Source organism: Cajanus cajan, chromosome 1 (genome assembly GCF_000230855.2).
Source record: "Cajanus cajan strain Asha chromosome 1, NIPB_CcT2T_4, whole genome shotgun sequence".
Taxonomy (NCBI): Eukaryota; Viridiplantae; Streptophyta; class Magnoliopsida; order Fabales; family Fabaceae; genus Cajanus; species Cajanus cajan.
Window position 1 is genome coordinate 60907508 of NC_138517.1, and position 60948 is coordinate 60968455.

The 60948-nt window shown below is 38.8% G+C and overlaps 2 protein-coding genes across 2 annotated transcripts; both read right to left on the bottom strand.

Annotated features, from left to right (window-relative positions):
* Positions 1–34791: 34791 nt before the first annotated feature.
* Positions 34792–35568, bottom strand: LOC145955089 (uncharacterized). The gene has a single exon (XM_083069789.1). It carries the CDS (start codon positions 35566–35568, stop codon positions 34792–34794), a length of 777 nt encoding a protein of 258 aa, XP_082925915.1.
* Positions 35569–42050: 6482 nt separating this feature from the next.
* Positions 42051–45466, bottom strand: LOC109790780 (C2 calcium/lipid-binding plant phosphoribosyltransferase family protein). The gene has a single exon (XM_083061301.1). The coding sequence runs from the start codon at positions 45318–45320 to the stop codon at positions 42303–42305; it is 3018 nt and encodes a 1005-aa protein (XP_082917427.1). The 5' UTR covers positions 45321–45466; the 3' UTR covers positions 42051–42302.
* Positions 45467–60948: the final 15482 nt, after the last annotated feature.

Genomic DNA, 60948 nt, shown 5'->3' on the forward strand with positions numbered 1-60948 from the left:
TCGCTCTACAAGCCCGCTCCTCGCTCTCCTAGAACAAAATTTTAACTAAGGGAATCAAAAAGATTTCCCCTCGACTAGGTTCGATCCTCAAGCAAAATGGCTTGGGGCTCAAGAACTTCGTCGGATCAACTCTCCGAGTGATTTCTAGGGCAGAACACTGCTCAAAAACCCCAGAATACTCAAGGAGAGGGTTGAAACTATCTAAAAAAGTGTGGAATGACGTCCAATTGACGTCATATTTATAGGGAATAGGCGCAATACGGCCTACAGGGGCAATACGGCCGTATTGAAATTTTTGAACTTCAATACGGTCGTATTGAAGTTCAATACGGTCGTATTGAAATTCAGAAATTTCAATACGCCCGTATTGAGTTCGCTGCGGTTGTATTGAAGTGTCAATACGGTCGTATTGACTTCAGTACGACCGTATTGAAGTGTCAATACGGTCGTATTGACTTCAGTACGGCCGTATTGAAGTTTCAGAAACTTCAATACGCCGTATTGAGTTTCGCTGCGGCCGTATTGAAGCTTCAATACGGCCGTATTAAGTTCAGTACGGCCGTATTGGGCTTTTTCCCTCCACTTCTTTATTTTGAGCTATTCTAAGACCTCTAGACCTACAGAGAACCCTCCTAGGGCCTTCGAGGAGTCCTTCTGGCTGATTATCCTTCAGTCTTCGAGAGTCTTCAAGCTTTATTTCCGACCCGGACAATTTTAGGGGTCTACATGGCCAAGAGCTTTTGGTTTTTGTGCCTTGCTCATGTGGTTTTCAATTTTACATGATTGAGTTCATATTCATCATTAGATCATTGGTGAATTCTTAGAGTTAGGTTTCCATTATGTCTTGATGTTTGTATTTTATTTTGATTCCAAGAAAATTTGTCTAAAGAAAATTGTGATCACATTTCTTAAATTTTTTGCTAGTATAGTAGTTCAATTTTGGTGCATGTATTTGGTGATTTGAATCTGGACTATTGCTGGAAAAACAGAGGAAAAATAGAACAATACTGATAAGAAAGATTGAATTAGAAATTTGAAACAAACAAGTGAATGATCAAGGAAATGCACCAAAATTCTTACACCTTTGAAACTACTTTTGGTTGAAATTTTTTGTGGAATCAATCTGGATTTGATGTGTGATATATAGTGGCTAGAAAACAATTCTGGAAAAAGGCAAGTGATATCTCCATTGAATCAAAAGAAATTTGAGCAAGAAAGATTTAAAAAAAATATATAGAAAAAGAAAAAAAGTAGAAAAAGCCAAGGAGAATCAATGAACATTGAATTTTGTCACTAATTTGAATCCGGTTTGCAACTTCATTGGTTCCTTGCTTAATCTCCTTTTTTTTTAATTTTTTATGTCTTAATCTACTCTAGAGCCTTTCTAAGACTTTCCTAATTGTGTGCTAGCCATTTCTTTGAGAGTCTTAATTTTTAGCTTTGGTCTCTTTAATGGCTATCTTTGAGTTTTGTCACACTTTATCTACTCCTTTTGGTATAAGCTTGCTAATTTCATTTTTTTTTTGTCAAGTTTTCATTTCAAAATATCCAGTGCTGGAAGTGGTGCTAAACTCTTGTAAAGAATTCCAACATGGTTCACAAAAGCTAGAAGGAAAAAGGATTGCTAATACTAAGCCAAAGAACTTGAAATTTGACCAAAATTTGTCCTAGCCTTCTCAAATTTTCCTTCACAAGAGTGACCATTCCTACCATCATTGTGAGAAGCCTATTTTTTATATGGAATTATTGTGTTCATTGTGCAGGTTATAAAGGGGAATAAAGGTCTCAAAGATTGGTAACGAATTAGAGAAATAAAATTGTTGCTAGAAAATTGGTTTCCAAATCCGTCACTAAAGCTGTCTCCATTTCCGTCACTAAAGTTTTAGGCTAGTTTAATTTTGGTTGCATTTTCTTTAATTTCAATCAAAATTGTAATAGCTTGGAGGGAGTATTAAGAAGCTGGTCAGGTATATCTAAATCCTTATAGCTTGCTCACGTGTAGATCTAGTGGAAGTGACTTGAAAATTTCATATGATTTCATGCTTCCACTTAGGGAAAATCCGACTAGTTTGCTTAATATTTCCTCCTTGATTTGTTTTCATTCTTTGATTGCTTTAATTTGTAAATGCGACTAGTTTGTGTAGAATTAATTGTTCATGTTTTAGATAGAATTCAAGAAAGATTTTGAATATCATAAGGCATTAAAACAATTTGTGAAAAGTTTTGTGGAATTGAGATTACCATAAGGAGGTTTAGTGATTTCCACTTGAAAAGGCTTGGTTATTAAGTGGCTCTTAGTAGCTCACCTCCCTTGATAGTGAAATTTGTACACTTAGACCTCCAAGTGCTAATTTTGTTCCTAGAAAATTACAAAAACATTTTCTATTGCATTGCATTTTAAAAACTTCTTGAAACTTAACCATGAGTAATCATTCTCAAAGTGATAGTGATTTGGAATCTCCAAAAAGTTTTTCTCATATTGTTAAAGAGATGAAATCACTAAAACTTTGGAGGAAGCAAGAAGTAAAATAAAGGATTGAAAGAGAAATACAACTTGCTTTGCTCGAAGAAGAGATATAAAAGGTTAAGCAAAGAGAAGCAAAACTTTTGGAAAAACTAAAACACAAAAAAATTCATAAAAGTTCCCAAGGCTCCACAAGCCAAGAGGAAGTAGGGAGTTTGAATTTGGATGAATATTATCAACCTATTCCTAGAAGATTTATAAGAGAGCCTAAGGTGAGGAAGTCAAGAGTTGATCTCCCTTCCTTTCATGGAAAAGAGGATGTAGATGCTTACTTGGATTGGGAGATGAAAGTGGAGCAAATCTTCGCTTGTCACCAAGTAAGGGAAGAAATAAAATTCTCCCTATCCACCTTATCCTTCCAAGGACAGACTATGTATTGGTGGACAACCCTAGTTAGGGAAAGAAGACTGCATAATGATCCACCTATTGAGTACTGAAATGATTTAAGGAGTGCTATGAGAAGAAGGCACATACCTTCTTATTATAGTAGAGAGCTTATGGATAAGCTCCAAAGACTCCAACAAAAAAATATGAGTGTGGAGGAATATAGACAAAAAATGGAGTTATATTTGATGTGGGTTGGGATTAGGGAAGAAGAAAGATTGACCATTGCTAGATTCTTGAGTGGTCTAAACTTTGAAATAAGAGATAGAGTTGAGTTACTCCCTTATAGGGACCTTGATGACTTGGTCCAACTTTGTATAAGGGTATAACAACAACTTCTTAGAAAATCTTCTAAAAATACCAACTCTAAATCTTATTTCAAGGAGGATTCCAAGAGGGAAGGAAGTTCATTTAAAAATTACTTTAAAGAAAACCCCTCTAAAACTCAAGAAGTTGAAAAAGATGTGGAAAATAAAAAGATCATCTCACACACTAGTTCAAAGATGAGTGAAATCAAATGTTTCAAATGTCTAGGTAGAGGCCACATTGCCTCTCAATGCCCCACCAAAAAGACTATGATCCTTAGGGGTAAAGACATTTATAGTGAATAGTCTTTTTCTTCTTCATTTTCTTCTAGTGAGAATGAGGAGAAAGCTAGTGACCAAGAGGAGAAAATAGAAAAAGTCTATCCTGTTGATGGTGATCTTCTTATGGTCAAAAGGCTTTTTGGAAGCTAACCTTGTCCCACTTCATTATCACAAAGAGAAAACATCTTTCATATAAGATGTTTAGTGTCCAAAAGAGCTTGTTCTCTCATTGTTGATAGTGGATCATGTTCTAATTGTTGTAGTACAAGGTTGGTTAACAAGTTAGCTCTTACCACCATTCCTCACCCTCAACCTTATAAACTTCATTGGCTCAACGAAGGTGAGGAATTGGAGGTAAATCAACAAGTGAAGGTCAAGTTTTCTATAGGGGATTATAAAGATAAAGTTTTATGTGATGTAATCCCTATGGAAGCTTGTCATATTTTGCTAGGTAGGCCATGACAATTTGACAAACAAACTATACATGATGGCCTTAATAACAAAATATCCTTCACTCATAAAAATAGAAAATTTGTTTTTAATCCTTTAACACCATCCCAAGTGTTTGATGATCAAAAACAAATGAAAAGAAAAAGAAAGAAAGAAAGAAAAGAAGAAGAATTATTAGGAAAGAGTGAGGATGAATGGACTTCCTCTAAAGAGTTTGTGACTAAATAGAGTTACTTTATCACCAAACAAGCATTGAAAAATACTCTCTTTATTCATAAAAATCTTAACTCTTATCTTAATGCTGCCACTAATCATGAAGCTGAGAATGAGAAACAACACAATTTTCAAGAAAAGATTTCTCAACTTCAAGATATAGTGAAGAAGGAGTGGACTATTCCTAGTTCTACTTCTTCTGCTACTTCCTTGGAGGTGCCCAAGGAAGCTAGTGTTTCCGTTTCTAGGAATCTTTCTACTTTATTTGTTTTAATAAAGCACCCAATTTTTGGTTTATATTATTTAGTAGATACAAATTGTAGTGTCCTATATTCTATGTTTGATCCTATGGGAAGTTCTTTTTCATTCGAACTTAATTTGATTCCTTCCCTACAAGACAAATATAGTTTATATGATTTTGCAAAACTCCGTTAGGCACTATCTTCTCATGAATATCTAAAAAGCAATAAAATCCAAAATTGTTTAGGAAGTTTTCTAGTGGTCTTTCCTTTATATTCTAGGAAATGCCTAGGTAACCATTTAGGGTACTTTAGGCAAGATGTTTTAGTTTTTAGGAATAACTCTTTCCATTGTATTAGCCTTAGTGTTGTCACATTTTTAGGATTTCATTCTAGTTTATGCTTAGGAGAGGATCCTATCCTTACCTTTAGGGAGTTTAATTTCATTAGTTTAAATTTCTCTGCGAGGCTAGATAGAAGGATTCCTCTTAGGATACACAATCCATTCTCTTCAATTGAACATATCACCTCTTATACATGGTATTTTGTGCATGTAGGTGATGATTTCTATCATATGAATCCTCGTGATCTGAGGACAAATCCTTTTCGAAAGGGAGGGGATGATGGAATCATGCCTAGAAAGGCAAGGGGTGACACCTTGAAGGATCCAAGAGGAATGGGCTACACATGAAGGTTTGGGCTAGTCAAGGCCCAATGAGCTCGATGAGCTTGCAAGGCCCAAGTTGAACTTCACATGGGCCATACCTTGAGATACTCATTTTCTTCTATTTTGTATATATTATATTAGCATAGGTTTCATACATTTTGGTCTTGTATTTTGGACCATATAGGGTAGCATTTTTGAGTCATAGGCTTATTGGGCTTAGTTTTGGGCTTCATGGGCCTTTGGGCTTTTGGTACCCAATATGAGGCTCATTTTAATTCTTGTAATTTTTCCTTTTTATTGTATTTGTTTTGCCATTGTATTTAGGCTATTAGAATAGGATTATGGAAGGATTACTTAAATAGGCTAATTAAGCAAAACTAGGTTTAATTTGAAAGTCATTTAAGTTGCATTTGAGTCACATGTTTTTCACCATGAGTGGCTGAACATGTGCACACTCAAATTAACCCTAAATGCTTGCCAAATTAAACTTAGATGCATGGAAGCACCAAGATTCACGGCCAAGCACATGTGGGCTGAAAATTTGAATTCAAATTCAAATCTAGGTGCCAATTTTTGAAGCTTGAACTTGGCGCCAACTAGCTTCAAATCCATGCCTATATAAGCTTCCTTCCTTCATTCATGTATGGAGATTAGAGAATTCTAAATAAAAGCTTCAGCCAAATTCTTTTCAAGAGTCACCTAAGTTCTAGCCTTAGCTTTAGGAATCCGAAATCTCCTAAAGCCTTTTGTGCACGTTCCTTGGCATTCTTTGCTAGAGTGTTTCCATCTTAGGTTTGGATCTCCAAACCTAGTCATCTTTTTCATTACTTCCACTCAAATTCAAGGTCTAAAGGAGAAGATCATTTGCGGAACCAAGCAAGGAGGATTCATCCCTTCATCTCACCTACTTGGCTCCATCAAAGATTCATTTTGCTATAAATTCTGCATTTGACCATGTTTGAAGTATACAAATGTGAATTCTCTACTCTTATGTTAATGGATTCATTGTTTTAATTATAAAAATTTTATTTAAACCAAGAATATGTTTTTATATGTATGTTGGGGTAGAGGGTGTCACAATGAAAGTTGTCGCCTTGAATGTTAGCTTTCAAATGTCGTTTGTTCCTGCTTAGAAACACTTCTTTTGTTGCTCCTTCTTCGTGATCTTCTAAGTCTTCAGTGCCGACCGAATACTATCTTCAAAGGGTGGGGAGGGTACCTGCAAAGGCACTCCGACATTCAAGTTAGTGTTCGGTATAGAGCGATAAAGGCTTTTATACTAGATAAATCATACCTCTTTTTTTTTCCCATCACTTGTGTATTTATAGTGACGTATATGGGCCTGGTGGGCCTTCTATCTTGGAAGATGGGTAATACTTTGGTTAACCTTGATCTCCTTAATTAAGTGCGATAAACGTTGTGTAATGGATATCCTAACCTGCTATATTTTCCATGTGGGTTGACACACTTTGGGTCTTCGACCAAGCTTTTAGCCGAAGAGGTGTTCGGTTTTTTTATGACCGAGGGTGGATTCGGTCATTCTCAAGGCTGAAGGGGGGCTTGGCCAAACTTAAGGCCGAAGGGGTATTCGGCCATGTTCAAAGCCAAAGGGGTGATTCGAATGTTTCCCCTTGATGCTCTTTTGCCCAGTTTTGGAACACTCCCTTCACCTTTTATTGTGGGAGGAGTATTCAGCAATCCATGAGGCCAAAAAGGGGGGTAGCTACTCTCTGGCTGTTGACCTAGCCGAAGGGGTGATTTGGATGAAGACTTCGTCGGTTTAGGTGCTTGTCTCGGCCTCTTCCCAAGCCGAAGGCTGTAGTCGGCATAGGGTTTGGCCGAACGGTGTATTTCCCAGTACACTGCCCCCGCAAGCTGATGGAAGCTAGATGAAGACCGGTAATTGAATCTCCATAGCTCCACCTTAATTCGACCTTTGCACCTTGAAGTTGATGGATTAGAAGCTTGAAACACCTTTGAAGTACCTTCAATGGTGGAGAAGCAACTTGGATGGTTCGACCACTTCAAGAAGCTTGAAGAAGCTTGAGGAACCTAGTTCAAAGGTTGAAAACCTTTGAAGAAAAACCTAGAGGAAAAGCTCCACGATTTTAGGGACTTAAGAGAAGAGAGAATTATTAGAGAATTTCTGAATTCATTCATCAAAAGTGAAGGTTTAGGTCAGATTTACAAATATATAGGGAGAGGTAGCTTGTAGTGTGAGCTAACCTTAACCATGGTTCACTAGGAACCATGGTAAGGTTTAGCCTAACCATCCATGGTTTCTAAAACTTGTAGGAGAAGCTAACCTTGACCATGGTTCACTTAAGAACCATGGTAAGGTCAGCCTAACCTCCCAAGGTTTAGAAGCTTGGGAGGCAAGCTTCAAAAGCTTGAAGGAGAAGCTTAGAAATTCGGCCAAAGGTGGACAATGGAGTTAGGCGTCCAAGACTCCTTTTGCTCACTTGATTTATTTCAAAAATATTTGATTTGGTTTAGTTAGGTTCATCATATGATGATGAGACCTAGCTAAATCAAATCTATGAAAAATTAGGAGCAAAATGAGTCTAATATGCAAAATTTTGCCTAGCCCCATTTCTGGCCCAATTTCTAAACACACTCCCAGGCTTTGTTAAATGCCACCCCTTTTTCCCTACTGAAAAAATGGAAAATGAATGTATCAACAAGGGAGGTTAAATGGAGTCAAACTCTCCAAGTAACCCATCCTAAAATCAATATACAATCACTAGTTAAAAGCAAGTAAAGTGCCTCACAAATACATAGGCAAAAATAAGCCTATACAAAGAGACTACTATATGTACAAACATATGAAAAGGTCTTTAAGATCATCCTATTCCTCTTGGTTCTTTTAAGATATCACCTCTTGGATTCCTTGGCCTTGGCCATAGTCTATCATCCCCTCCCTCTTGAAAAGGATTTGACCTCAAATCTCGAGGGTCTTCATGATTATTGGCCACACTTACAAATATATAATACAATTCATTAGAGGTGATATTCTCAACAAATAAATGTGAAAGGTATATCCTAGAAGGAATCCTTTCATGGAACCTAAAGAAATCAATGATACTAGACCTTCTAATATACTGAATAGGATCCTCTCCTAAACATAGAGTAGATAAATTACTAAATCCTAAAAATGTGCTAAAACTAAAACTATAGCACACTAGAGACTCAATCCTAAAAACTATAACATCTTGCCTAAAGTACCCTATGTGGTAACCTAGGCATTTCCTAGAAAATAAGGAAAATACTACTAAGAAATTTCCTAAACAATTTTGGCTTATATTATTTGTTGGATAGTTATGAAAAGAATTTGTCACAAGGAACCTTGAAGGTTCATATGTTATATCCAACAAATAATATATTCCATAAATTGGGTGAATTATTGACACAACTAAGGTAGGAAAAGTCCTACACAAAGGAAGGCTATCTACCTTGGGCACCACCAAGGAAGTAGCATGAGAAGTAGAACTAAATGAAGTCCACTTCTCCTTCACCAAATCTTGAAGTTGAGATTCATTTTCTTTAAAAATAATGGATTTGTGAATCTCTTCTTCAAGACTAGTGGCGGTGTGAGGGTAAGAGTTAAGGTCTTTATGAATAAAGAGAATATTTTTCATAGGTTTTCTAGTAATAAAGCAATTATCTTTAGTCATAACTCCCTTAGAGGATATTTCTTCCCCTTTACTCTTCCCTACTTTCTCACTTTTTCTTTTGATTTTCATTTGTGCTTGATCCTCAGCCACTTGTTGAGGTGAGAGAGGATAAAGCACAAATTTATTTTCCTTATGAGTGAAGGTGATTTCATTAGTAAGACCATTATGTATAGTTTTCTTTTCAAATTGTCATGGTCTTCCTAACAAAATATGACAAGCTTCCATTGGTACTATATCACATAAAGCTAGGTCCTCATACTTCCCAATGGAAAACTTAACCTTCACTTGTTGGTCAACTACTATGTCGCCATCCTTATTAAGCCATTGCAAATGATAAGGTTGAGGATGTGGCATAGTAATTAAACTCAACTTGTTAACCAACCTAGTGCTACTAAAATTGCACTATGAACCACTATCAACAATGAGAAAACAAGCATTATTTAAAATATTACATCTTGTATGAAAGATGTTCTCTCTTTGTGATAGGGTACCACTAGGTTGATTATGAAGGATTCTCCTAAGCATTAGGAGCTCTCCTTCATAAGGATAAACTAGCTCCACTTTGGACCTTTGATGCTTTGTTTCAACCTCACTCTCACTAAAAGAGGAGGTAGTAGTCTCTTCTTGACTACTATATGTGTCATACCCCCTTAAGATCATGACTTTCTTTGTAGGGCATTAAGAAGCAATGTGGCCTCTCCCTAGACACTTGAAACATTTAATATCACTAGTCTTTGTGCTAGTGTGTGGAGTGATGAGATCTTTATCCTTATCTTTATTTTTCTCTTTCTTTTTAGCCAATTCCTTGGAGGGTTTTGAAATAATTTTCTTTTCAAAAGGTTTTTCCTCCTCCATGTAGTCTTTCTTAAGAGATCTAGAGTGGGAGCTTTCTCTTTTAGAAGATTTTCTCAATATTTGTTGTTCTACCCTTACACAAAGTGGGACCAAGTCATTTAGGTCCCTGTAGGGTAGTAGCTCCACTTGGTCTCTAATCTCTAAGTTAAGACCACTCATGAATCTGGCTACTGTAGTGGCTTCCTCTTCCCTTATACAAGCACTCATCATGTAAAGCTCCATTTGTTGCCTGTACTGTTCTACAGACATATCCCTTTGTTGGAGCCTTTAGAGCTTATTCATAAGCTCCCTTCCATAATAGGTGGGAATGTGCCTCCTCCTCATAGCCCTTTTAAGATAATTCCAATATTGAATTGGAGGATCATTATGGAGGTGTCTCTCTTTTTCTAAGGCTATCCACCAATACATGGCATGCCCTTGGAAGCTAAGGGTAGCCAGAGGGACTTTTCTCTCTTCACTTACCTTGTGGCAAGCAAAGAGTTGCTCAACCTTCATTTCTCAATCTAGATATAACTCCACATCATCCTTTCCAAAGAATTGTGGGAGGTCAACTTTGACTTCCTTAGGTCTTACTGTCCTTCTAGGTGGAGGTTGGTAGTGATCCCCTTGATTCAAGCTTTCATTAGAGGATGTATATTCGGAATGTGAGATCCTACTCCTTGTTTTATTTTTTCTCATATCTTCTTTCAATTTTTCTTCTTCTTGCCTTAGAATTCTCAATTCTTCCTCAAGATAAGTAAGTTGTCCTTCCCTTTCAATTTTATCTCTTTCTCTTTGAAGAGACTCTTGCTTTTTCCATAGTTTAAGTGATTTGAGCTCTTTTGTAATGTATGAAAGACTTTTTGGAGAGCCATCACTTTCATTATGGAAGGAATATTGAGACATTTTAAGACAAAAGGTTTTTTCACACAAAAATAGTTTTTAAGAAAATAGTATTTTTTTTAAGTGCTTAGACTTGGCACTTAGAGGTCTAAGAGTACAAATTGAACTTTGGAGGGAGGTGAGCTACTAAAGAGCCACTTAATAACCAAGCCTCTTCAAGTAAAAATCTCTAAACCCCCTTGTACGTTTGCCTTGCACAAAGCAATTTTCACAAAGATATTTTTCAAAGAAAAATATCAAGCAAGTGCCTAAAGTGTACAATTAATCAATGCTTGAAAACATAAATGGCAAGAAAACATAAATTGCTTGAAAACTTAAATTGCTGAAAACATAAATTGCTTAAAACATAAATTGCATGAAAACTTAAAGACAAGAAAACATAAACTAGGCGTTGAAAGCAATTAAACCTAGGTGAGAGCTTGGAAAGCACCAAAGACTTCCAAGGACCACTATCACTAGTACTAAACGTATTACCCTATTTTGAAAACACTAAGGAGAGATGGAAATGCACCAAAGGCACTCCAAGACACTCCTAAAAAGGCCTTGTACAAGAAATGAAAATTAAAAAGTTACAAGAAAAAATGAAATGCAAATTTACACCAAATGAAATGCAAATTCACACTCACATGAAATGTAAATTCACACCAAATGAAATGTAAATTCACAATCAAATGAAATTAGTGGCTACACTTAATTTCAAAGAAAACAAAATTAGCCACTAATTAGAGACAAATTTAGAGACGAATTTTGTACGAAAAATTGGTTTGGAGACAAAAATTTCCGTCACTAAAATTAGTCTCTAAATTTCACAAAAATTTTCTAAAAATTTGTTTCTCCTTCTCTTCCAATTCCAGCCACCAAGGTTGCTGTCCTCACAAGTGTATCACTCCACTTTTTTTCTAGAAGTAGCCTTGATATTGGATACTTCTAGGTGATTAGAACTCCAAGCCAAAATTCCAATAGAGACTAATCTCTAGATCACCTCCAAAAGCCTTCAAACTTTGACTTCCTTTGAACTTGGCCTTCCACACCTTCAAGAAGCACTCAACACACCTTAAGTTGCTGGAAATTTAAAGCAAAAACTGAAAAGGAACATTTAGAAATGGCTACACCAATTGGTGGAAGTAGATGAGACAAGACTAGAAAGAGATACAAGATAGACAAGCAACAATTAAAACACAATTTTGAAAAGTTAGCACACAAAAGGAAACCTAACAATGGCACTAGAATAGATCATAAAATAAAAGCTAAGATTATAAAGTAAAATAAGACTCAAACAATGTATATGTGGCTGGACAGAAAAATGAAGACAAGGCACACAAAATTTTACCAAAACTGAGAGCAATATTTCACTAAAAATTTCACTAAAAATTTCACTCCTTGGCTTTTTCTTGTGTTCTTTTCTTTTGATTTCTTTTGTAATTCTTTTGTTCTTTCTTTTTCTTTGTTAACACAGGAGTCTAATGCCTTTTAATCAAGTTTATGTCTCGGATTTAACTAATAAAACTGCTGCCAAAATATTTTCACAAAACAAGAGGTGTTCGCATGCATATTCTAACTAGTGCTTCACAATTTTGTAGTATTTTTAGGTCAAATTTTTAGGCACTATTTTCTTTTGTTTTTCTCATGCAATAAGAACACATACACCTCTGTTTTGTCTCTGTTTTGATGCTTTAAAAATTGATATAAGTTTCAGCCACACACAAGACTCAAAGAAACCTAATAGGAATTAGTGTTTAACAATTTTTTTTGACAAAACTTTTAACAAGACATATAGGAAACCTAACTCTAGGAAATTTGCTAGAACTAATAGCAAATCATGAACTCAAATATGTAAATCAAAAGCACATGTAGGTAATTTTCAGATTTAATAAGAAAATGATGCAACACACAAAGATTGAAGAACAACACAAAAATTAGGTCAAACAAGCTAGTCTAGGAATTTTCAACATGTAAACGGACTACACATGACTTCTAAGACAAAACAATTGATTCAAAAACAAATATAATATAGTATGAATGTTGTCCAATCACGGAAACATGTGAATGAATGGAGAGACTCAAACAAATATCAAAATCGCACAAGCAAAGAACCTAGGCGCACCAAAACAAATTGATTCAAGAATTAGGAACAAGCAAAAATATGAATCAATTATTTTTCATGAGACAAATAGGATCCATCAAGATATCAAAAAAATTAGATCCATACAGCAAACACACATTAAGACATAGAAAAGGAAGAGGAGACAACACGGATTCAAGTAGAACAAGTTAGAGACACAAAACCTCAAGAGCACCAAAGCTCCAGATACCAAAAATGATGGAAGCTAGATGAAGACCGGTTGTTGAATCTCCATAGCTCCACCTTAATTCGACTTTTGCACCTTGAGGTTGATGGATTAGAAGCTTGAAACACCTTTTAAGAATCTTCAATGGTGCAGAAGCAACTTGGATGGTTCGGCCACTTCAAGAAGCTTGAAGAAGCTTGAGGAACCTAGTTCAAAGGTTGAAAACCTTTGAAGAAAAACCTAGAGCAGAAGCTCCACGGTTTTAGGGACTTAAGAGAAGAGAGAATTCTTAGATAATTTCTGAATTCATTCATCAAAAGTGAAGGTTTAGGTCAGATTTACAAATATATAGGGAGAGGTAGCTTGTAATGTCAGCTAACCATAACCATGGTTCACTAGGAACCATGGTAAGGTTTAGCCTAACCATCCATGGTTTCTAAAACTTGTAGGAGAAGCTAACCTTGACCATGGTTCACTTAAGAACCATGGTAAGGTCAGCCTAACCTCCCAAGGTTTAGAAGCTTGGAAGGCAAGCTTCAAAAGCTTGAAGGAGAAGCTTAGAAATTCGGCCAAAGGTGGACAATGGAGCTAGGCGGCCAAGACTCCTTTTGCTCACTTGATTTATTTCAAAAATATTTGATTTGGTTTAGTTAGGTTCATCATATGATGATGAGACCTAGCTAAATCAAATCTATGAAAAATTAGGAGCAAAATGAGTCTAATATGCAAAATTTTGCCTAGGCCCATTTCTGGCCCAATTTCTAAACACACTCCCAGGCTTTGCTAAATGCCACCCCTTTTTTCCTACTGAAAAAATGGAAAATGAATGTATCAACAAGGGAGGTTAAATGGAGTCAAACTCTCCAAGTATCCCATCCTAAAATCAATATACAATCACTAGTTAAAAGCAAGTAAAGTGCCTCACAAATACAAAGGCAAAAATAAGCCTATACAAAGAGACTACTATATGTATAAACATATGAAAAGGTCTTTAAGATCATCCCATTCCTCTTGGTTCCTTTAAGATATCACCTCTTGGATTCCTTGGCCTTGGCCATAGTCTATCACAAGCCCTAGGATGAAAGACGAAGGGGTTTGATGGAGTCCCTCCTTCCATGGATGATGATAGTGTGTTGAAGGGAGACACCTTGCCCATGATCTAGGTTCAACAAAGGTTAGACAAAAGGGAGGTTTATGGTGGAAAAGGAAGTTAGGCGTGAGATAGTGTTGAATGGCGGAAGTGTTTGGTGAAAGGTGTATGGTTGCTCAAGGTTGGCTCACTCCAAGTGTAGGTGGAGGCCACTCTAGGGTTTCACTCTCCAAGGGTGGAGAATGAAGGGGGTTAGCCGAAGTTAACCTAGTGACTAAGGAAGAGATGTTGAGGCATAAAATGCTCACTCAAAATCTATATAATCCAAAGTGTTTACAAGGTGTGGTGCATTGGGTATTTATAGGAGGGGAGGCATCTAGGGTTGCATTTGGAGTAGGCAAATGCAAATGCAAATGAACCCTAGATGCAACTTGGTGGCCAAGGATGGAATCTTTGGGTTTAGATTGGCTATATCTAGGTGCATGATAAGACCATGCAACCTTTGCCCTCCACTTGGGCCTAAGCCTTTCTAACACCAAAAATAGACCCAATAACACCAAAAACATGCGTCACCCTCTAATTAACACCCTAGTCCAAAATTAAAAACCTAATTATCTAGAGCACCCCATAATACAAGGGTAAAATGGGAAATACAAGGGAAAATAAATTCTAAGTCCTAAACACCCCAAAATACAAGGGTAAAATTGGAATAAAGCAATAAAATTCTATACTACTTCAAATTGGGCCTAGGAGATGGATTCATACATGGTATCTCTAAAATCTCCTAGCCATGATCCATGTGATGGGTCTCACATGAAGTACCATGGATGGTCCTCCATCATCCCCTCCTTCTTGAGAAGGATTTGACTTCAAATCTTCAAGCTCTTCCATTCCATTGATCCTTCAATAAGATGTGAAACCACAATTAGGGAAGTAAAATACTAAAACTTATCTATGCAAACCTTAAGTATACAATTTGTTGAATGAAAATGTTAGGGTCAGTGGGGAAAATTTTCAAAAGTTGTGGTGACCCCATGTAATTCATTCACTAAATTATCTATCTTAGGGATTGGGTGCCTTTTATGCAATGATGGCTTTCTAAAATGGTGCACATCCGCTATTGCCATCTTTCTTTGGCACCAAAAGAAAGAGGATGGCACAAGGGTTAAGGTTCTCTTGAACCTAGCCCTTTTTCTTCAAAGGAAAAATTCTTTTTTTCTTTTCTTTTCTTTTTGTTTTTGTTTTTACTTTTCTCTTCTTCATCTTTCTTAGCCTTTAGTTTGAGTTGGTCCTCATTCACTTGAGAGGGTGATAGAGGACACCACACAAACTTCTTACCTAAGTGTTGGAAACTTATTTTATTTGTGAGGCCATCATGGATTGTTTGCTTGTCAAATTGCCATGGCCTCCCAAGCAAGACATGACTAACCTCTAATGGCACTATGTCACACAAAACTTCTTCTTTATACTTGCCAATAGAGATTGGTATGCTTGCTTGTTGGTTAACTACAACACCTCTTTCCTCATTGATCCATTGCATTTTGTAAGGTTTAGGATGAGGTTTTGTAGTTAAGGCTAGCTTATCAACCAATCTAGCACTACAACAATTAGAAGTAGACCCACTATCGACAATGAGAGAACAAGTGCTTTCTAAGACCTTGCATTTTATTTGGAACAAGTTCTCTCTTTGTGATTGGTCAATTTCACTAGGTTGGTTGTTAAGGAGCCTTCTAACCAACAATAGGTCTCCTTCATAAGGTAAGATTTCTTCCTCGGATTCTAAAACTCCTTCTTCATCACTTGAAGATGAGGAAGTAGCTTCATCAAGGCTATTATAGTGATCTTGGCCCTTTAAAAGCATGGTTTTCTTGGTGGGACATTGTGAAGCAATGTGCCCTCGGCCAAGACACCTGAAACACTTGATGTCACTTGTTTTAGTGTCTTTGGAAGATTCCTTAAAAGATGATGTTTCTTTTTCTTTTTCTTTTTCTTCCTTGGGAGAAGGTTGGGAAGAGTGGCCCTCCTTCTTGAAACTCTTGGAATAAGATGGAGTGGAGTCTTTTCGAAAAGTTTTCCTTTTAAGTTGATGCTCCACCCTTGAACAAAGTTGAACAAGTTCATTTAAATCTCTATAAGGTAAAAGTTCAACTTTGTCTCTTATTTCAAGGTTTAAACCACTTTGAAATCTTGAGATTGTGGTCCTCTCTTCCTCCCTAATCCCAGCCCTCATCATTAGCAACTCCATAGATTGCCTATATTCTTCCACACTAGAGGACCCTTGTTTCAATCTTTGAAGCTTATCCATAAGCTCTCGGTCACAGTATGGAGGAATATGCCTCCTTCTCAAGGCACTACGGAGCTCATTCCAATATTGGATTGGGGGCTCATGATTTATTCTTCTTTCTTTTTCTAAGGAGGTCCACCAATACATAGCATGCCCTTGGAAGCTAAGGGTTGCTAAAGAAACCTTTCTATCTTCACTCACTCCATGGCAAGAGAAAATTTGTTCCACTTTCATTTCCCAATCTAAATAATTTTCAACATTATCTTTGCCATGAAATGGGGGAAGAGTGATGTTGGGTTCCCTATTGGAAGACTCCCTATGTCTATGTTGCCTTGGGGGTCTTTGATAGTAATCATCATTGTGATGACTACTATAGAAGATATCACTTGGAGGTTGGGTATGATACCTTTCCTCCTCATGAATAGTTGAAGGAAACATATGCCCCTTACCCTTTGAGGATTTAGGAGAAGTGACTTTTGGTTTTGAACCACTAGTCTCTCCTCCCATAACTAGCCTAGCAAGCAACCTTTTTATTTCCTCATTATTTTTTTCAAACTCTTTTTCTTTTCTTCTCAACTCTTCCTCTCTTTTTATATTTTCCTCTTCTTTTTTTCTTAGGTACTCTTTTAGTTGCCTAAGTTCATCCCTAACACTAGACCTAGAACTACATGAATTATGACCATGGACACTAGAATGATCACTCATATTTGATCCAAAAGGTTTTCACAAAGTTGTTTTCAAAAATAAGTTTGAAAAAGGTTTTCGCAAAGAGTGAGTGATAAAAAGTTTTTCACAAATGTTTTTCAAGGTGCAAGATAGGTAGGAAAAGGCCTAAGTGTACAAAGTGAATTATCAAAGGGAGGTGGACTACTATGAATCACTTAATAACCAAGCCTTATCAAGTAAAAATCACTAAGCCTTTTCCACTTTTCTTACAAAACAATTTGGCACAACAATAAAGGTGTGTGTGTGCACGTTACTGTGACACCCTCTACCCCAACATACATATAGTAATTGTATAAAATAAATAAAATAAAATACAATTCTTCAACATAAGACGATCAAATCTCCAACGACATAAGGATAAAGAGTTCACATTCATAAACTTAATCCAAATAACATGTAGAGAAATTACAAGGAAATGAAACTGAGTTTTTTTTTCAAAATGATTTAATAAAAATAACATTCCAATCTAATCCTATATGCCAAATAGCCAAACACAAACAAAAACAAGTATAACATAGATAAATTAATAATAAAATCACACTCATCCAAGACATAAACCATCACTTTATCATATAACATTAAGAATGCATATGCATGGACACGGACTACATATTATCATGCATGAGGCGCCAGTAAAACATCACATGGCATATTGCCGCTAGCAATACACGAAGAGTAGTCTAGGAGTACATGCCGGGTCACACCCTCTGCGCACTCTCACTAGAAGGATATACTACCAGAGTCTCGTCGGGATAGCTAAGCCGCGCAAGATACATCCCATGCACACAATGGGCGAGACTGGGACTTCCAAACCGAGCTATCCCCAAGGACTAATCCCCAAAGCTTTTACACTAGGGGGCCTTCTCTGGTGGTGTATTCCATATCGTACCCTTAAAACACTTATGCAAATGATGCATGTCAATCAAGACTCTATGCATTCTCATATCACATTATCATTTCTCATTCCCATATCACATTATCATGTCTCATTATCACTTTTCACATCATCTCATCATATTCACATAGTCATCACTTTTCACATCATCTCATCATATTCACATAATCATCATTTTTCACATCATCTCATCATATTCACATAGTGTCTACAGAGCACTCAAAATCATATCAAAACTGATATATTTTCAAAAATAAACACATATTTATACATCTCATTCAACAAGGAATACATCAGAACAATCAGAAAGCAAAACAGAAAACATTCATATTTTGCCTGTTTCTCATAGGGTTCCCACAGGAACCCACAGAGCACTCTAATTCATATCAAAACTTGTTTATTTTCAAGATTATATACATATTTACACTCAGCAAATATCAAGAAACACAACAGAAAACTTAGAAGGTAAAACAGAAAACATTTAAAATTTGCCTCTTACAATTATTAATGCATTCCCTTAGGGTTTCCCATAGGAACCCATAGAAATCTCAATTCATACGATTAATTACATATAAGAAAACAATAGGCAAAACAGATACAATTGGGAAAAACCCCTCATACATAAGCATACAAAAAATGCAACAAACACAGGATTGGGGCCAATCCCACTACCCAGCATACAATCCCACACCCAGAGCGAGGTTTCTCACTCCCCCCTTACCTCGATAAGCAGGAGCCGAATCTTGTTGGTCGCCCCCTCTAGATTCCCCTTCGTCTTCAGAGAGAAAGGAGGAAGAAGATTAGAAAATGAAAAAATGAGTTTTAGAGAGTGCAAAACGCTTTATTTATAGGCATCAGGTCGCGGCCAGAACGGCCCGTTCCGAATCCGGAACGGCCCGTTCTGGGCACACGAAATAGGTACAAAAGCCTCTCCCAGAACGGCCCGTTCTGGGGTTTCCGGAACGGCCCGTTTCAATGTGGAACGGCCCGTTCTGAGTCAAACTTTGTTCTTTTAAAATCACATCCGGAACGGCCCGTTCCCAAAGTGGAACGGCCCGTTCTGGGTTAAAATTTTACCCATGCATGTTTGATTTGGAACGGCCCGTTCCAGAGCTGCAAAAATCCAGGACTGTTAATTAATAAATAATTAATTAACATATATATATATATATATATATATATCAAATTAAAATAAAATATCAAAACAATTTAAAACATGATTTTCTTCAAATAATAATTATAACAAAATATCATAATTAATAATATTATACAAAATAATTTTCATAAATGAGTATTATTAATAACCTTTAAAACTTCAATCAAACCCATTTAATTAATCAAAATAATTATAAAAAAATAATCTTCATAAATACAAAAATAAATAATAATTATTCATTGTATTAGTAGAAAAATTCGGGGTGTTACAGTTACCCCTAGTAGGCAAAAGCAAGCCTTCTAAATGTAATTGGAAACAAAGATAAAACCCTAACAATTATACTACCAAAAGCTTTAAAACATGCAAAAAGGAAAGCACTTAAAGCATACTCTAGTCGAAGTCCTATGTGAAGGTTTTCAAATCACCTTCAACTACACAAACTAAAAGCAAAGTGAAGAGGTTTAGAAATGGCCAATTACAAACCAAAATGAAAGAAACCAAGGCCAAAAAACACAAGAGGCAGAAAAGAAAATCAAGCAAAAATATGAAAGACAAAAGTTTGGGTCTTCAACTCCTCCACTTGGGTTCCTTCACAAAGAGAAAACTTGTTAGTCCTCTCCAAGTGTTTGAACACTCCTTTTGGTGTGGTGTAAATCCCTCCAAAGGCTAGGTTTGGATTCGGTTCACTCCTCCACTCAAATCCACCAAAGTTGTGCTAGTTTGCTAGAGAGGTTCTTCACCTACAAACAAAATGAAACCAACCCAAGAGCAAGAGTCCAAGAAAATAAAAACTGAAAATGCACAATTAGGGGAAGGCTAAACTCAGAGAGAATTGATGGAGACAAAACAAAAGAGGCCAAAGAAAAGACAAACTAAAATTAAGACTCAGTAAAAAATAGGAAGCACACAAAAGAGTAATCCTAGAATGGCACTAGAATGGATTAGTGTTTAGTCCACTTGCTTAAGTCTTTTAAGTGATTCGGTCCAGCCACTATTAAGGTCTCAAAATAGGGTCAAAATGGTCTTAAGTCCAACTCCAAAAAGCATAGGTATTGGTCCAAGTCCACAAGTCTAGCAACAAGTCCTTTTTGGTCAAATTTTTTTTTTTTTGTTCTTTCTTTTCCTTTCTTTTCACATCACTTTTCTTTATACTTTGGGTCCAATTTTTTTTTTTAAATGTTCAGCCCATTTGTTGCTTAGGTTTTTCACTTGTGAGTGGAAAAAAATTAGGTCAAATTTAGGAGAAAGAGATGAGGACAAGTGGCGGTTTCTTAGAGGTGCTTTAGGGAATCTTTTTAGTGGAATTGGTTTTGTACTATTTAGGACAATTTGTTTTGTACTAAATTTTCAGCACACCTCTTAGATTCTTTTAGGGTTATCAATCATCAATTATAGACCATCACAAGTGGGAATGCAAGGGAAAAGTGGGCAGCAATTTATATGCATGTGCAAGGAAGCAATTTTACACATGGAAACTCAAAAAAAATTCAAGGAACATGCTAGAACTAAGTAGCATGCATGAATGACTCCTAGATGGTAGCTAGATGTCACACCCACTATATATCATGCAATATGGTATTTTTGGTTCATGTATTCATGCAAAGGTGTTTGACACATACATGGAATTTTTTTGTAGACAAAATATAGGAAACATAAAATATGACAAAACTTAGGTGGATTCAAAAATCAAAAGCATGTTCGTATGAGACTCAACCTAAAAAAATATAAAAGCATGGCAACACCTAACAATGGAAACCTATAATATTCAAGGAAGGCTCACAAGGAACAAAGAATGAGCCCTAAACTATTCGGCCACACAAGAAATGAGAAGGAGTAGAGAAATGACCGAATAGGAAAAACAAGCAAGAAGACAAGGAAGACAAAGTTTTACCCTTGATGAACCTTGGCTCTAGATACCACTTGATGGAGTCCCTCCTTCCATGGATGATGATAGTGTGTTGAAGGGAGACACCTTGCCCATGATCTAGGTTCAACAAAGGTTAGACAAAAGGGAGGTTTATGGTGGAAAAGGAAGTTAGGCGTGAGATAGTGTTGAATGGCGGAAGTGTTTGGTGAAAGGTGTATGGTTGCTCAAGGTTGGCTCACTCCAAGTGTAGGTGGAGGTCACTCTAGGGTTTCACTCTCCAAGGGTGGAGAATGAAGGGGGTTAGCCGAAGTTAACCTAGTAACTAAGGAAGAGATGTTGAGGCATAAAATGCTCACTCAAAATCTATATAATCCAAAGTGTTTACAAGGTGTGGTGCATTGGGTATTTATAGGAGGGGAGGCATCTAGGGTTGCATTTGGAGTAGGCAAATGCAAATGCAAATGAACCCTAGATGCAACTTGGTGGCCAAGGATGGAATCTTTGGGTTTAGATTGGCTATATCTAGGTGCATGATAAGACCATGCAACCTTTGCCCTCCACTTGGGCCTAAGCCTTTCTAACACCAAAAATAGACCCAATAACACCAAAAACATGCGTCACCCTCTAATTAACACCCTAGTCCAAAATTAAAAACCTAATTATCTAGAGCACCCCATAATACAAGGGTAAAATGGGAAATACAAGGGAAAATAAATTCTAAGTCCTAAACACCCCAAAATACAAGGGTAAAATTGGAATAAAGCAATAAAATTCTATACTACTTCAAATTGGGCCTAGGAGATGGATTCATACATGGTATCTCTCCAATCTCCTAGCCATGATCCATGTGATGGGTCTCACATGAAGTACCATGGATGGTCCTCCATCAGGGTTGAAGTAGGATGTGACTTTTGAAGGGATGTTTGATTACATGTGCCTCGGGAGTCATGCCCCCTGTTGCATGATTGTGACCGTTGCATGCTTGGCCGCCCTAGGGTTTCGTGTCCTGGCGTGGCGTCTTTTCGTTTCCAAAAGCATTTATGAGGGGCTTTTGGGATGCCGGGGTTTGCCTATATATAGGGTGGTAAGGACACAACCTACCTCGCGCTTCCTTTATAATAAACAGTCTGCCCCGACGCCCACTGCTTTAAGCCAAATACTCGCAAAGGTAGGTCGCTCTAGATTTCGGTCGAGTTACTTGGGTTAGTGGCAGCCGAAAGGATAACATTATCGTCTGGGTCTTTGTCTGGCGCAAGGGTCTCGGTGCATGATGCCGAGGTTGAGGTTTTTGGGGGTTCGTCTAGAGGGTTGGGGCTAAGTAATGGTAGAGAATCTAGGAGTTCTTCATCTGACTCGGACCTTCCTGATGCCGAGATGAGTCCCTGAGATTATAGGCAGAAATTCCCTCCATGCGAGATCCCGGGGTACGAATGGGTCGATGGGGAGGTGGCGGCATACTTCTCGCGTTTTTATGAGAGGGCTTCCGTAGAGCGCCTTCTCAATGTATGTACGTTAGCCCGGTGGGAGGATTCAGACCCATACCCGGTCATGTTACGTTGGTGTCGGGCCAAAGGCCCTGGGGGGGGCTGACCTGGTTTTTCTTGCGAAGCAGGAGGGTCAGGGGGACTTCTTTTATATGTATGAATGTTTCTTTCGAGAGCTCGGGATGTCCCTCCCTTTGGACGATTTCCAAATGGGGGTACTTCGCGTGTTGAATGTTGCACCGACTTAATTGCACCCGAATGGGTGGGTGGCCATGCAAGCGTTCTAAGTACTCTGTAAATACCATTATATAAAGCCTAGTGTAGGTTTGTTTTTGCATTTTTTCTGCACTCGTCCGTCAAATAAAATGGTTAAGTGGCTTTCCTTAGTTAGGCATGCCGACCGGCCGCTATTGAAACCTTTTACCTCGTCTTTCAAGGGCTTTAAACCGGGGTTTGTGAAGGTCATAATAGACCCCGTTGCCGGTCGAAATTATTTCTACGATGCCGAGCAAAAAACTTATTTCTTTTCTACTAGACCCAGACACCTCGGATGTACGATGAATTTCCGGTGGAGATAATGACCGAGGCCGAGGTTTTGGCCTTAAATTACTTGAAAGGCATGCCCCGGTGGATCCCAGCTCGGCTACTGGTGCTATTGCCCAAATCTTCTCGGCCCCGTTTTGAATTAGATGGTATGTTATTGATTATCCCGACCGGCGTTCTTGTTAAGTTGATGTGTGACTGTTTGATTTTTGTAGGTTGGATGGCTCAACAAGGACTTGTTTTATCATATCGGCAAGCATTGCGAAACCGAGCCTCGGCAGGGACTTCGGACAATGACCACCATAGCGTGGCTATTGATTCAGTGTCGGGCGCCACAACTACTCCTCGTCCTGCACCTTGAGACATAGTCCTCCCTGACCCTAATGCTAATAAGAAAAGGGACAAGGGGAAAAGGAAGGCCGATGCAGTTGGCGTGGACACCAATCGGTCCAAGCACTGCCAGGCGGAGAGCCCATCAACAGACTTAGCCATCCCTTCGTCCATTGTTGCAAAAGATTTCTTGTCCGAAGAGGTTCAGCCAGCTCGAATGATGTCTTCGGATTTACTTTCTGAGCAGGGTCACCGGATGCTTGACTCCGCTACCCTTTCGGCTTAGTGGGCCATGGCTTGCGAATTGCAAATCAAGGCTACGGCGATACTTAGGAAACTAGCCTTGGAGCCTATGGCCGACTTCCACAACCTTCGAAGAAGTCTGGAGGAGACAAAGACGACCTTCCAACAATCGGTGGAGGCGCACGAAGCAACGTCCACCGAAAAGTTAGCATTGGAGGCGGAGGTGGCTCGGCTAAAGGAGGCCTTGGGTGAAATGGAGGGTCGAGCACTAGCAGCTGAGGATGCCAAGCGCATGAGGGTCTGGGAAGTGCAAGAATTCACAGCTCGGGAGCAGCAGGCCAAGGCCGATGCCAAAGCTGCCCTGGTCAGTTTCAGGGCCGATTGTGAAAATAAAATAATCAAGGAGCATGAGGCCGATTTTATGCATGTTGTTTGGCAGGCGGCCCATTTTTGTACAATTCTTGCCAACTTTTCCTTTAAGTTAAGCAAGGATTTCTTTCAAGGGGTTTTTATGGATTTTCCCGACGCGCCCGAGGATGCCGAGCTGGATGAAATGGCGCCACTTCGTTCGGCTGCCCCTGAAGACCCCAGGGCCACCGTGAACGACGACGAGGAGATGCAAGGCGGGGATGATCGGACTACAAGTGCCGAATGAGGAGTTTGACATTTTATTTTTTGATTGTACATCTATTTTGAGGATGATGTATAGATATAGGGTGTTTTTTTCTTTTGCTTGTGGTTCGTCTATCGGCCACTTTTGATTTTTTGGGCCATTGGAGCCATCTCATTATTGTACCCTCGGCCATTAGTGTTGTTTTAATGAAGTATTTCTTTTGATATATTCGGATTCTATCTTGTTCCCTATTTTGCTCCTTTACACTTGGTCTTGCTTGAATCTTCTATTAATTAATTTCTTAAATAACCAAGCCGCCCCGGATTTGTATTGACACATAGGAAGAAAGGATTTTTAACTATTTCTCTTGGCCGAACGAGGGGTGTCCACTGTTATTATCTGCGACTAATCGGGGATACGTGGCAGGTTATCGGTTGACCTCCCCTTCGGTCAAGTGAAGGTATTCGAGATAATTCAAGTTGTTCGTCATTGTCCGAGTGGGAGTACTCGGCGGGTTTGTGATTATACACCCTTGGCCGAGTAGAAGTACTCGGGAGGGTTTTCAAGTATTCGTCCTTGGCCTAGTGTAGATACTCAAGAGGGCTTTAAGTGGTCATCCTTGGCCGAGTGTAAGTACTCGGGAGGGTTTAAGTATTCACCCTTGGCTGAGTGTAGGTACTCGAGAGGGCTTTAAGTGGTCATCCTTGGCCAAGTGTAAGTACTCATCCTTGGCCGAGCTTAGGTGCTCGGGAGGGTTTAAGTATTCATCCTTGGCCGAGCTTAGGTGCTCGGGAGGGTTTAAGTATTCATCCTTGGTCGAGCTTAGGTGCTTGGGAGGGTTTAAGTATTCATCCTTGGCCGAGCTTAGGTGCTCGGGAGGGTTTACGTATTCATCCTTGGCCGAGATTAGGTGCTCGGGAGGGTTTACGTATTCATAATATCGGCGATCTGGGGTGCAAGAATTAATGTAATTGTAGAAAAATTTGTTTCATTGATGAGGTGCCTCGTTAAAAACCTTTCCGAGTAAAACCTCTTTCACAATTTTCTTACAAGAGGACAAAACCTGAGAAAGGAAAAGAGTGCACCGAAACAATTACATATGGTTTGCTAACTAAAATAATGCTTTAAGTGTGTAACGTTCCAAGTTCGCGGAATGATTTTTCCGTTGAGTTCTTCTAGTTTATAAGCCCCATTATTGAGATTGTGGCGTGCTCGGAAAGGGCCGTCCCAATTGGCAGCCAACTTGCCTTGGCCTCTATTTTTCCTTGCTTCTCTGGTGACTCTCCACACAAGGTCGCCTTGGTGGAATTCTCTCGGTCTGATCTTAGTTTGGTGTTTCCGAGATACCCTTAATCGGCATGCTTCCATGTTGATGAGCGCTCGATCACTTGTTTCCTCGATCAAGTCAAGTTCCATGTTGAGTGCTTCAGTATTGGTTTCCTCCTCGAATTGTTCCCGCCTTAAAGATGGTTCCCCTATTTCGACCGGTATCATGGTGTCCATTCTATATGTAAGTCGGAAAGGCGTTTCCTTGGTAGAGCTTTGTGGAGTGCACCTGTAAGCCCATAATGTAACGACCCACCCTAGGCCGTCACATCAATAACCAACCAAAATAAAATAATATAAAATAAAGAAAATAGAGCAAAAGCCAGCTACGCTAGAGTGTAATTATACAATAACATATAAATTGTTTCCAAAATATATAATATAATCTTCTATAGCAGAGTCATCATCCTTAGTAAAGTTATACAGTAATCCAAAAAGATAATATAATTACAATGTCATGAAAACATCAAAATAAGACACCCTAGGTGCTGGTCAAGCTCTAAACCTAGCCACTTCTCAAAGCAGCTATCCAAAAGACTCCTTGTTATCCCAAAGCCTCATACCTGATCTGCTCCCCCACATAGTGAGATCATCACAGTCCACATCATGGACATATAAGGGTTAGCACATATAAAACCAATCATAGTACATCATAATAAAATATCATTAAACAAATATTTATCCACAGTATTTATCCAGACCAACAAGTCATTTTCAAGCTAAATATAGACCAACCCAAAATATAATGTATACACGTCCATGCCAATGTATACATATTTTATGATAATAAAATAATCCATAACCAATGTATACAATCCATACCATATGTATACATATTCGATATCCAAAACAAAGTCACACCACTGTATAATCCATGATGTAACCAACACATCCAAACCAAATGTTGGCCTCAACACCATCCAAACCAAGTGTTGATACGGTGAAACATGTCAGCAACCCATGTCCCACGCCTAACCTCTCATGGAAAATATACAGTTGGATTACGTCGTCACGTAACCCTGGTGGGGCCACCTCATCCATCGGTATGACTCGGCCTAGACCCATACCGGTAGCAAATAGAATACTTAGAGGAGTACTTCAGAATCCACCTAACATCTGAAGTAGTTTATTATATAACCTTTGGAAAAGTTCCACATTGGAATCCTCACCATGGGATTCCCAAATTCCATATTTTTCCAAAGATTATATCCTGATCTCACCAAGAGATCTAATCCATACCATAACCTTACTCCTTTAAGTCCTATTTACTTTTCCAAACCACATACACATAGCATATTCCATAATTAAACATAACCATAACCATGCCAATTTGTCAATATAATAATATAAATAATTAAATATCCAAAACAACCATCAATTGATCCAAATTATACTATATGAAATGAAAATCTCCATATAAAATAGCATATTAAAATTATACTATTCCTATCATGCTCATATATACTAGATTAATTTTATAAGCACTACCCTTACTTGGATAAACCTGAACTGAAACTCGGGCAGAACCTCCTCCTCTCTCTTGTTTAAACAAGAACCGAAACTCGGGTAGAACCTCCACCTCTCTCCTTAAGCAAGGACCGAAACTAGGGCAGAATCTCCTCTTCTCCCTCCTCTTTTCTCTCCCCTGGCAGAACCTCCTCTACTGGATTCCTCTTTCTCTCTCCTCTTTTCTTTTCTCCTCCCCTCTTTTTCTTTCTCTCTCTCTCCTCTTTCTCTCTCTAGGATTCTCTTCTCTCAGTATATTTTTTTTCACCCCCCCTGGCCCCTATTTATAGGCAACCAGAGTCACCCGGAACGGCCCGTATTGAATTCGGAACGGCCCGTTCCGAATCTTTCAAATGTACGCAAATTTTTAAACTGGAACGGCCCGTTCCAAAATCGGAACGGCCCGTTCCCAAAAAGCAGAACGGCCCGTTCTAAAATCAGAACGTCCCGTTCCGAGACTCATCCAGAACGGCCCGTTCTCCTTCCGGAACGGCCCGTTCTCCCTCCAGAATGGCCCGTACTCCCAGTTGGAACGGCCCGTTCTGGACCCGTTCTCACTAAAAAAATTTAGTATAATTTTTAAGCTTGGAACGGCCCGTTTTGCTTTTGGAACGGCCCGTTCCAAGTTACCAAAACACCCCTTAAATTTTTTTAAAATTGCGAAAATGCCATCAGTAATAAAATTACAAGAATACCCTTATACCTTTATAAAATTTACGAAAATGCCATTAATAATTAATAATAAAAAAAATGGGTATTACAATTCTCTCCAACAACAAAAATTTTCGTCCTCGAAAATTCACTTACTCTAAAAGAGATATGGGTATTGATCCTTCATCCTTTCCTCCAACTCCCAAGTAGCTTCATTAGTAATCTCATCCCAAATAACTTTCACCAAATTGATAGATTTACCTCGCAACTGTTTAATTTTCTTATCTGCCACTGAAACTGACTGTTTCTGAAAAGTTAAATTTTCCTTAACTTGTACTGCCTCTGATTCCAAGACATGACTTGGATCGTGAATATATTTCCTCAGTTGTGAAACATGGAACACATCATGCAGATTAGAAAGGAATGGAGGTAATGCAATCTGATATGCCACTGGTCCAATCCTCTTGAGAATTTGATACGGCCCAATAAACTTAGGATTCAACTTCTTAGCTTTGATAGCTCTTCCCACACCTGTGGTAGGAGTTACTTTCAAAAACACATGTTCTCCTTCTGAAAACTCCAAAGGTTTCCTCCTTTTGTCTGCATAAGACTTTTGCCGACTCTGAGCAGCTCTCATTCTTTCCTGAATTTGTTTCACCTTTTCAGTAGTCTGTAAGATGATCTCTGGCCCCACCATCACTGATTCTCCCTCTTTAAACCAACACAAAGGTGTTTGACATTTCCTCCCATACAGAGCCTCAAATGGTGCCATTCCTATACTTGCATGAAAACTGTTATTATAAGTGAACTCAACCAAAGGCAACATCTCTTCCCAATTCCCTAGATGATCCAAAATACAAGCCCTCAACAAGTCCTCCAAAGATTGGATAGTCCTCTCAGATTGCCCATCAGTTTGTGGGTGATAAGCAGAACTGAGCCTCAACTTAGTCCCTAACGCTTGATGCAAACTTTGCCAAAATCGGGAAGTAAAACGAGGATCCCTATCAGAGATGATACTGGAGGGCACACCATGTAATCTAACAATCTCCTTAATATACAATTGAGTTAACTTTTCCAAGGACCACTTTATATTCATTGGAAGGAAATGAGCACACTTAGTTAATCTATCCACGATCACCCAAATAGAATTACAATTCTTAGCAGATCTTGGTAATCCAACAACAAAATCCATGGTTATACTATCCCATTTCCATTCTGGCACTTCCATCATTTGTAACAAACCTCCTGGTTTTTGATGTTCTACTTTAGCTTTTTGACACACAATGCAAGATGCAACATACTCAGCTATCTCCCTCTTCATACCATTCCACCAAAACATTTTCTTCAAATATTGATACATTTTTGTCATACCCGGATGTACACTCAACTTACTTTTATGACCTTCCTCAAGTATCAACTTCTTCAACTCCTCATCTTGTGGAATACAAATTCTACCCTTGTACCTCAAGATTCCATCCATATCTTGTTCAAATCCTTCAGCTTTCTCAGAACCCAACAACTCTCTAACCTTATTCAATCTCGTATCCTGAACTTGTTTTTGTTTCACCATCTCCAAGAAATCACTAGTTATGGTAGTCATACCACAACTAATAAAATCTGGGGCAATCACAACATTAAGATTCATATCCCTGAATTTCTCTACTAACTCCATCTCTTTAACCATCATGTAAGACATATGAAGAGATTTTCTACTCAAAGCATCTGCCACCACATTTGCTTTACCTGGATGGTACATTAACTGAAAGTCATAATCTTTCAAAAACTCAATCCACCTCCTTTGCCTCATATTTAACTCTTTCTGATCAAACAAATATTTCAAACTCTTATGATCACTAAACACATCAAACTTTGCTCCATAGAGATAATGTCTCCAAATCTTCAAAGCAAAAACCACCGCAGCCAACTCTAGATCATGCGTAGGATAATTTCGTTCATGAGTCTTTAACTGCCTAGATGCATAAGCCACAACCTGTCTATCTTGCATAAGAACACATCCTAAACCTTGATGAGATGCATCACAATAAACCTCAAAAGATTTATTAGGATCTGGCAGAATCAACACTGGAGACGAAGTCGACTTTTCCTTTAACTCTTGAAAAATCCTTTCACACTCCTCCGTCCATATAAAAGGACGATCCTTCCTGGTCAGCTGTGTCAAAGGCATAACTATTTTAGAAAATCCTTCTATAATAGCCAGCCAATCCCACAAAACCTCTAATTTCAGTAACTGATTTTGGACGCTCCCACCTCAAAATCGCTTCCACCTTAGTAGGATCAACTGCAATTCCTTGTGCAGAAATCACATGACCCAAGAACTTAACTTCAGATAACCAAAACTCACATTTTGACAACTTTGCAAATAACTGTTTCTCCTTCAATACCTGCAAAACTATCCTCAGATGTTCTCTATGTTCCTCCATAGATCTAGAATAAACCAGAATATCATCAATAAACACCACCACAAACTTATCCAGAAAGGGTCTGAAAATCCTGTTCATATAATTCATGAAAATAGCTGGAGCATTCGTCACTCCAAAAGGCATGACAACATACTCATAATGGCCATACCGAGTCCTGAAAGCAGTCTTTGGTATGTCCTCCTCCTTTACCCGAATCTGGTGATACCCAGATCTCAAATCAATCTTGGAGAAAATAGTAGCTCCCCTTAACTGATCCATCAAATCATCTATTCTTGGCAATGGATATTTATTCTTGATTGTCAATTTATTTAACTGCCTGTAATCCACACATAACCTCACACCACCATCCTTCTTCTTTACCAATAATACTGGTGCTCCCCATGGAGATACACTAGGTCTGATCATCTGCTTCTCCAAAAGTTCTTCAACCTGCTTCTTCAATTCAGATAACTCCGCTGGTGCCATTCTATAAGGAGAAATGGACACTGGTCCCGCCCCTGGTATAAGATCAATACTAAACTCTAACTCTCGCTTTGGTGGTAATCCCGGAACATCATCCGGAAAAACCTCTGGAAATTCTCTAACAACATCAATACTATTCAACAACTTTTCATTCTCTACACTAATAAAAGATAAGATCATAAACCCAAGAGCTCCATCCTTCAACAACCCATCCATCTGTCTATTAGAAATAAATCTCTCCTGTTCATCAGTAGGAAAGATTAATTTCTTCTCTGAACAATCTATCAAAATCCTATTGGCAGAAAGTCAATCCATCCCTAAAATCACATCCAAATCGGATAGAGGTAAACAAAACAAATTCACTTTATAACAACGCCCTTCCACCTCCACTGGACATCTCAAACAAACCTCAGAAGTCAAAATAGACCCTGAAGCTGGGGTAGAAACAACTAGATCCACACACAAGGAACTCACAACTAAATTTAACCTTGCCACACATTCATAAGAAATAAAAGAATGTGAAGCACCAGAATCAAATAAAATAGAAATATCATTACCATCAGCTTTGCCCTTTCCTTTTACCAGCTCAGATGTCGTTTCAGCTTCAGCACCTGTTAAAGCAAAGACACGACCTGCTGCAGTAGGCCGATCCACTTTCTGGTTCTCTCTAGCTGGAATATTTTTGACATTGCAATCTTTAGCCATGTGACCCACCTTGCCACATTTAAAACACGTATAGTTCTTTGTAGGACAGTCCTTCATCATATGTGGGCCTCCACAGATATAACATCTAATACTCTGAACGTCTCTTGTGGTAGTAGTCCCCATCAGTTTCTTATTAGCATTTCCAATTTGAAACTGAGATGGTCTCTTTTGAGGATGTTTCCCCCTCCCAAATCCAGATGATCCCTCTAGACCCTTTGCCACTCTATTTCCTCCTTCAAATCTCTCAACTGTTTTTGCCTTTTCAACTAGAACTGGGAACTCCATAATTTCCATGGGGACAATAGTCTTTTTCAGCTCAAATCTTAGACCCTCACTAAAATTCCTGCATCTCCAGGCTTCAGTGATAGCTTGAGAATAATACCTAGCCAAGTGTTCAAACTTGACCACATACTCTTGTACTGACATATTTCCTTGTTGCAATCTCAAAAATTCAGCTTCTTTAGCATATCTGGCGCTATCTGGAAAATATTTCTCTAGGAATACCTTTTTGAAATTTTCCCAATTTATCACCTCCCCTCTAGCTTCCATCATAGCTTGAGCACCTTTCCACCAGAAACTAGCCTCACCCACCAACATATAAACAGCATAAACTAGCTTCCTTTCCTCAGGACAATGCATCACCATAAAGATTTTCTCCATCTCCTCAATCCATTGATCAGCAACTTCAGGTCCATTAACACCTGTAAATTGAGGAGGATTTCCTTTTCTGAACTCTGACAAGCCTCTATACTCATCAGGTATCTCAGTCCTAGCTGCTTCAGCTGCAGCCCGATTGGTCTCCATCTGAGCCAACAAAGTATTCTGTTGTCCAATAGCAGCAGCAATTAGCTCCATAGCCTGAGCAATCTGCTGCTCATCTACACCTGAAGAAGGATGAGAATGGTTTTCCCTACCAACCATCCTAATAAAGATAAAAGATCAAGGAACCCATGAGTTTACACTAAAACACATAAGAAATTCCTTTCAAAAAAATCTATTTCCACTCAACAGAAACATAATAAGACCATTTCCCACAAACCCTAAAGAGACTCGACCAGCTCTGATACCAAAATTGTAACGACCCACCCTAGGCCGTCACATCAATAACCAACCAAAATAAAATAATATAAAATAAAGAAAATAGAGCAAAAGCCAGCTACGCTAGAGTGTAATTATACAATAACATATAAATTGTTTCCAAAATATATAATATAATCTTCTATAGCAGAGTCATCATCCTTAGTAAAGTTATACAGTAATCCAAAAAGATAATATAATTACAATGTAATGAAAACATCAAAATAAGACACCCTAGGTGCTGGTCAAGCTCTAAACCTAGCCACTTCTCAAAGCAGCTATCCAAAAGACTCCTTGTTATCCCAAAGCCTCATACCTGATCTGCTCCCCCACATAGTGAGATCATCACAGTCCACATCATGGAAATATAAGGGTTAGCACATATAAAACCAATCATAGTACATCATAATAAAATATCATTAAACAAATATTTATCCACAGTATTTATCCAGACCAACAAGTCATTTTCAAGCTAAATATAGACCAACCCAAAATATAATGTATACACGTCCATGCCAATGTATACATATTTTATGATAATAAAACAATCCATAACCAATGTATACAATCCATACCATATGTATACATATTCCATATCCAAAACAAAGTCACACCACTGTATAATCCATGATGTAACCAACACATCCAAACCAAATGTTGGCCTCAACACCATCCAAACCAAGTGTTGATACGGTGAAACATGTCAGCAACCCATGTCCCACGCCTAACCTCTCATGGAAAATATACAGTTGGATTACGTCGTCACGTAACCCTAGTGGGGCCACCTCATCCATCGGTATGACTCGGCCTAGACCCATACCGGTAGCAAATAGAATACTTAGAGGAGTACTTCAGAATCCACCTAACATCTGAAGTGGTTTATTATATAACCTTTGGAAAAGTTCCACATTGGAATCCTCACCATGGGATTCCCAAATTCCATATTTTTCCAAAGATTATATCCTGATCTCACCAAGAGATCTAATCCATACCATAACCTTACTCCTTTAAGTCCTATTTACTTTTCCAAACCACATACACATAGCATATTCCATAATTAAACATAATCATAACCATGCCAATTTGTCAATAGAATAATAATATAAATAATTAAATATCCAAAACAACCATCAATTGATCCAAATTATACTATATGAAATGAAAATCTCCATATAAAATAGCATATTAAAATTATACTATTCCTATCATGCTCATATATACTAGATTAATTTTATAAGCACTACCCTTACTTGGATAAACCTGAACTGAAACTCGGGCAGAACCTCCTCCTCTCTCTTGCTTAAACAAGAACCGAAACTCGGGCAGAACCTTCACCTCTCTCCTTAAGCAAGGACCGAAACTAGGGCAGAATCTCCTCTTCTCCCTCCTCTTTTCTCTCCCCTGGCAGAACCTCCTCTACTGGATTCCTCTTTCTCTCTCCTCTTTTCTTTTCTGCTCCCCTCTTTTTCTTTCTCTCTCCTCTTTCTCTCTCTAGGATTCTCTTCTCTCAGTATATTTTTTTTCACCCCCCCTGGCCCCTATTTATAGGCAACCAGAGTCACCCGGAACGGCCTGTATTGAATTCGGAACGGCCCGTTCCGAATCTTTCAAATGTACGCAAATTTTTAAACTGGAACGGCCCGTTCCAAAATCGGAACGGCCCGTTCCCAAAAAGCAGAACGGCCCGTTCTAAAATCAGAACGTCCCGTTCCGAGACTCATCCAGAACGGCCCGTTCTCCTTCTGGAACGGCCCGTTCTCCCTCCAGAATGGCCCGTACTCCCAGTTGGAACGGCCCGTTCTGGACCCGTTCTCACTAAAAAAATTTAGTATAATTTTTAAGCTTGGAACGACTCGTTTTGCTTTTGGAACGGCCCGTTCCAAGTTACCAAAACACCCCTTAAATTTTTTTAAAATTGCGAAAATGCCATCAGTAATAAAATTACAAGAATACCCTTATACCTTTATAAAATTTACGAAAATGCCATTGATAATTAATAATAAAAAAAAATGGGTATTACACATAAGATTTCTAGCAAGTGATCGGGCCATTGCCCTATGGCTTTCCCCAATCGTCTCTTTAGTTCTTTTAGGATGACCTTGTTCGCCGCTTTGGCTTGACCATTAGACTGAGGGTGCTCCACCGATGTCATCCTGTGTTTGATTTGAAGTCCGTCAAGAAACTCGTTGAAACGACGATCCGTGAATTGGAGGTCGTTGTCGGTGATGAGAGCGTGGGGCACCCCGAATTGGGTGATGACATTCCTCCAGAAGAACTTATGTACATTGTTTGCTGAGATGACGGCAACCGCTTCTGCCTCGATCCATTTTGTGAAATGATCTACGACCACTATCAAGAATTTTACCTGTCCTTTTGCCGGCAGGAAGGGTCCCAAAATATCCATTCCCCACACCGAGAAGGGCCACGGGGTCGTGATAAAGTGTAGATCCTCGGCCGGCTGGTTCGTCAAGGGTCCATGCTGTTGACACGGTTTGCATTGCTGCACGAACTTGGCATAATTAGTTGTAAGGGTTGGCCAATAATAACCAGCCCGGATAACCTTAGCTGCGAGGGTTCGTCCCCCCGAGTGAGTTCCATATATGCCTTCGTAGATTTCTCGAAGGACATACTACGCTTGTTCAGGTGCTAGACACTTTAAAAGGGGTGACGAGATGCCCCACTTATATATCTCTCCAGCTATCAAGGTATACCGTGCAGCTATGGTTCTCATCTTTTTTGCCTCCAGTGGATCGGTGGGTATTTCTCTAGTTGAGAGGTGATTAACTATGCCAGTCATCCAATTAGGGATTCTTTGTTGGACTTGTAAGCATTTTCCTTCCACGATGCTTGGACTTGGTAATTCTTGTTGTATCATGCTGCACAAGTGGCTAGTCTTCTTGCTGCTTGCTAGCTTGGCCAACTGGTCGGCTTTTGCGTTGAGTTCCCAGGGTGTGTACTCAATGCAAACATCGTCGAAATTGTTCTTCAGCTTTTGGAAAGTATGGAAGTACAAAAGTAGTGTTGGCTCTTTTATTTGGAAGGTGTCGTTAACTTGTCCTGTTACCACTTGTGAATCGCTCCAACACTTGACTCTAGTGATGCCTAGGTCATTTTCCAGTTGTAAACCGGCTAATAGAGCCTCATACTCGGCCTGGTTGTTGGAAGCTTTGAAATCGAATCGTGGTGATTGCTCAACCACTATGCTACTAGGACCCTCTAGTATGATATCGGCTCTGTTGCCTTGTTGGTTTGTCGACCCATCCACGTGCAAAGCCCATACATGCGACTCAGGTGGCATTTCTGGGGTGAACTCGTTTATGAAGTCGGCCATGCTTTGTGCCTTGATGGGTCCCCTTGGTTCAAAACGAATATCGAATTGAGATAGCTCTATAGACCAAGCGACCATTCATCCAGCTAGTTCTGGCTTTCGCAAGACTTTGACAATCGAGCTGTCTGTCTTGACCACGATTCTGTGGCTCTAGAAATAATGTCGGAGGCATTGGGCTGTGTGTACGAGAGCTAGGATCATTTTCTCGAGGTGTTGGTATCGGGTCTCGGCTTCCTGTAAGACTCGGCTAATGAAATATACAGGCATTTGTTTCGTTTTCTCTTGCACTAGAGCCGTGCTGATGGCTTTGTCAGATATCGAGATGTAAATGATCATATCTAATTGGGGATTTGGCTTAGCTAGTAACAGCGGGGCTGTGAGCATTGTCTTAAAGTCTTGAAATGAGGATTCGCATTCTTTGTTCCATTGGAACTTGCTGGCCTTTTTTAACAGGGACATTATGGGCCTAGATTTGTCCGCCATGCAAGGCAGGAATCTAGCCAATGAAGCTATGCGCCCGGCTAGTCGTTGGACTTCCTTTACATTACGCGGGCTTCTCATATTGACGATGGCTTGGCACTTGTCGGGATTAGCTTCTATGCCTCTTTTTGATAGCATGAAACCCAGGAACTTTCCTCCAGCGACTCCGAAGGTGCACTTCGCCGAATTCAGCCGCATGTGATGCCGCCTTACCTCGTCGAATATTGTTCCGAGGTCTCTTATGTGGCCGTTGGCGGAGGTAGACTTAATCACCATGTCATCAACATACACTTCCATACATTTTCCTATCTGCCGACGGAATATCTTATCCATGAGTCGTTGGTAAGTTGCCCCCGCGTTTCTCAGGCCGAATGGCATCACCTTATAGCAGAAATTGGCTGAATCGGTGATGAATGCGGTTTTTTCCTCATCCGGTGGGTACATGGGTATTTGATTACACCCTGAGTACGCGTCAAGGAAACTTAACCTCTGATGACCTGCTGCTCCATCGACCATAACGCGTCTATGTGTGGTAGGGGATAAGCATCTTTCAGGCATGCCTTGTTTAGATCTGTGTACATTTTCCATTTTCCTTCTTGACCATTACCACATTGGCCAACCAAGTAGAGTACTTAACTTCCCTGATAAACCCCGCTTGAAGAAGCTTGGTTGTCTCCTCTTTTACCACCTGGGCCCTTTCTCCTCCCATTTTTCTTTTCTTCTATGCGATGGGCTTGGTGTCTCGTCACACTGAGAGTCGGTGACAGTGGAAGCTCGGATTGATGCCTGGCATGTCGGTCGCCGTCCAGGAAAATTGGTCCGAGTACTCCACGAGGATTTGCTTTATGTCTCTTGCCTCGGCCTCTGACAATTAGGAACTCAAGTATGTGACATGTTCTTCATTTCTCCCCAACTGAAATGGGATTGTTGTCTCTATTGGTTCAACCCGGTGTTCATCTTCAATTCTCAGATCAAGCTCTAGGTATGCGACCGGCCTTTCTTGACAGACATCGCAAATGACATTGACATCTCGCCTAGGCTTTGGAGTTGGCTGTACCTTTAGGCTGGCGAAGTAACATTCACGAGCCGTCTTCTGGTCGGCGTGTAAAGTGATTATCGTTCCTTCTTTGGAGGGGAACTTAATAGCTAAGTGAGGGGTGGACACAATAGCTCGGAGCTTGTTCAAAAAGGGTCGGCCCAATAGGATGTTGTATGAGGTATTAGCATGCACCACGACGTATCATACTTTAACCCTTCGTCTTTGTTGGTCATCCCTGAAGTAGGCGTATAGGTCTATCGTTCCCCGGGTGTCCACTCGTTCGCCCGAAAATTCGACTAAGGGCTCATTGTAAGGTGCTAATTCGCGTTCGGGGATACCCAACTGTTCGAAAGTTTTCCAATACAAGATATCGGCTGAACTTCCCTGATCTACCAGTGTCTTCTTCACAATGCAGTTGTTAATCTCTATACTGATGACCATAGGCTCGTCTTGCACCGGGTTGACCCCTTAAAAGTCCTTGTCGGTGAAGGTGATGGGGGGCATACAGACCGACCCTGCTCGTGTTACTGCGTTGACTGATCTGATCGCTCTCAAGTGTCTCCTTCGTGCCGAGGATGTGCCTCCGCCTTCTGCGAACCCTCCAGTGATTATGTTTATTACCCTTCTTGGTTGGTTCCGGTCTCGCTGCTGATCGTTTCTCTCTTGAGACTAGCTGCATTCCCAGGATCTATACCTCGGAGGTGGCCTTTTGCGGTGCCCCCTTTCGAACTCCCTCTTCTCATGGTAGCTTTCGTATCTCTTGCTGCCCGAGGGTTGGGTGAAGTCTTTAAGGTGGCCTGACTTAACGAGATCTTCAATACGATCTCGGAGGGCTGTGCATTTCTCAGTGGTGTGTCCCCTGTTTTTGTGAAATTGGCATGTTTTGGTTTTGGCTGCGTGGGGTCGAGTCATAGCATCGCGGGGCACCGTGAGGATTTCTATGGACAAAGCCTGCTCCAACACCTTGGTCCTGCTGGTGTTGAGCGGAGTGTACTGTGCATATCTGGGTCCCCTATTGCTCCTCTCTCGATCGGGTACGTCTCAAGGGCGAGACCTTGGAGGGTGATCCTTTTCAGCTTTTTTCTTTCCGAGGATGAGGTCGAACCGGTTCTGATTCCTGAACTCGGCTAACTCTTCCATCTGCATGTACTTGGTGGCTCTTTGCCTTAGATCATCCAGGTCTCGGGGTGGCTTTTTACATAGGCTATTTACAAAGGGACCTGGCCTCAATGCCGTGGTGAGGTGGTGCATTGCCACCCCTCCGATAGACAAAGTCATCTTCTCGAATCGCTCCATGAAGGTTCTCAGAGGTTCTTTCTTTTGTTGGAAAATGTTAACCAGAGTTATGGACGTGAGCTGATGGGGTCGACTCGTGGCAAATTGTATTACAAAACGAGAGGACAAGGTTGTGAAGGAATCTACCTATCCCGAGGGGAGTCTTGTGAACCAGTTTAGTGTCGGTCCTTTTAGTGATTTGGGGAATACCTTACACATGACAGCATCCTCCTCGGTGTATAAATTGACTTGTGAGACGAAGGCATCGAGGTGTTTTTCTGGATCGGTGGTTCCATCGTACCTTTCCAAGGCCAAATTCTTCCAGTTATCTAGTAACCAGGTTCCGGCGATGTCAAGAGTGAATGGTGTTCTTCCTTGTCACCGTTGCTGATCTAGAGTTATTGTCATCACTCCGCCAGGCGGTCGAGGAGTCCTTGTCTCTTTGTACCACCCCAACGATTTCCCTTGATCGCGCATTGATAGAGTGTTGGGGGTGTCGTGGGATGGATGCCAGGATCGGCTATCGCTCCTAAGCTCCGCATTCTCCTTTCTTAAGACCGACAACTCGTGGGCGTCCTTCTCCCGAAGTCTCTTCAATTCCATCATTTCGGCCTTCAGTTGTTCTATGGCCGATGACGGGTTGGGAGGTTGGGACCGATCCACGTATGACTCCTCCATTCCTTCCTCGCTCTAATTCATCTGTTGTCTCGGTTCCCGGGGCATCCCGAGATTGTGAACTGTTGCGTTTTCCTGTTGACTCCTAGTTGCTACCATCTTACTTCAAGGTCAAGAACCGTTTTGGTTTCGGCCCCACGATGGGCGCCAAAATGTTCTTGCTTAGAAACACTCCTTCTGTTGCTCCTTCTTCATGATCTTCTAAGTCTTCGGTGCCGACCGAATACTATCTTCAAAGGGTGGGGAGGGAACCTGCAAAGGCACTCTGTCGTTCAAGTTAGTGTTCGGTATAGAGCGATAAATGCTTTTATACTAGATAAATCATATCTCTTTTTTGTCCCATCACCTGTGTATTTATAGTGACGTATATGGGCCTGGTGGGCCTTCTGTCTTGGGAGATGGGTAATACTTTGGTTAACCTTGATCTCCCTTAATTAAGCGCGATAAACGTTGTGTAATGGATATCCTAACGTGCCATATTTTCCATGTGGGTTGACACACTTTGGGTCTTTGGCCAAGCTTTTAGCCGAAGAGGTGTTTGGTTATTTTTATGACCGAGGGGGGATTCGGTCATTCTCAAGGCCGAAGGGGGGCTGGGCCAAGCTTAAGGCCGAATGGGTATTCGGCCATGTTCAAAGCCGAAGGGGTGATTTGAATGTTTCCCCTTGATGCTCTTTTGCCCAGTTTTGGAACACTTCCTTCACCTTTTATTGTGGGAGGAGTATTCAGTAATCCATAAGGCCGAAAAGGGGGGTAGCTACTCTTTGGCTGTTGACCTAGTCGAAGGGGTGATTTGAATGAAGACTTCGTCGGTTTAGGTGCTTGTCTCGGCCTCTTCCCAGGCCGAAGGGTGTAGTCGGCCTAGGTTTTGGCCGAAGGGTGTATTTCCCAGTACACCGTTAGAATTACTTAAAAAGAAGGTTTAAAACTCGAGTTATGATTAAATTAGTGAGCACAGATTAGGCTGTCAAACTTAGACCGAAACATTGTGATTTTGTATTTTTTTAAAATAGTAAATGACAAAATTAACTCTTGAGGTCAGGATAGAAGTTGTAACTAATTTTCTTGTCTTTCTATAAAACTTGTGATCAACTTGATATCATATATATATATATATATATATATATATATATATATATATATATATATATATATATATATATATATATATATATAAAGAGGATGGTTCAAACGACACCGGTGTAACTTTTACCAAGTGTTACACCGCTTAATAACTTTATATTAATGTGAATTTTGAAAATCTAACCGTTAGATTGAAAGTTCATATCTCTTAGATCATATATGTCAAATTTTATTAAAATTGAACAACAACTTGAAGGTAATCAAAACGTTCATATTTTAGTATATTTTGAAATGTATATATTACGTCAATTTTATTTTATGAGAATGAAGTATCAAATCATCTTAGATTAATATAAAATTTGACATATATGATCTAAGAGATATGAACTTTCAATCTAACAGTTGGATTTTCAAAATTCACATTTAATATAAAGTTATTGAGCGGTGTAACACTTTGTAAAAGTTACACCGGTGTCGTTTGAACCCTCCTCATATATATATATATATAAGGTGTTTGGACAACACAATGTCTTAGAAAATTATGTTATAATATGTAGTTTGTGAATGATGATAATGAATAATTTTACCCTCTAAGTGTTTGATCTTATGAATGATTTGAGATACCAATATCAATATTTAGGAAAGAGAAATCATGAGAGAGAACAATTGTGAATAAGTTATCATGTGATTTGATTGTTGATTTGAGGTGTATCGAGTTAAATCGTATAAATGTGTGTTTGAACTATGAACATATGACTATTGTGTGATACAAGGTGTTTTATGTGTGTTAGTTACTTGTCCAAGGAATGATTCTTGTGCTAATTATTGTATATGATTGAATATGAAATTGTGAATTTATAAGAATTGAAATTTATATGACAAATCGTATGTGTCGCAAAGTGTATGTATAACAAATTGTGTGGTAAATTGTATGTATGACAAATTGTGTGTATGAAAAATCGTATGTGTAGCAAATCATTGAGTATATGTAATGATTCATGATATGATAGAATTTATGTGACATGTATCATACACACACTAATTGGAAAATTGACAAATCGTTATATATGCACCATACATATCTTGTGATTGGTATCACATGCATGTCGATTGAGAGTCCATGTTTATTACATCTTATATTCGCATGTTACTATATTATATCTTGAGATTAATGATTGATGTACTGTGAATGAGTTATTGTTTTTGATTGTATTAATTATATGCTAATGTTGATATTATTGTTATAATGTATTAAGTATGTTTGGTTATTCATCTTTTGTTTCATACCACAAGTTAGAGTGAGATATTTCTCATTTTCCTTGTTTCTATGTTGTTCTTTATGTATGATGTTGATGATACTCGTGATGAGACTTAGTCCTTGTGTGTGAGTGTTTTGATAAGATATTTGATATCAGAGCAAAGATTTATAATTATTCATTTTATTGTCATCTACTTCTAGTATAAAATGTTGGATTATTTAGTTGTGTTATTTTTGAAAGTTTTACTAGAGAATTTGATTTTGTTATGTGACATTCTCTACCAACCTTATTTTATTTGAATTGGTTATTTATACATAAAGTTAGTTATTTGACTTAAATTATTTATGTGTTTAATTAGTATACATGTGAAATAGAAAGGTGTCATACGTATTACTATGATCCATAACAACACCTACAAAAAATATAAATAATTTTAAAACAACTTTGATTTATGTAATTTGCTTTAAAAAAGAATCCACAATAATAAAAAGCCAACATGTATTTAGCACTTAAAATGCTCCAAGGATATTTGCATTACATTGATCATCTAACATGTTCAATTGTTGTCCATGTGTTGGATAGAAAATACTCTTTAAGAAGAGTTCCAATAGCTTAGAAAATAACAATCTCTTCACATATTTTTTCAGTCTTTGGTTAGTTGAATGGTCTTTCGGTATAAATATAAATAATAAACTATAAAATTTACAAACTTTAATAATAAAAAATAATAATCTATAAAACTTAAAAACTCTAAATAATAATCATGTTTAACTATTAAAAATTAAAATGACGATCATTTTAATTTTAAAATTTTATTTAACATTTTACTAATTCAAAAACGGAGCTCCACAGACTAAAAACCACACAATTCCATAAAATAAAATGTGAATACTCGTTCAATAATTAAAAAAGAAAATCGAAAATCCATATTTCATATCTACGTATGCCTTTCTACTTGTGTGTAACGAACTTTTACGACACCATACTTTATTTTGACAAGTCTACATAATCCGATCCGACATTGACGGCAACCGTCTGAAGAAGTTCAACGCCGGCGAGGGCAAGCGGTCGCGGAAGATCGGGTGGCGGAGATAGTAAAAACCTGAAGCCATAGCCACCATCTTGGACGGCACCAGATATAGCAACAACGCCACGAGCAAGCAGAGGAAGACAAATATCCCCGTCGCACGTGGGTCCCGCCACGTGACCAGCGCCTGCACGCGCTCCCCCTGCGTGGCGAAGTCCCCCAGCACCGTCTGCACGCGCGCCCCGAGCGTGCGCAACTTATCGTACCTCGCACGCACCACCTCGTTCGGCCTCCCACTCGGTACCGCGTCAAACTCCTCGTCCAGCTCCTCCCTGTCCACCACCTCCGCCAGCGAGATCTTTGGGTCCAAATGCGGTAGCGGGTCACGCGCCCTGAACCTGTAGTTCCACGCGCCCACAGCGAAAATGTAGAAAGCGAAAGTTGGAATTATTAGATCGGGGAACCACACCAGCATAACCAAAAGCGCGTGAACCAAAACTGTGGCCGTTGGATTCCTCCATCCACGTGTATCCTCTATCCACCGTAGGATGTCGATGACGCCCGCGACCACGTTTATGATCCTGTACCAATTGGCGCGCACTTTCCTTATGCTGAAGTTGTGGGAATCAGCGTCCAGCATGTAAAGCACCACCTCCTTCCTCAGCGGCGGCTCCGCCCTCGACAGGTGTCCCGCCACCATTCTCACCGCCGTGCTCCTCAGCGCTTCCTGATGGACAACCCCTAATGGCTTAATGTGGTGCATCAACGGCAGCATCGGCTGCGAGTACACGTGGAGGAAATCTAGCCGTTGAGTCGTGCGGATGAATCTTATGGCTATCTCAATTTCACCCATTTTTTTTAGTCCCGCATGAGTTAGAACCAGCAGCGGGTACGTATTTCTATACACTTTGTCTGTTTGAAGCGTAGAAATACGAACTCGCACTTTTCCTATACGGAAATCAGGTCTTGAAGGCTCGCTGAGATCGTTATCTTTATCAACGTCGAGCACTTGCCACGTGTCGAATACTCCAATGGTTAAAACAGTGGAAGGATCGTACACCTTCCACGTGTACTGCTCATTCCACTTGGGCTCTAAATTTTCTGAAACGGTTCTCGTACGTACCCATTTGTTACCGTACTTGGCTACGCAGTACGCGTCCGTGGAGCTTTTACCGTTTACAGTCTTCATTGGTACCAAATTCTTGCAACCAATGATGCCGAGTTCCACCGTGCCAACCGGAGGCTTCCAGAGTTGCCTTGCCGTGGGGCGGTAATCGCTGCACACGTGAGCTGCCTCGTCCATCACATGATACCCGCCGTCGAAGCACAAGCGCAGGTGCACCCTGCCTTTGTAGCTGCCACTCTTCTTGTTGTTCTCCTCGTTGGGGCTGTCGAAGGTGAACCACCGCGACGCGACGCTCCGGTCATCGACCCTTCGCTCAATGGAGATTAAAGGTATCCTCAGAACGCCCATTGTCACCGGCGCTTTGTGTTGCCGGTTTTCCAAAGTGAGCACGAGGTGGTCGCTTACAGGCTCCGCCACCACAAAAATAAAGTCCTCGTTCCATGAAACGCTGCCGTTTCGAGTAACGGCCGTTTTGGATTTCAGCACCTGAAATCCAAGCTGCGCCTTCACTTGAAGGCCCGCTTCCTTGGATGTTAACGGAAGAACGTCTTGAGCTTCGAGAACCGTTGCTCGGAGGTACCATAACTTTGGCGACTGATAAACTTTGGCTTTGGAGTTAACATGACCAAAGGTATCGCTTTTCCACGCGTCGGGAAACGATTCGTCAGCCTGCGTTCCCATCCACGTGGCAATCATGAGGTCCCCGTGGAGGGCCCCACCTCCTTCCAATCTATACCACTGCGGGGCAAGAGGACTGTCCGGTGGGTCCCTCACGGGAATCTCGTTCACGTCAAAACACACTCCACCCAGCAAGCTACGTCCGTTACCATCAGCATCAGACAAAAGTGGGTCCCACACGGAGACCTCGAGGATGGAGGAGGAATCCGGTGCGTCGCGGCCGAAAGCAAAGGTCTGGTTCCACTCGAATAGCGTGGTCTTGCGAGCTGGCCTGGACGTCACGTTTTGCCCCGATACCGCGATCTTCACCACCGGGCTTCCATTGGTGGGTAAGTACCGCGCTTTCACCACGTGGATGAATAGGTAGTGCATTTTCTCCACCAAATCAAACGTGGAACGTTCCATCAACATGCTTTCCGTGGAAGCTTCTGAAGCAAAACTTGCCGCTGATGCAGACCTTCTGATCGGCTGTGGACCGTTCATTCCGCTGAACCTTACTTCCGAATTTGACCTCGAAATAGACGCCGCCTTCACATCTAAATTCACGTCAGGCTCCACAGATGCTTCCGGTGGTGACGCATCCACGTGATCCTCACTTTCTAAGGGTTTATCACCTTCAGGTTCGGCTTCGGCTGGCTTTTCATCTCCTTCTGTTGGTTCCTTAGTTTGTTCAGCGTTTTCCTTCTCCGGCGCCTCTTCTTTTGGTTTGTCACCTTCCGGTGGCGGTTGAGACGGCGGCGCCGGTGGTTCTTCGGGTTTTTCCTGCGGCGGAGGGGGAATCGGCTCGTCGACGTAGTAGATTTTCAATCCGATCTGGCCTTGGATCATGCTGAACAAGTGCTTCTTCTCCAACTCGTAGTAAATGAGAGCCTCTTCGCCTTTCTTGACGAACTGCGTGGAGCTGAGGCGGATGCGGCCGAGGGAGTTGTTCCTGCGCGTGGAGCCGTGGTTCTTGTCGTGGTAAACGTCGAGCTCGAGCATGTCGCCGAAGATGTTGGAGGGCGCGCCCACGTTGAACGACAGCGTTTCGTTCCAGACCGGGTTCAGGTCGCGAACCAAGGTCCGAGTCTTCTTCCGCTGACCATAGAAGTCAATGACCACGTAGGGACTCGAGCTTCCGTGCCCGTCCTTGGGGACCAGGTTGTGAGCGTCCACGACCTCCACCATCAGCTTTCGAACAGTGCCCATTCTTTCAACAAGCGTGCGAAGCGATGTGTCAGTTCCCAAACGCTGCGTTTTGGCTGCTATGTGTATCTCATGTCCTAACCTATTGCTTTGGCTATGGCAGGTTCAGGGTTCGGAAACGAAGGAGAAAGAAGGATGCATCAAGTTTAGGGAAGCCACTTATATATAATCTGAGCAAAAGGTACAAACGGAGGTTCTTGTTTATTTATTGCCAAACCATGCATATTTATATTATTTATATAATTTTTTTCCTTTACTTCTCTTCATTATGTCACATTTTTATTTATTTATTTCATGTACAAATTTATTTTATTTTTATTAAAATTTCCTTTTAGTTATTATAGATATCTTTTTGTTAATCATATTGTATAAAGTATTTAATTGTTATGATTATTTTATGAAATTTAAAATTTTGAAAATATTTTAGTTTCATCCTTTGCCTTTATGTTGGAGGCATTTCACTGCTCCATGTTAGTAAAATTATTCTGATTTATTATGTAATGCGTAATAATTAAATGCATGACATTGTTAAGTAATGATAAAAAAGAAATCACTTTTAAAATTGCTATAACCCATTAAATATAATATTGATGGAAAAGTTTCCTAAAAAAATATCTATAAAAAGGTTTAAAAATTAAAATTTAGATAAAAATATATTTAAAAGGTTGAAATTAAAATATATAGTGGGATTCTTAGTTGTATGGTTAGAATAGGAAGGCGTGGAGTGGAAGCCAGAGGATAGCAAGAGGTAAGAAAATGGTATTAAAAGAGGGTGCTTATCTTGGTTTGCAAGCACCTTTAGACGTTTGAATCTTTTTGGGTCGTTTTGTCTGTCACTCCAATTTTATTACTATTTTCTTTTGCTTTGCATGTTATGGATTCAGGGAAAGTATATTTGTATACTTTTTAATACAATAAAAAGAGATAATACGAAAAAATATATATAATAACATAATTAACGTGGTGAGAGGAGATAAATAATAATATCCTAAAAATAAATTTTTTATAATTAAACTACCGTATAAAATTTTATATTCCAACTAAATTCAAAAATATTATAAAATCTGTAATATAAATATATATAATGATAAAAACAGCCTCCTTTCACTTTTGTGTTTTTCTTAGTAGGGAAGATTCTTTGTCAAACTTAGCCTTTGCTTTTTGGCCGTCCCTTGAACAAAAGAGTTCTTAAAAAATGACTCTGGAATGTGACTAGCAAATAGAGGTGGGGAAGAAGGCCCTTTTTTTCTTCCAAGGGAACTGGCTTTTGTTCCACCGACTCGTCACTGGATACAGCTTTAGTATAATTATTGGTAATTTTGACGAAGACATGACACTACCTGCACCTTTTCACACAACCCTAGGGAGTAGGGATCCTTAATTCTTGATCTGATCGATAGCAGCAACTGTGGAAGTGTTTTCCATACATGTTAGTGGGTTGTAAAGGACACGCTTTCTATAGTAAGTTCAATAAAATTTTGATATACCAACTATAGTTTATTAAGACATCCTATTCTTCTCGATCCTGTATTTCTTTTCTTCCATAAAATCATGCCTAAAGTATGATGAAAAGTGAAAACCTAAAAGATACATATTGTCGACAGAAAATAAATAAATAATTTATTTGATGGAAATGTTGCAATATGGAAATCATAGAGAAAAGAAAGCAAGAATTCAAGGCGTTGATGAATAATTGGACATCTAATTCAAACACTAGAGGATTTTAACCATGCAAATTATTGCAAGCACCAAAAATTAGCACCTTCAATGTTCAATTACTTATTAACAACTAAATTACCAGCTCGTCTGACTCATTCATAGACTTGTCCAACTCAGAGCGTTGCTTAATGCATATTGTTGTTAGTTTGTCTCTGTTATATAACATGTTTTCTTTTATTAATGTTCATGTTTTCATGTAAATCAAATATATATGAGGAGGAATCCTATTACTCTAGGAGTAAGTCTAGATCAATTTAATAATAACTTATGTTCTATATCAAATTTTAACAATTTAACTGTTCAATTTAAAATTCTTAATGCATAGGTCAAATCTGTAAATTTTTAAAAACTTTGAAAATCATTTAATACTTCATTTCATTAATTCAAATTGATGGATAATCATAAAGTTATTGATGGAGGAAGCCCATGGGCCAAGGCCTCAACTACTAGGGCTATGGCTAAAAGGATACATGAAGAATGGGCACATGTTCAAGAGAAGCCCATAGTACTCTTCAGTTGGGCTTTGACTCAAGCCCAAGTAGATTAGGTTGTAGAATAGGTTTGGGCCCTTGGGCTTGTATTGCATTTTGGGCCTTGTATTTCGGTCACCTAGGTTAGGAATTTCATTTCATGGCAATGTGAATTTAGGGTTAATCTAGGTTAGCATGTGCATGTTCATTTGCATGTAATTAGTATGTCATTTAGTATGCATTTCGGCCATGTGCACACATGCACATGGTGTGACCGAAATGATACTCAAATGAATACCAAATTACATCCAAATGAGAGGTGCACATGGTGGTGACCGGTTGGCTCCAAAATTTGAATTTAAACATTCAAATTTTGGCGCCTAAGGTTAAGTTAAACCATACCATGGTTTAACTTAACCTTGGGTCAAGCCAAACTTGTTCATCACACTACTTACCCTATATATTCACTTTGGCCGGCCATTGTACACACTTTTGGATCATATATGAGAATTTCTCCTTTGTGCAAATTCTCCACCGAAAGTCCCTCCTAGATCCTTTCTTCTACCCTATTTGAGCTCCTCTCTTTGTAGAGTTAGGATCACCTACCTTCTAACCGGAATTGGAAGGTTAACCTTGGTCACCATTGCTCCTTCTTCTAGCTTCAAGTCCTTGCATCAATCCAAGGATCCGAGAAGGAGTTGATTGTGAAGCATCCATGGAGTTTTCACCATTGAAGACTTCATCAAGTGGTATCTAGAGCCTGGTTCTTCAAGAGATAAGTTTCTTATCTTTTTGATTGTGTTTGATCTGTTTGATTTTGTGTCATTGTCTTGATTGAGTTTCTTCCTTAACTAGATCAAATTTTGTGCCTTAAAATTGATAGATCTAGTTTTCGGTTGTTTGAATGATTCATAAAATGCGTTTTGAATTTGTTGCTATCCTATGAATCATGCTCTAAAAATGTGCCGTAGGAAATTCAGCTTTGGTGCTTTTATTTTCTTTAAGTCTTGATTACAAATTTTCGGTCATATGCTTGTTGAGTCTTTTAATTTTTGAATCTTATGTCTAGAGTAATGTTTAGTCCTTTGTATGTTTAAACTTCTTAGCTATGCTTGTTTTACTATTTTGTGTCATTTGTTTTGAATTTCTAGACTTGGCCGAATCTTTTTGATTCTAGTTGTGCTTCATATTGTTTTTTATTTTCATTTGAGTTCATTAACTACTACTAGATCATTGGTAGTTTTCTTAGCTTTAGGTTTCCTTTGAGTCAATTTGTTTTCTAAAATTTTCTTGTGTCAATCCGTGAGTAACTCTTTGGAAAACACTACTTGGTTGCTGGAAAATTGGCTGGACATTTTGAATTCAAATTTTGGAGGTAAAACCGTGACAAGTGAAATGAGAAAAAGCATGTGCAAGTGCATCACATTTTAACCTAATTTGAATTTCATTTGTATTCAAATTGTAAACCGATTTTTAGTGCAAATTGTGTGAGTGACCGAGAGTTACCTTATTTCAAAATTCAAAAGATAAAAGGCATCTCCTATTAAAAAAAAAAGAGAAAGAAATCAAATCAAAAATCAAAAGAAAAATTCAAAAAGAAATTTGATAAAAAAAAATGCAAACCTAATTTCAAGTAAAAGCCAAAAAAGGAGATTGTATTATTTGCTTGTGCTTCTCGGTTTTCTATGTGTAACATGAAGTGTTTGACATGATTTTCAGCTTTAATTCTTTAGTCATTTTTTTTTAATTTGTCATTCTAAATCTAGAACCTATCTAGGAACATTCTTTCTTGTGCTAGCTTGATTGTCTCCATTGTTCTTCTACTCTTCTACTCTATTCTTTGTCTTGGAGTTCACTAAAGTGTCTTGGCTGTTTGTGCTTGACATTGAATTCAAAGTGTGGCCTAGTGTTGACCTAACATATTTCATTAGAAACTAGTTCTACAAGGGTCATCAAAAGAGGACTAAGAGAGAGTTGAGGAAAGGTGACAAGTGGAGGAAGCTTTCGGTTGGCTACTAAACAAATCATCAAACACTTTCAAACACTTGGAAATTTGTGGCTACTGCACCTTAATCAAAGCCGAGGAGATCAACTTGGAAAAGCTTCAAATTGTGTTGTTTTAAAAAAAAAACAGAGTATTACAGACGGAATTTTTGTCACTAACTTGATTTTCCTTGCAAAATTGGTCTCTAATTCCATCACTAATCTCGGTGGCTGTTTTGTTTAATTGAACGCCACTTTGATTACTTTTCTGTTTCAGCACTTGTTCTTAATTGTAATTGGCCATTTGGAGTGTCTTGGAAGTGTCTTTGGTACAAAACCATCTCTCCATAAGAACCCTAATTGCGTTAGACTTGGTGGAAGTGGTCCTTGATTGGTCTTTGGTACCTCTCAAGCTTTCACCTTAGGAATCCGTTAGATAGCTTTTAAATTTTGCAATTTACTTTGTCTTTAAATACTTGCTTCGTCTAGCTTAATCATCACATCAAAATCACAAAAATATTTTCATTGAAAAATGGTTTTAGGTGAGGATTAACTACAAGGGGGGTTAGTAATTTTTACTTGAAGAGGCTTAGTTATTAAGTGGCTCTTAGTAGCTCACCTCCCTCCAAAGTTCAATTTGTATACTTAGTCCTCCAAGTACTTGGTTCAAACCTTCAAAAATTGCTTTCAAAAAGTCTTTCATCAAAGAAAAACTTTCACCTATAATGGAAGAATTTTCTACTCCCCAAAGTGATAGTGATTCAAGCACCTACAAAGACATTTCAAAGGTGGTACATGAATTAAGATCACTAAAGGTTTGGAGAGAGCAAGAGACCAAGCAAAGACTTAAAGAAAAACTTGAAAGAGAGGCCCAACTTGCACTCTTGGAAGAGGAAATTCGTCTATTAAAAGAAAAGGAAGAAAAATTACACAATAAACACCGAAGTAGGCATGGAAGTTCTCAATTCCATAGTTCAGCCCTAGGAGAATCCATGCATGATGATAGCCTAGCCTTAGGAGATCATTTTCAACAACCTCTTAGAAGAACCCATAGGACCCCTAAGGTTAGGGAACCCAAAATGGATCTCCCTTATTTTCATGGAAAAGATGATGTGGAGGGGTACCTTGATTGGGAAATGAAGGTTGAACAAATCTTCACTTTCCATCAAGTGAGTGAAGAAAGAAAAGTTTCTCTTGCCACCTTAAGTTTCCAAGGCCACGCCATGTATTGGTGGACATCCCTTGTTAGGGATAGGCGCCTCCATAATGACCCTCCAATTCAATATTGGAATGAGTTAAGGAGTGCTTTGAGGAGGAGACACATTCCCTCATACTATACTAGGGAGCTTATCAATAAGCTCCAAAGACTCCATCAAAGAAACATGAGTATTGAGGAATATAGACAAATAATGGAGTTATATTTGATGAGGGCTGGAATTAGACAAGAGGAAGACATTACCATTGCTAGATTTTTGAGTGGTCTAACTTTGGAAATAAGAGATAAGGTTGAGCTTTTACCTTACAGAGATTTGAATGATTTGGTTCAACTTTGCATCAAGGTTGAACAACAAGTTTTGAGGAAAAATTTCAAAAGAAGCTCATACTCATCTTCTTATACCAAGAAAGACTACAAGAGGGAGGGAAAAACTTTTGAAAAGAAAAATACTTTTGACTACTCCAAAAATCTAGACAAAGGTAAAGAAAAAGAAAAACAAAAGAAATACACCTCACACACTAGCACCAAGTCTAGTGAGATAAAGTGCTTTAAATGTCTTGGGAGAGGCCACATTTCTTCTCAATGCCCTAACAAGAAGGTCATGATATTGAGGGGCCAAGACATTTATAGTAGCCAAGATGAAGCTACTCTTCCTCATCTTCAAGTGAAAATGAAGAAGAAGCAAGTGAGGAAGAATCATGTGAGGTCACTTATCCTTATAATGGGGAACTTCTTATGATGAGAAGGGTCCTCAATAACCAACCTAGTGATACACAATCCCAAAGAGAGAACATTTTTCACACAAGGTGTAATATTTCAAATAAAGCTTGTTCTCTAATTGTGGATAGTGGATCTTGGTGCAATTGTTGTAGCACTAGGATGGTTGAAAAGTTGGGATTAACTACCACACCCCATCCAAAACCTTATCAACTTCATTGGCTTAATGATGATGGGGATATGGTGGTTAACCAACAACTGGAAGTAGAGTTTTCCATTGGGAACTATCAAGATAAAGTTAAATGTGATGTAGTTCCCATGGAAGTTTGTCATATTTTGTTGGGAAGGCCATGACAATTTGATAAGAAAACACACCATGATGGCTTAACTAACAAAATAACTTTCACTCATAAGGGTAAGAAATTTGTGCTTCATCCTCTAACACCTTCACAAGTGGTAGAAGATCAAGTATAAATGAAGACCAAACGTGATCAAGAAAAAGGAGAAGAAAATATAAAAAAGTAAAAAAAAAACTCCTAAAAATTAGGAATCAAGAGGATTCTAGAGAGATTAGTGTTCCCTCTCTAGAGATAGTTCAAGGAGAGAAATTTGAAACAAAAACTTTACAAAAAACATCTCTCTTACTTGAACCATCTTCTTATATCCTCATGTATAGAGGAACACTCACATGCACTGCCACAAAATCTTTGGAAAATTCTCTACCTCTTGAAATCTAAAATCTTTTGATTGAATTTGATGATGTATTTCCTAGCGAAGGCCCTATGGGACTTCCACCTTTTAGGAGAATAGAGCATCAAATAGATTTTGTACCTGGGGCTAGTCTACCCAATAGACCAGCCTATAGGACAAATCCTCAAGAAACCAAAGAGATAGAGAAACAAGTACAAGATTTGTTGGATAAGGGTTGGATTCAAAAGAGTCTAAGTCTTTGTGTTGTGCCTGTTTTATTGGTGCCCAAAAAGGATGTTAAATAGAGCATGTGTTGTGACTGTAGAGCCATCAACAACATCACCATTAAATATAGGCACCCAATTCCTAGGCTTGATGACATGCTTGATGAGTTGCATGGGTCATCCATATTTTCCAAAATAGATCTTAAAAGTGGATATCAACAAATTCGAATTAAGGAAGGTGATAAGTGGAAGACTGCTTTTAAGACTAAGTTTGGACTATATGAATGGTTAGTAATGCCATTTGGGCGTACTAATGCACCTAGCACATTCATGAGGCTAATGAATCATGTTCTTAGGGATTGTATTAGTAGATTTGTAGTTGTTTATTTTGATGATATCTTAATCTATAGCAAAAGTCTAAGTGATCATGTGGATCACCTAAGACAAGTTTTACTTGTGCTTAGAGACAATCACTTGTTTGCCAATGTAGACAAGTGCACTTTTTGTGTTGATAATGTTATATTTTTAGGATTTGTGGTAAGCAAACAAGGGGTTCATGTGGACCCCGAGAAAATCAAAGCTGTAATATTCATTTTTCTAAAGGGGGTATTTTTGTAATTTCTATTAATGGCATTTTCGTAAATTTTATTAAAGTTTGAGGGGTAAATGGGTAACTTGGAACGGGCTGTTCCAAAATTGGAACGGGCCGTTCCAAGCAATAAAAAGACACTAAATTTTAAGTTGGGAACGGGTCCAGAACGAGCCGTTCCAACTGGGAGAACGGGCCGTTCTAATTTTGGAACGGGCCATTCTGGAGGGAGAACGGGCCGTTCCGGAAGGAGAACGGGCCGTTCTGGATGAGTCTCGGAACGGGTCGTTCCGATTTTGGAACGGGCCGTTCTGCTTTTTGGGAACGGGCCGTTTCGATTTTTGGAACGAGCCGTTCCAGTTTAAAAATTTGCGTACATTTGAAAGATTCAGAACGGGCCGTTCCGAATTCAATACGGGCCGTTCCGGGTGACTCTAGTTGCCTATAAATAGGAGGAGGGGGGGTGAAAAAAAAATATAACTGGAGAGAAGAGAATCCTAGAGAGAGAAAGAGGAGAGAGAGAGAAAGAAAGAAAGGGGAGGAGAAAAGAAAAGAGGAGAGAGAAAGAGGAATCCAGTAGAGGAGGTTCTGCCAGGGGAGAGAAAAGAGGAGGGAGAGGAGGAGATTATGCCCGAGTTTCGATCCTTGTTTAAGGAGAGAGGTGGAGATTCTGCCCGAGTTTCGATCCTTGTTTAAGGAGAGAGGTGGAGATTCTGCCCGAGTTTTGGTTCTTGTTTAAGCAAGAAAGAGGAGAAGGTTCTGCCCGAGTTTCAGTTCAGGTTTATCCAAGTAAGGGTAGTGCTTATAAAATTAATATAGTGCGTATGAGCATGATAGGAATAGTATAATTTTAATATGCTATTTTATGTGGAGATTTTCATTTCACATAATATAATTTGGATCAATTGATGGTTGTTTTGGATATTTAATTATTTATATTATTATTATATTGACAAATTGGTTATGGTTATGTTTAATTATGGAATATGCTATGTGTATGTGGTTTGGAAAAGTAAATAGGACTTAAAGGAGTAAGGTTATGGTATGGATTGGATAGATCTCTTGGTGAGATCAGGATATAATCTTTGGAAAAATATGAAATTTGGGAATCCCATGGTGAGGATTCCAATGTGGAACTTTTCCAAAGATTATATGATAAACCACTTCAGATGTTAGGTGGATTCTGAAGTACTCCTCTAAGTATTCTATTTGCTACCGGTATGGGTCTAGGCCGAGTCATACCGATGGATGAGGTGGCCCCACCAGGGTTACGTGACGACGTAATCCAACTGTATATTTTCCATGAGAGGTTAGGCGTGGGACATGGGTTGCTGACATGTTTCACCGTATCAACACTTGGTTTGGATGGTGTTGAGACCAACATTTGGTTTGGATGTGTTGGTTACATCATGGATTATACAGTGGTGTGACTTTGTTTTGGATATGGAATATGTATACATATGGTATGGATTGTATACATTGGTTATGGATTATTTTATTATCATAAAATATGTATACATTGGCATGGACGTGTATACTTTATATTTTGGGTTGGTCTATATTTAGCTTGAAAATGACTTGTTGGTCTGGATAAATACTGTGGATAAATATCTGTTTAATGATATTTTATTATGATGTACTATGATTGGTTTTATATGTGCTAACCCTTATATTTCCATGATGTGGACTGTGATGATCTCACTATGTGGGGGAGCAGATCAGGTATGAGGCTTTGGGATAGCAAGGAGTCTTTTGGATAGCTACTTTGAGAAGTGGCTAGGTTTAGAGCTTGACCAGCACCTAGGGTGTCTTATTTTGATGTTTTCATGACGTTGTAATTATATTATCTTTTTGGATTACTGTATAACTTTACTGAGGATGATGACTCTGTTATAAAAGATTATATTATAGATTTTGGAAACAATTTATATGTTATTGTATATTTACACTCTAGCGTAGCTGGCTTTTGCTCTATTTTCTTTATTTTATATTATTTTATTTTGGTTGGTTATTGATGTGACGGCCTAGGGTAGGTCGTTACAAAAGCCATTCAAGAATGGCCTATTCCTACTAATGTAAGTGAAGTTAGGAGCTTCCATGGATTGGCAAGCTTTTATAGACGTTTTGTTCCTAACTTCTCTACATTAGTTTCACCTCTTAATGAGTTGGTGAAGAAGGATGTGGTCTTTCGTTGGCAAGAAAAACATAATTTAGCATTCCAAGAGCTTAAGCAAAAACTCACTCAAACACCTGTTCTAGCTCTCCCTGATTTTAGCAAAATCTTTGAGCTAGAATGTGATGCTTCAGGTCTTGGCATAGGAGCTGTGTTGTTACAAGGTGGCCACCCCATAGCTTATTTTAGTGAAAAACTTCATGGGGCTGCCTTGAACTACCCAACCTATGACAAGGAGTTGTATGCTTTGGTTCGAGCCCTTCAAACTTGGGAACATTATCTTGTAACCAAGGAATTTGTCATTCATAGTGATCATGAATCACTAAAATACTTGAAGGGCAAAGGTAAGTTAAATAAAAGGCATGCAAAATGGGTTGAGTACCTAGAACAATTTCCTTATGTCATCAAATACAAGAAGGGCTCTACAAATGTAGTAGCTGATGCTTTATCAAGAAGACATGTGTTATTAAATATCGTAGGATCTCAAATACTAGGGTTTGATGACATAAAGGAATTGTATGAGAAAGATCCTGATTTTGCTCACTTTTATACCTTATGTATTCAAAAGCCTTATCAAGGTTACTATATTTCCGAGGGGTTTCTTTTTAAAGAAAATAAACTTTGTATTCCCCAAGGATCTATTAGGAAACTCTTGGTAAAGGAGAGCCATGAGGGTGGGCTCATGGGGCATTTTGGGATTGAGAAGACTCTTTTACTTTTGAAAGAGAAATTCTTTTAGCCTCATATGAAAAGAGATGTTCAAAGATTTTGTAGTAGATGTATAGCTTGTCTCCAAGCTAAATCTACCACAAAACCTCATGGACTATACACCCCCTTGCCAATATCCAATGCTCCTTGGGTAGACATTTCCATGGATTTTATCCTTGGTTTGCCTAGAACCCAAAAAGGAAATTCCATCTTTGTGGTAGTGGACCGTTTTAGTTAAATGGCACACTTTATTCCATGCCACAAAGTGGGTGATGCAAGTAATATTTCTAAGTTATTCTTTCAAGAAGTAGTGAGACTTCATGGGTTACCTAAGACTATAGTTTCGGATAGAGATGTTAAGTTCCTTAGCCACTTTGGAAAAACTTTGTGGGCAAGGCTAGGAACTAAACTTCTATTTTCTACCACATGTCACCCACAAACTGATGGGCAAACTGAGGTAGTCAATAGGTCTCTTGGAGCTATGTTGAGGGAAATCCTCAAAGGCAATAAAAAGTCATGGGATGACTATCTCCCACATGTGGAGTTTTCCTACAACAGGGTGGTTCATAAAACCACCAAGATGTCTCCTTTTGAGATTGTTTATGGTTTCAATCCTCTAACCCCTTTAAACTTATTACCCCTACCTGATGTTGCTTCTTTTATTCATAAAGAAGGAACATCTAGGGCTGAATTTGTTAAGAACTTGCATGAGAGGGTTAGAAATCATATCAAATCCCAAACTGAAAAATATACAAAATACAATAACAAAGGTAGAAAGGAAGTTGTCTTCAATGAAGGTGACTGGGTTTGGCTCCACCTTAGGAAGGATATATTTCCTTCCAAAAGAAAGTCTAAACTTAGTCCTAGAGGGGATGGACCCTTTCAAGTCCTCAAAAGAATAAACAATAATGCCTATGTCCTAGATCTCCCCTCTGAGTATGGGGTTAGTCCTAGTTTCAACATATATGATTTATCTCTTTTTACAGGACTTGCTGACCAAGAGGAGGACTATTTGGATTTGAGGACAAATCCTCTTTAAGAGGAAGGGGATGATGGAGGAGGCCCATGGGCCAAGGGCCCAACTACTAGGGCTATGGCCAAAAGGATACATGAAGAATGGGCCCATGCTCAAGAGAAGCCCATAGTACTCTTCAGTTGGGCTTTGACTCAAGCCCAAGTAGATTAGGTTGTAGAATAGGTTTGGGCCTTTGGGCTTGTATTGCATTTTGGGCCTTGTATTTCGGCCACCTAGGTTAGGAATTTCATTTCATGGAAATGTGAATTTAGGGTTAATGTGCATGTTCATTTCCATGTAATTAGTATGGCATTTAGTATGCATTTCGGCCATGTGCACACATGCACATGGTGTGACCGAAATGATACTCAAATGAATACCAAATTACATCCAAATGAGAGGTGCACATGATGGTGACCGGTTGGCTCCAAAATTTGAATTTAAACATTCAAATTTTGGCGCCTAAGGTTAAGTTAAACCATACCATGGTTTAACTTAACTTTGGGTCAAGCCAAACTTGTTCATCACACTACTTACCCTATATATTCACTTTGGCCGGCCATTGTACACACTTTTGGATCATATATGAGAATTTCTCCTTTGTGCAAATTCTCCACCAAAGTCCCTCCTAGATCCTTTCTTCTACTCTACTTGAGCTCCTCTCTTTGTAGAGTTAGGATCACCTACCTTCTAATCGGAATTGGAAGGTTAACCTTGGTCACCCTTGCTCCTTCTTCTAGCTTTAAGTCCTTGCATCAATCCAAGGATCCGAGAAGGAGTTGATTGTGAAGCATCCATGGAGTTTTCACCATTGAAGACTTCATCAGTTATTTTATACATTGATTCGAATTAGTGAAATAAAGTATCAAATAATTTTTAATTTTTTTTAAAAATTTGCAGATTTGATCTATGCATTAAGAACTTTAAATTAAACGGTTGGATAGTTGAAATTTGATATAGAACATGAGTCATTGAACGGAGTAAGTATACGTAGACTTACTCTTGGAGTAAAAAGATCCCTCCTCTCTCTCTCTCTCTCCCTCTCTCTCTCTCTCTCTATCTCTCTCTCTCTCTCTCTCTCTCTATATATATATATATATATATATATATATATATATATATATTGATGGAGGAATGAGGAGAAAATGCATACACCAATTCAAAAAGTACATTGTCTAATGACATATTTAAAATTTAAAACTTTCCTACATCCTTGTTGATAAATTAATTTAAATTTCTAAATTTAAATATATAAGATATAGGATTTAAAAGATATTACTTTATGTATCATTCTTAGGATAAATTTTTTTTTTGTACTTGACTCTAAGTATCGATCTCCAAGCACACTAAAGATGTGAGTACATGTAAAAGGTACTTTGATATTTAAGTAAAATATTAACTCAATATAATAAATGTGATTATTTAATAAACAATATTTTTATCTCGATGTATTATTATTTATACTAACCATTATGAGACTTCGAACTTTTGGACTTTGTGTCAGATTACCAATCAGGTAATATCCCCTTTAAACTACATAATTCCCTAATACTCATTTATTTGGCCATAAATGAAATGATTGCTAAATAGGTATCAGCTTGTCAGGGGCCCAAGGGGCATTAGTATATATTGAGGGATGCAGATGTGTGGAAGGTCATCAATGTGACACTCATTCTACCCCAAAATATACAACAATTAAATAAGGAAGAAATTCATTTACAACTCAAGTAAAATAGGTTCACATGTAATCCACCTCTGAACATCCAACCAAATAAAAATAATTATAAAACATAAGGTTTTCAACATTGTTTAAATACAGAAAGAAATGGTAATCAGCATGAAAAGATAAAATCCTATTCTAATCCCATTGCCCCGATATCACATTATCATAGTAAACCCGTTACTTCAACTCTTGACACCTTGAGTGTCGCCCTCATCTCTTATACCATTACCTAAAATAAACCACAATGAATACGAGTGAAAAAAATTGTTATTCATATATACCACACAAGAAAACAATCTCACCCCAACATATAATCAACCCACATACAACTCCAGTAACGACCAATCAAAATAGTGTCATCATGGCATATATCCATCAATTGATATCACCACTATCACATCATCATACAATTCATGCATCATGCTTATGCTCACATCAATGCAAATGCAATGCACCTCCTAAGAAGCATCAACTCAAAATGCCATACAATGGGCGAGCTTCATCAATCTCCTCAGGCACTGCCACACATGGCCACACTGTTTACATCACTTATGATCGGTGTCACACTGTTAATCACCACTTATGGCTAGTGTATAATAATAAAATTGTCACTCTTAGCATTCCTTGTTAATCACCACTTATGGACAGGGTAAATGTGTATGCAACTTACACAAATGCTCATGTCATGTTACCTCATCCATTCATCATTTATATCCATGCCAATGCACAATTAGATATAGAGCCACATCTTACAACCATTCCACACCCAATCACATTTTGCACATCAACTCATCCAAATACCCACCATTCATACTTATTCATACAATAATCATTATTGGACATCATATAATTCGCAACCATTATCAAAATTCATCAATATGATAACATATTTCTAGTCTGCACCTGGCTTCACCACTAAGCCAAAATAGAAGGTACATAATATTTTCAGGCCGGTTTCATACAACCACATCCGATGCTGAGAGCAAATAGAAAGCACCATGTCTCTCTCATGCTCAACGTCAGTGAGTCACACTCGGCGTTAAGGCAAGGTAGAAACTCACCAATTTTGTCACACCCGACGTGATACATCCCACGCCCGGATTAACCTCATTTGGGTTTCACATTCATTAGTACAAATGCAAGCCCAACACCAAGAACTCAAGCCCAACGCCCAACGCCCAACGCATTTTCCAGAAATGCAACATGAACAAAAACATCACCAAAATTCATAAGTAATCATATAATTATCTTTTTACCAATCCAATCAATCAAAAACACTTATTTCTTTACCTATAAACACATTACAACTTTAATTCATGAATTTACATACCAATTAACAATAATCAAATTAGTCAAAAATCCTAGTCCACAGAGACATCCCAATGAATTCAATTATCATCCAAATCATCAATTTTACCAAACAATACAACAATCACATTCATAAATCAATATAAAACCCAATTAAATTGTCAATATTGTAGCATCAGAACAAAAATGGAAAATCTTAAAAATTTAGGGATTGCTTTTGCTACCCATCCCCTCTTTTAATTCCATATATGAATGAACTCATTTCCCTCCCTCGTACCTTATTGTGATGATCTGAAGCAATTTGATGTAGTTTTGAGACGATCTGAGCACTTCTCCTCAGAGCTCTTTCCTTCCTTTTCTTCCTTCTCTAAATTCTTCTAGAATGCAAAATGATACAGATTAGGGTAAACTCTACCTAACTCCTCTCTTAAAAGCTCACTGAATCAGGTCAGTCCGACCCGTTTCTCTTCTCCTGTTAAATTAAATAAATAAATTTAATTCAATAAAATTGCCTTATTATTTTATTTAATAAAATAATTCTCCATATTTAATTTCAAATAATAATTCTAATATAATATAATATTTAATTACAAGATTACTCATTATTTAATAATATTTATTTTTAAAAAATTAGGATGATACAATCAACATGGATTAGTTGCCTATTTTAGGTGTTGAGGATCCTAGGTTAACAAGTAGGTTACTATTTTAGGTGTCGAGGGTTGAGGGTTGATGGTTTTTACCTACTTGTTGCCAGGTCTTCGGTCATTCTAGATATCTTTTGGTATGCATGCCTTTTAGTCTTGAATGTGACAAGACAAAAAGACTCCAATTCTGACACTTGTAAGATTTTTTGGCGGGGTGCCTCAATTAAAGAGATTGCAATGATGAAGCGTCATATGCTAACATGACTAAAGTGTTTCTCCATTTCATTTTTTGACTTAGGTGTTGCTCCTCATGAAATGAGGATATGAGACATTTCATCTTGGAATAGGAAAAGGTGCCTTCTAAGGATCATTAGATCGCTTCAGATATAATGGTTAATGACGGTTGTAACATTTGGCCTTTTATGTCTTAACCTTTATAAATAGATAGG

Bases quoted from the DNA above. Each gene is read 5' to 3' on its own strand.
- LOC145955089 (XM_083069789.1), bottom strand. From the start codon at position 35,568: ATGGTCGCTTGGTCTATAGAGCTATCTCAATTCGATATTCGTTTTGAA.
- LOC109790780 (XM_083061301.1), bottom strand. From the start codon at position 45,320: ATGGGCACTGTTCGAAAGCTGATGGTGGAGGTCGTGGACGCTCACAAC.